Consider the following 66,002-nt stretch of genomic DNA (forward strand, 5'->3'; position numbering starts at 1 on the left):
AACGTAGTACCTTCAGGCATTTGGAAATTACTCCCAACAATGAACCAGACTTGTGGAGGTCTACAATTTTTTTTCTGAGGTCTTGGCTGATTTCTTTTGATTTTCCCATGATGTCAAGCAAAGAGGCACTGAGTTTGAAGGTAGGCCTTGAAAAACATCCACAGGTACACCTCCAATTGACTCAAATGAGGTCAATTGGCCTACCAGAGGCGTCTAAAGCCATGTCATAATTTTCTGGAATTTTCCAAGCTGTTTAAAGGCACAGTCAACTTAGTGTATGTAAACTTCTGACCCACTGGAATTGTGCTACAGTGAATTAAAAGTGAAATAATCTGTCTGTAAACAATTGTTGGAAAAATTACTTGTGTCATGCACAAAGTAGATGTCCTAACCGACTTGCCAAAACTATAGTTTGTGAGCAAGAAATTTGTGGAGTGGTTGAAAAACAAGTTTTAATGACTCCAACATAAGTGCATGTAAACTTCCGACTTCAACTGTATCAATGATGTCGCTCTTGCTGCTGGGGATTCTCTGATCCACCTCTACGCAGACGACACCATTCTGTATACATCTGGCCCTTCTTTGGACACTGTTTTAACAAACCTCCAAACGAGCTTCAATGCCATACAACACTCTTTAGTGGCCTCCAACTACTTTTAAATGCTAGTAAAACTAAATGCATGCTCTTCAACCGATTGCTGCCCGCACCCGCCCGCCTGACTAGCATCACTACTCTGGACGGTTCTGACTTAGAATATGTGGACAACTACAAATACTTAGGTGTCTGGTTAGACTGTAAACTCTCCTTCCAGACTCACATTAAGCATCTCCAATCCAAAATTAAATCTAGAATCGGCTTCCTATTTCGCAACGAAACCTCCTTCACTCATGCTGCCAAACATACGCTTGTAAAACTGACTATCCTACCGATCCTTGACATCGGCGAAGTCATTTACAAAATAGCCTCCAACACTCTACTCAGCAAATTGGATGTAGTCTATCACAGTGCCATCCGTTTTGTCACCAAAGCCCCATATACTACCCACCACTGCAACCTGTATGCTCTCGTTGGCCCTCTCTACATATTCGTCGCCAAACTCACTGGCTCCAGGTCATCTATAAGTCTTGGCTGATTTCTTTTGATTTTCTCATGATGTCAAGCAAAGAGGCACTGAGTTTGAAGGTAGGCCTTGAAATACATCCACAGTTACACCTCCAATTGACTCAAATGATGTCAATTAGCCTATCAGAAGCTTCTAAAGCCATGACATAATTTTCTGGAATTTTCCAAGCTGTTTAAAGGCACAGTCAACTTAGTGTATGTAAATTTCTGACCCACTGGAATTGTGATACAGTGAAATAATCTGTCTATAAACAATTGTTGGAAAAATTACTTGTGTCATGCACAAAGTAGATATCCTAACCGACTTGGCAAAACTATAGTTTGTGAACAAGACATTTGTGGAGTGGTTGAAAAACGAGTTTTAAAGACTCCAACCTAAGTTAATGTAAACTTCCGACTTCAACTCTGTCAAATTCTGGCATATTAGTTCACAGTTCACAACGAGCCCGGCGGCCCTAACTGTTCCATATACCCTGACTCTGCTTGCACTGAACACAAGAGAAGTGACACAATTTCCCTAGTTAATATTGCCTGCTAACATGAATTTCTTAACTAAATATACAGGTTTAAAAAAATAAACTTCTGTGCATTGATTTTAAGAAAGGCGTTGATGTTTATAGTTGAATACATTTGTGCAAAGATTGTGCTTTTTTCAGCAATGCACTTTTTTTAATCATCACCTATTTGGCGAAGTTGAAGTAGGCTGTGATTCGATGATAAATTAACAGGCACCACATTGATTATATGCAACGCAGGACAAGCTAGTTAACCTAGTAATATCATTAACCATGTGTAGTTAACTAGTGATTATGTGAAGATTGATTGTTTTTATAAGATAAGTTTAATGATAGCTAGCAACTTACCTTGGCTCTGTGCAACACAAGGTCCTTTTGACGCTGCACTTGTGTAACGAAGTCAGCCTGCCACGCAGTTTCCTCGTGGATTGCAATGTAATCGGCCATAGTCAGCGTCCAAAAAGGCCGATTACTGATTGTTATGAAAACTTGAAGTCGGCCCTAATTAATCGGCCATGCTGATTAATCGGTCAACCTCTAGTATGTACGTTCGGTCACTGTGGGGACGACGTCATCAATGCATTTATTGATGAAGCCAGTGACTGATGTGGTGTACTTCTCAAAGCCATCGGAAGAATCCCGGAACATATTCCAGTCTGTGCAAAATAGTCCTGTAGCTTCTGCTTCATCTGACCACTTTCTTAGTGACCGAGTCACTGGTGCTTCCTGCTTTAGTTTTTGCTTTTAAGCAGGAATCAGGATAGAATTATGGTCAAATTTGCCACATGGAGGGAGAGCTTTGTATCAAATCAAAACAAATGTTATTTGTCTCATACACATGGTTAGCAGATGTTAATGCGAGTGTAGCGAAATGCTTGTGCTTCTAGTTCCGACAATGCAGTAATAACCAACGAGTAATCTAACAATTCCACAACTACTACCTTATACACACAAGTGTAAAGGGATAAAGAATATGTACATAAAGATATATGAATGAGTGATGGTACAGAACGGCATAGGCAAGATGCAGTAGATGGTATAGAGTACAGTATATACATATGAGATGAGTAATGTAGGGTATATAAACATAAAGTGGCATAGTTTAAAGTGGCTAGTGATACATGTATTACATAAAGATGGCAAGATGCAGTAGATGATATAGAGTACAGTATATACATATGAGATGAGTAATGTAGGGTATGTAAACATTATATTAAGTGGCATTGTTTAACGTGGCTAATGATACATTTTTACATACATTTCCATCAATTCCCATTATTAAAGTGGCTGGAGTTGAGTCAGTATGTTGGCAGCAGCCACTAAATGTTAGTGGTGGCTGTTTAACAGTCTGATGGCCTTGAGATAGAAGCTGTTTTTCAGTCTCTCGGTCCCTGCTTTGATGCACCTGTACTGACCTCGCCTTCTGGATGATAGCGGGGTGAACAGGCAGTGGCTCGGGTGGTTGTTGTCCTTGATGATCTTTATGGCCTTCCTGTGACATCGGGTGGTGTAGGTGTCCCGGTGATGCGTTGTGCAGACCTCACTACCCTCTGGAGAGCCTTACGGTTGTGGGCGAAGCAGTTGCCGTACCAGGCGGTGATACAGCCCGACAGGATGCTCTCGATTGTGCATCTGTAGAAGTTTGTGAGTGCTTTTGGTGACAAGCCAAATTTCTTCAGCCTCCTGAGGTTGAAGAGGCGCTGCTGTGCCTTCTTCACAACGCTGTCTGTGTGGGTGGACCAATTCAGTTTGTCCGTGAAGTGTACGCCGAGGAACTTAAAACTTACTACCCTCTCCACTACTGTCCCGTCGATGTGGATAGGGGGGTGCTCCCTCTGCTGTTTCCTGAAGTCCACAATCATCTCCTTTGTTTTGTTGACGTTGAGTGTGAGGTTATTTTCCTGACACCACACTCCGAGGGCCCTCACCTCCTCCCTGTAGGCCGTTTCGTTGGTAATCAAGCCTACCACTGTAGTGTCGTCCGCAAACTTGCGTCTATGTGTGGAGTAAAGGTGGTCTAGAGTTTTCCTCTGGTTGTGCATTTAACATGCTGGTAGAAATGAGGTAAAACAGATTTGAGTTTCCCTGCATTAAAGTCTCCAGCCACTAGGAGCCCACCTCTGAGTGTGTTCCTGTTTGCTTATGGCCATAGTTATATTGAACCTTTATATAACTGGGCAAGTCAGTTAAGAACAAGTTCTTATTTACAATGACGGCCTACATCAGACGACGCTGGGCCAATTCTGCGTCGCCCTATGGGACTCCCAACAATAGCTGGTTGTGATATGATGACTCGGTGAAACAGTTTTTAATGTCCCGTTGGTAGGATATATACGTAATCGTACTTCGTCTTTTATCGATTGATTGTACGTTGGCTAATAGGACCGATGGTAAAGGTAGATTACCCTCTTGGCGACGGATCCTTACAAGGCACCCGGACCTTCGTCCCTGATACCTCCGTTTCTTTCTCATGCGAATGACGAGGATGAGGGCCTTGTCCGGCTTCTGAAGTAAATCCTTCATTGAAGAAAAAGTATTTCTCCAGTACGGGGTGAGTAATCGCTGTCCTGATATCTAGAAGCTATTTTCAGTCATAAGACACAGTGGCAGAAACATTATGTACAAAATAAGTTACAAATAACGAGAAGAAGCATACACAATCGCACAATTGGTTACGGGATCGTAAAATGGCAGCCATCTCCTTCACCGCCATTCTTCATATGATCTATTACATCATAAAACACTCTTCAACCCGTATGATCGATTACATCATAAAACACTACTCAACCCATATGATCTATTACATCATAAAACACTACTCAACCCGTATGATCTATTACATCATAAAACACTACTCAACCCATATGATCTATTACATCATAAAACACTACTCAACCCATATGATCTATTACATCATAAAACACTACTCAACCTATATGATCTATTACATCATAAAACACTACTCAACCTATATGATCTATTACATCATAAAACACTTTTCAACCCATATGATCTATTACATCATAAAACACTACTCAACCCATATGATCTATTACATCATAAAACACTACTCAACCCATATGATCTATTACATCATAAAACACTACTCAACCCGTATGATCTATTACATCATAAAACACTACTCAACCCGTATGATCTATTACATCATAAAACACTACTCAACCCGTATGATCTATTACATCATAAAACACTACTCAACCCGTATGATCTATTACATCATAAAACACTACTCAACCCGTATGGTCTATTACATCATAAAACACTACTCAACCCGTATGGTCTATTACATCATAAAACACTTTTCAACACGTATGATCTATTACATCATAAAACACTACTCAACCCGTATGATCTATTACATCATAAAACAGTACTCAACCCGTATGATCTATTACATCATAAAACACTTTTCAACCCATATGATCTATTACATCATAAAACACTTTTCAACCCACATGATCTATTACATCATAAAACACTTTTCAACCCGTATGATCTATTACATCAAAACACTTTTCAACCCATATGATCTATTACAGAATAAAAGTCTAATAAAACATATACAAATATGATGTCATAGTGAATTCATGACGTGAATGAACAAGCCTTTTCATACTGTATAATATGGCTATATATAGACTGAACAAAACATAAACGCAACAATTTCAACGATATACAGTTCATATATGTCAGTCAATGTCAATACATTCATTAGGCCCTGATCTACGGACTTCACATGACTGGGCATAGGCCCACCCACTGGGGAGCCAGGCCTGCCAATCAGAATTTGTTTTCCCCCTCAAAATGGCTTTATTACAGATAGACGTTCTACTCGGTGCCATCAGCTGTCCAGGTGGCTGGTCTCAGTCTCCCGCAGGGGAAGAAGCCGGATGTGGAGGTCCTGGGCTGGCTGGTTACACGTGGTCTGCATTTGTGAAGCCGGTTGGACGTACTGCCAAATTCTCTAAAATGACGTTGGAGGCGGCTTATGGTAAAGGAATTTACAGTACCAGTCAAAAGTTTGGACACGCCTACTCATTCCAGGGTTTTTCTTTATTTGTACTATGTTCTACATTGTAGAATAATAGTGAAGACATCAACTATGAAATAAGACATATGGAATCATGTAGTAAACAAAAAAGTGTTCAACAAATAAATATATTTTATATTTGAGATTCTTCAAATTAGCCACCCTTTGCTTCGATGACAGCTTTGCACACTCTTGGAATTCTCTCAACCAGCTTGATGAGGTAGGCTCGTAGAATGCATTTTAATTAACAGGTGTGCCTTCTTAAAAGTTAATTTGTGGAATTTATTTTATTCTAAATGCATTTGTGCCAATCAGTTGTGTTGTGACTAGGTAGGGGTGGTATACAGAAGATAGCCCTATTTGGTAAAAGACCAAGTCCATATTATGGAAAGAACAGCTCAATTAAGCAAAGAGAAAAGACAGTCCATCATTACTTGAAGGTCAGTCAATCCGGAAAAGTTCAAGAACTTTTAAAATGTTTCTTCAAGTACAGTCGCAAAAGAGCTATGATGAAACTGGCTCTCATGAGGACCACCACAGGAAAGGAAGACCCAGAGTTACCTCTGCTGCAAAGGAAAAGTTCATTAGTTACCAGCCTCAGAAATTGCAGCCCAAATAACTGCTTCACAGAGTTCAATTAAGAGACACATCTCAACATCAACTGTTCAGAGGAGACTGTGTAATCAGGCCTGCATGGTCAAATTGCTGCAAACATACCACCAACAAATGCTCAGCATATGTGGGAACTCCTACAAGACTGTTGGAAAAGCATTCCAGGTGAAGCTGGTTGAGAGAATGCCAAGCTGTCATCAAGGCAAAGGGTGGCTACTTTGAAGAATCTAATATATATTTAGATTTGTTTAACACTTTTTTGGTCACTACATGTTTCCATATGTGTTTTTCATATTATTGATGTCTTCACTATTATTCCACAATGTAGAAAATAGTAAAAATTAAGAAAAACCCTTGAATGAGTAGGTGAGTCCTAACTTTTGACTGGTACTGTACATTAAATTCCCTGGCAACAGCTCCAGTGGACATTCCTGCAGTCAGCCAATTGCCCGCTCCCTCTGAGACATCTGTGGCATCGTGTTGTGTGACAAAACTGCACATTTTAGAGTGGCCTTTTATTGTCCCCAGCACAAGGTGCACCTGTGTAATGATAATGCTGTTTAATCAGCTTCTTGATATGCCACACCTGTCAGGTGGATGGATTATTTTGGCAAAGGAGAAATGTTCACTAACAGGGATGCAAAATTTGTGCCCAATTCAAGAGAAAAAAGCATTTTGTACGTATGGGGAAAAATTCTGCTATCTTTTTTTTCAGCTCATGAAACATGGGACCAACACTTTACATGTCGCGTTTATATTTTTGTTCAGTGTAGTTGCTATCAGTTTTAGAAACATATGATGTCATAGGTTATTCATCACATGAGAATGAACAAGCCTTTTCAGACTCTATGATATGGCTGTATATAGACTTACTATATATAGTAACTATCAGTTTTAGGAACATCTACCCCAAATATTTCACCTTATTTTTTACTTTACCCAAAATATGACATCGGCGATAGTCAACATGTTGAAAATCTGTGAACGTCTAAATAAGAAATTGGTCCATTTAAACAGCATGTGTCGAACTCTTTCAACAACGGGGAGATGTTACTGATGTGCTTTGTGTCTTCGACGTAAAAACTAGTTTTGGACTTCCACACAAAATTACTTCTTTACTTATTTTATGTTTAAGGAAGTGTGTAGGTCGCATTCTGTATCATATACAGCTATGAAAGTTATATATTTAGAACCACCTGCTGATTGGAATCCAGCGACGTCTGTGTCTTCAGTGTCCTAGAACTGTTTAGTTTTTTGTGTTCTGACTTGTAAAACAGGATAAATAAAATAAGTAATGTAAACATATTATCAGTAATTACCAGGAAGCTATACAACATTTGTTTTAAAATCACACTAAGACTGTTAAAACTGGCCTCAGGTTATTGAGGGATCTGATTAGGATTTACCCTCGTAGCAAGGCCGTTTTATCATGTGGAGGTTCCATTCAGGTCTCTATTTAAATGAACACTCTGTCTTTAGCAGGAGAAAGACCAGACTCAGAGGAACCAAAGCCACGGACGTCCAAACCAGCAAGAAGACACCAGTGTTCCCACTGTGGAAAGAGTTTTAACCAGAAAGGACACCTGAACCAACATGAGAGAATACACACCGGGGAGAAGCCTTACCACTGCTCCCAGTGTGGAAAGGGTTTTAACCAGAAAAGCTACCTGAAAAAACACGAGAGAATACACACAGAGGAGAAGCCTTACCACTGCTCCCAGTGTGGAAAGAGTTTTACCCACTTGTGTAATCTGAAAACACATGAGAGAATACACACAGAAGAAAAGCTGTACCGCTGCTCCCAGTGTGGAAGGAGTTTTACCCACTTACGTAACCTGAAAACACATGAGAGAATACACACAGGGCAGAAGCCTTACCATTGCTCCCAGTGTGGAAATAATTTTACCCACTTAAATAACCTGAAAACACATGAGCAATTACACACAGAGGAGAAGCCTTACTGCTGCTCCCAGTGTGGAAAGCGTTTTAACCAGAAAAGCTACCTGAAAAAACATGAGAAAATACACACAGGAGAAAAGCCTTACCACTGCTCCCAGTGTGGAAAGCGTTTTAACCAGAAAAGCTACCTGAAACAACATGAGAGAATACACACAGGAGAAAAGCTGTACAATTGCTCCCAGTGTGGAAAAGGTTGTAACCGCTTAAGTGACCTGAAATGACATGAGAGAATACACACAGGAGAAAATCTGTACTATTGCTCACAGTGTGGAAAGGGTTGTACCCACTTAGGTGACCTGAAACGACATGAGAGAATACACACAGGAGAAAAGCTGTACCACTGCTCCCAGTGTGGAAAGAGTTTTACCCACTTACGTAACCTGAAAACACATGAGATAATACATACAGGGGAGAAGCCTTACCACTGCTCCCAGTGTGGAAAGAGTTTTATCCACTTATGTAACCTGAAAACACATGAGCAGTTACACACAGGGGAGAAGCCTTACCACTGCTCCCAGTGTGGAAAGAGTTTTAATCAGAAAAGCTACCTTAAAAAACACGAGAGATCACACACAGGGGAGAGGCCTTACCACTGCTCCCAGTGTGGTAAGGGTTGTAACCAGTTAGGGGACCTGAAACAACATGAGAGAGTACACACAGGAGAAAAGCTGTACCACTGCTCCCAGTGTGGAAAGAGTTTTACCCAGTTAGGGGCCCTGAAACGGCATGAGAGAATACACACAGGAGAAAAGCTGTACCACTGCTCCCAGTGTGGAAAGATTTTTACCCAGTTATTGAACTTGAAAACACATGAGAGAATACACACACAGGGGAGAAGCCTTACCACTCCTCCCAGTGTGGAAATTGTTTTAATCAGTTAGGTAACATGAGATATAACACACAGGAGATAAGGATGTAGGCTACTGAACAGTAGGAAAGAGGACAGATTTAGGCTGCTGAACAGTAGGATAAATATATGCCTCTGAACAGTGGGACATAGGAGAGGTGCAAGCCCTATACGTGGTGGGAGAGTAGGCTGCAGAGACTCTGGAAATTCGTGTTAGGTATTGACTTTCCAGTGTTTTCACTACTGCATGTATTTTTATGTAAATAAACTGTTATCTCAGAATGATGTTGGGGGTAATTAAGTACTGGTGCTATAATGTCTGGCGCCGCCTCCACTGGCCCATAGGGATGTGTGTCATAGTATCATAGGGTATCATAGGGATGGGTATCATAGGGTATCATAAGTATATCATAGGGAATCATAGGGATGTGTGTCATAGTATCATAGGATATCATAGGGATGTGTATCATAGTATCATAGGGTATCATAAGGATGGGTATCATAAGGATATCATAGGGAATCATAGTGCTGTGTATCATAGTAGTGTGCTGAATAACTGCTGAATAAGTAGTGGTCTTATAATGTAAACTCCAACAGGAAATACATTCTAATGTATAACTTCAAGATAATTTTCACTCTGGTTTCAATTACATTTTCATCCAAACTAACAAGCAAATACTTTATGAATTTATTGTTTCCAAATCAACTTGCAAGGTTCCACAGATCAAAAGAGCAAAGCCTTGCAGATTGATGGCTGGGGTCCATCCGATGATAAGAGTCTGGGAAGATCAAAGCCTTGCAGATTGATGGCTGGGGTCCATCCGATGATAAGAGTCTGGGAAAATCAAAGCCTTGCAGATTGGTGCCTGGGGTCCATCCGATGATAAGAGTCTGGGAAGATCCAATAGCCGTATTTGCCAAATTTGTTAGAAGTAGTGTAAGATAGTAGTTAATAGTGTAAAAATTTGAGTTGTGTAATTTTGCCAAATCAAAATGTATTGGGGGTATGTGAGACAATGAAGATGTACCATAGTTGTTTATTATATTGTGATTGTCTTGTATATATATATATTAGGGATTGATTGTTTATATATTAAGGGTATGTTGTTTATTATATTGTGATTGTCTTGTGTGTATATATATATACATATATATATATTAGGGATTGATTGTTTATATATTAAGGGTATGTTGTTTATTATATTGTGATTGTCTTGTATATATATATATATATATATATATATATATATATATATATATATATATATATATATATTAGGGATTGATTGTTTATATATTAAGGGTATGTTGTTTATTATATTGTGATTGTCTTGTGTATATATATATATACATATATATATTAGGGATTGATTGTTTATATATTAAGGGTATGTTGTTTATTATATTGTGATTGTCTTGTGTATATATTTATATATATTATGGATTGATTGTTTATATATTAAGGGTATGTGAGACAAGGAAGACGTACCATAGTTGTTTATTAGGAAAGGAAATTGTATTAATTATCGGATGTTGTGAAACAAACAACAATTGTGTCTGTCATTGTCTGTTGTCATTACAATCGCCGCCTAACCTTGTTGTATTTCCCCTTCCCCTTTTGAAAAGGACCACCATGTAAATATCTGTTAAGCATTATTGTGTTATCCTTCATGATTTTCTTAAATTGTATGTGGAGGCGTCACCAGCTGGACGAGCTCCCTTATTGTATGTATTTTACAAACTGTCAAATAAATTCAATCAATATACATGTTCATATTAAGCTTATACTTCTGTGTACAGGAAAGTATTATTTGTAAGATGGAAGAGAAAATATATCAGCTTATTGTTAAATTATTATGACGTTATTTCCAATACAAAAAGTGTAGTAACTGTTGTTTCCAATCTGCGTTACTCACTCCAGCCAGCAGATGGCGATTTGCGTCTTTCAGCTGACTCTTCATGCGTGACGTATAATGGACTGGACGGGACGCTTCTTCAGGAACAACAACACGGCTACTCTTTCAAACGCCTCAGTAGCTTGCTAGCTAATTTAAATGCGAAACATTGACGCTTTAGACCATGTTTATGTACATTAGCTAATCTCAGTGTTTTAAACACAATTCTGTTGACGTTTCTACTGGTTAACTTTAAGCTAATTTGGTTGTTCAATTTGCAAACTTGTTAAAGATTGATACTGAGCCTAGCACTAGGCTAGTCGCTAATGTTAACTAGCTAGCTAACATCCCGGACCATGAGCTCACTAAACTACTCGCCCCTTGCTAAAGAAGAGGAGGTCTACTGGACTGAGAAAGAAGCTCTGGGGCTGAACATTGTCGTCAAAGAAGAAGAAGAAGAGGATGTTACAGTGAAAGGAGAGAAGTCTCCGTTTGGAGAGGAAGAGGGGATGGAGGCTCTCACAGTGGAAGAGGAGGAGGAAGAAGCTTTCAGAATGAAAAAGGAGAAAAAGGAGAATATCACACTGAAAGAAGAGGATGAGGGTATTACAGTGAAATATGAGAAAGAACATATTGTAGTGAAAGAGGAAGAGGGGATAGAGGCTGTCACAATGGTAGAGGAGGAGGTAGACACTTTCAGAATGAAAGAGGAGGATGTTATAGGGGAAAAAGAGGAAGAACCTTTTAGAGAGGAAGAGGATGCTATCTCAATAAAGGTGAAGGAGGAAGTCGTTTTGGTAGTGAAAGAGGAGGAGACAGAAGATCAAATTAACACCAGTGAGTACTGTCTTAAACAGGGGCACAAACTCTGCCATTGTTGAACTAATGTGGGGTTTTAAAATTCAATATTGGTGCATAATTTATACTTAAAAGGAATGCAAAACTCACCCAATTCGTGGAACGACCCTTTTACATTTGCATCACAAAAAGATATTTAATAAAATCATGATGGAAGTGGCCATTTTAGGCCCTTTTTAGACATATTAATGCCTCTTGTAAGACTCTGTGATTGTAATAGAAGATCATAAGTTTACAATCTGTTTGATGTTCTCGTTCACACAGGAGAGAGACATGACTATTGTGGATCCTCTGGGGAGCCTCAACAACATCCTGATGCTGACGAGGCAGAGAAGAGTCTCTCCAGATCAGAACACCAGATGGTACAGCTTGGTCTGGTCTAGCATACATCTTGCTCTATCCGGGGCTGGTTTTCTGTTAAGCACTTTATGACAACAGTGACAGCATCCATAATGGTCTGTGTCCCCTCTTTAGGGTTACCAGGACAACGCTAGCCCTTCCGTCCTCCCGGAGTTCCCGTGTTGTGCCTCTTCTGGTAGCGCCTTACTGCTGGGTATGAAGAGGTTGTCTGTGCTGCTGGTGGACTGCAGGAAAACAACGGGGCTGAGTGGAACTGTGAGAGGAGGAGGAGAGAAGAAAGGATCAGATTTGACTCATCAAAGTAAGTGCTGTAGTTTAGTTTGAACAAATAAAATAGATCTGCCCTCTGGTATCTGTTACCAGGACAACCAGTTATGAAGGAGTTCCCACATATGCTAAGCACATGTTGGATACTTTTGCTTCACTCTGCGGTCCAACTCATCCCAAACCTTCTCAATTGGGTTGAGGTCGGTTGATTGTGGATGCCAGGTCAACTGCTGCAGCACCACATCATTCTCCTAATTGGTCAAATAGCTCTGGGTGGCGGGTGCTCAGACGATGTGGAAGTCCTGGCCTGGCGTTGTTATACATGGTCTGCGGTTGTGAGACCGGTCGGATGTACTGCCAAATTCTCTAAAACAACGTTGGAGGCGGCTTATGGTAGAGAAATTAACATTACATTCTCTGGTAACAGCTCCGGTGGATATTCCTGCAGTCAGCATGCCAATTGCACGCTCCCTCAAAACTTGAGACATCTGTGGCATTGTGTTGTGTGACAAAACTGAACATTTTAGTGGCCTTTTATTGTCCCCAGCACAAGGTGCACCTGTGTAATGATCATGCTGTTTGATCAGCTTCTTGATATGCCACACCTGTCAGGTGAATGGATTATCTTGGCAAAGGAGAAATGTTCACTAACAGGGATATAAACAAATTTGAGGTAAATTATCTTTCATGCGTGTGGAAAAATTCTGGGATGTTTTATTTCAGCTCATGAAACATGGGACCAACACTTTACATATTGATATTTTTGGAACATCTACCCAAAATATTTCATTCTTTTTTTACTTTACTCAAAATATCATGACATTAATGATAGTCAAAATGTAAAAAAAAAAATGTCTAAATAAATAAAAAATGCCTTTTTTTCCCACCTTTATTTATCCAAGTTCTCATTTCCAACTGCGACCTGCCAAGATACAGCAAAGCAGTGCTACAAAAACAACACAGAGTTACACATAAACAAACGTACAGTCAACAACACAAAAGAAAAGGTCTATGTACAGCGTGTGCAAATGTAGTGAGATTAGGGAGGTAAGGAAATAAATAGGCCATAGAGGCAATTTAGCATTAACACTGGAGTGATAGATGTGCAGATGATGATGTGCAAGTCGAGATACTGGGGTGCAAAAAAATCTAAATAACAATATGGGGATGAGGTAGTTGGTTGTGCTATTTACAGATGGGCTGTGTACAGGTAAGCTGCTCTGACAACTGATGCTTAAAGTTAGAGAGGGAGATATAAGTCTCCAGCTTCAGTGATTTTTGCAATTTGTTCCAGTCATTGGCAGCAGAGAACTGGAAGGAAAGGCGGCCAAAGTAGGTGTTGGCTTTGGGGGTTACCAGTGAAATATACCTGCTGGAATGCGTGCTACTGGTGGGTGTTGCTATGGTGACCAGTGAGCTGAGATAAGGCGGGGCTTTACCTAGCAAAGACTTATAGATGACCTGGAGCCAGTGAGTTTGGCGACGAATATGTAGAGAGGGCCAGCCAACGAGCATACAGGTCGCAGTGGTGGGTAGTATATGGGGCTTTGGTGACAAAATGGATGGCACTGTGATAGACTACATCCAATTTTCTGAGTAGAGTGTTGGAGGATATTTTGTAAATTACATCGCCGATGTCAAGGATCGGTAGGATAGTCAGTTTTACGAGCGTATGTTTGGCAGCATGAGTGAAGGAGGCTTTGTTGCGAAATAGGAAGCCGATTTTAGATTTAATTTTGGATAGGATATGCTTAATGTGAGTCTGGAAGGAGAGTTTACAGTCTAACCAGACACCTAGGTATTTATAGTTGTCCACATATTCTAAAATATTCAAAATTCTGTTGAAGAGCATGCATTTAGTTTTACTAGCATTTAAAAGCTGGCCACGGAAGGAGTGTTGTATGGCATTGAAGCTCGTTTGGAGGTTTGTTAAAACAGTGTCCAAAGAAGGGCCAGATGTATACAGAATGGTGTCGTCTGCGTAGAGGTGAATCAGAGAATCCCCAGCAGCAAGAGCGACATCATTGATACAGTTGAAGTCGGAAGTTTACATGCACTTATGTTGGAGTCATTAAAACTCATTTTTCAACCACTCCACAAATTTCTTGTTCACAAACTATAGTTTTGGCAAGTCGGTTAGGATATCTACTTTGTGCATAACACAAGTAGTTGTTCCAACAATTGTTTACAGACAGATTATTTCACGTTTAATTCACGGTATCACAATTCCAGTGGGTCAGAAGTTTACATACACTAAGTTGACTGTGCCTTTAAACAGCTTGGAAAATTCCAGAAAATGATGTCATGGCTTTAGAAGCTTCTGATAGGCTAATTGACATCATCTGAGTCAATTGGAGGTGTACCTGTGGATGTATTTCAAGGCCTACCTTCAAACTCAGTGTCTCTTTGCTTGACATCATGGGAAAATCAAAAGATATCAGCCAAGACCTCAGAAAACAAATTGTAGACCTCCACAAGTCTGGTTCATCGTTTTGGAGTAATTTCCAAATGCCTGAAGGTACTACGTTCATCTGTATAAACAATAGTACGCAAGTATAAACACCATTAGACGACTCAGCCGTCATACCGCTCAGGAAGGAGACGCGTTCTGTCTCCTAGAGATGAAGGTACTTTGGTGCGAAAAGTGCTATTCAATCCAAGAACAACAGCAAAAGACCTTGTGAAGATGCTGGAGGAAACAGGTACAAAAGTATCTATATCCACAGTAAAACGAGTCCTATATCGACATAACCTGAAAGGTCGCTCAGCAAGGAAGAAGTCACTGCTCCAAAACTGCCATAAAAAAGCCAGACTCCGGTTTGCAACTGCACATGGGGACAAAGATCGTACTTTTGGTCTGATGAAACAAAAATAGAACTGTATGGCCATCGTTATGTTTGGAGGAAAAAGCGAGAGGCTTGCAAGTCGAAGAACACCATCCCAACCATGAAACACGGGGGTGGGAGCATCATGTTGTGGGGGTGCTTTGCTGCAGGAGGGACTGGTGCACTTCACAAAATAGATGGCTTCATGAGGAAGGAAAATGATGTGGATATATTGAAGCAACATCTCAAGACATCAGTCAGGAAGTTAATGCTTGGTCGCAAGTGGGTCTTCCAAATGGACAATGACCCCTAGCATACTTCCAAATTTGTGGTAAAATGCCTTAAGGACAACAAAGTCAAGGTATTGGAGTGGCCATCACAAAGCCCTGACCTCAATCCCATAGAATATTTGTTGGCAGAACTGAATAAGCATGTGCGAGCAAGGAGGCCTACAAACCTGTCTCAATTACAATTTTTGCCCTGTCAGGAAGGAATGGGCCAAAATTCACCTAACTTATTGTGGGAAGCTTGTGGAAGGCTACCCGAAACTTTGACCCAAGTTAAACAATTTAAAGCCAATCCTACCAAATACTAATTGAGTGTATGTAAACTTCTGATCCACTGGGAATGTGTTGAAAGAAATAAAAGCTGAAATAAATCATTCTCTCTACTATTATTCTGACATTTCACACCTAAAATAAAGTGGTGATCCTAACTGACCTAAGACAGGGAATTTTTACTGGGATTAAATGTCAGGAATTGTGAAAAGCTGAGTTTAAATGTATTTGGCTAAGGTGTATGTAAACTTCCGACTTCAACTGTATATACAGAGAAATTGAACCCTGTGTCACCCCCATAGAGACTGCCAGAGGTCCGGACAACAGGCCCTCCGATTTGACAGACTGAACTCTATCTGAGAAGGAGTTGGTGAACCAGGCGAGGCAGTCATTTGAGAAACCAAATCTATTGAGTCTGCCGATAAGAATGCGTTGATTAACAGAGTCGAAAGCCTTGGCCAGGTTGATGAAGACGGCTGCACAGTACTGTTTTTTATCGATAGCGGTTATGATATTGTTTAGGACCTTGAGCATGGCTGAGGTGCACCCATGACCAGCTCGGAAACCAGATTGCATAATGGAGAAGGTACAGTGGTATTCGTAATCGTCGGTGATCTGTTTGTTAACTTGGCTTTCAAAGATTTTAGAAAGGCAGGGCAGGATGGGAATAGGTCTATAACAGTTTGGGTCTAGAGTGTCTCCCCCTTTGAAGAGGGGGATGACCGCGGCAGCTTTCCAATCTTTGGGGATCTCAGACAATACGAAAGAGAAGTTGAACAGGTTAGTAATAGTTAGGGTTAGGGTGGGGTTTGCAACAATTTTGGGAAAGAGAGGTTCCAGATTGTCTAGCCCAGCTGTTTTGTAGGGATCCAGATTTTGCCGCTCTTTCAGAACATCAGCTGTCTTGATTTGGGTGGGGGGGGGGGGTGCTTGGGCAAGTTGCTGCAGGTGGTGCAGAGCTTTTGGCCGGGGTAGGGGTAGCCAGGTGGAAAGCATGGCCAGCCGTAGAAAAATGCTTATTGAAATTATCGATTATTGTAGATTTATCGGTGGTGACAGTGTTTCCTAGCTTCAGTGCAGGGGGCAGCTGGGAGGAGGTGCTCTTATTCTCCATGGACTTTAGTGTCCCAAAACGTTTTGGAATTAGTGCTACAGGGCGCAAATTTCTGTTTGAAAAAGCTAGCCTTTGCTTTCCTAACTGAGTGTTGTGGTGGTATTTTTCTGGTTTACCATAATGAGGAGTGTTACAAACTTCACACATCAGTTAGAGTTATACTTAAACTACATCTTTAATATTAAGAGCTTTGCAATAGCATTTTACTTTCAATGATGCGCTATCTCTAATGAACCATTGAAAGTGTCAACAGAAAAGTACAAAGATCTTTTATAGCCAAGATACACCCCTCTCAACTTCCATGATGAACCACATATCTTATGAAAAGTTCACAAAGAAAGACTTTTACTTGAGAGAGAGAGGAGTAGCACATAGCCAGATAGCATTCGCTATAAATTATCGTTCAGTTTGGTCTCTAAAATTAGGTTCTAATCTCGTTCCTGGTAGCACAAAAACATTACCTCATGTTATCTGGAATGCTCTTTAGGTTTTATCACCCAAAGACATCGTAAATCTCCTCTGTCAGTGCTATATCTCATAGAGGCCCATCCTCAGTGGAACACACAATAGTTAACAGAACACTCTTTTCTGTCGAATAAAACAACCATTATAATGCAATACAAGCATTATAACATAATCTTGCAATTTTCCACGACACTGTGTATATTGGTTCCTGACTTCCCTGAAAAGTTGCATATCGCTGGCTATTCGATGCTAATGCAGAACGCCACAGGATGTTTTTGTGCTGGTCAAGGGCAGTCAAGTCTGGGGTGAACCAAGGGCTATATCTGTTCTTAGTTCTACATTTTTGGAATGGGGCATGCTTATTTAGGATGGTGAGGAAATTACTTTTAAAGAGAAACCAGACATCCTCTACTGACGGGATGAGGTCAATATCCTACCAGGATACCCGGGCCAGGTCGATTAGAAAGGCCTGCTCGCTGAATTGTTTTAGGGAGCGTTTGACAGTGATGAGGGATGGTCGTTTGACCGCGGACCCATTACGGACGCAGGCAATGAGGCAGTGATCGCTAAGATCCTGGTTGAAGACGGCAGAGGTGTATTTAGAGGGCAAGTTAGTCAGGATGATATCTAAGAGGGTGCCCATGGTTACAGATTTAGGGTTGATGGTAGGTTTCTTGATGATTTATGTGAGATTGAGGGCATCTAGCTTAGATTGTAGGACGGCCGGGGTGTTAAGCATATCCCAGTTTAGGTCACCTAACTGTACGAACTCTGAAGATAGATTGGGGGGAAATCAATTCACATATGGTGTCCAGGGCACAGCTGGGGGCTGAGGGGAATCTATAACAAGCGGCAACGGTGAGAGACTTGTTTCTGTCACTTTAACCATACCTACATGTACATACTACCTCAATAAGCCTGACTAACCGGTGTCTGTATATAGCCTTGCTACTGTTATTTTACACATACCTTTTTTTTTCGCACTATTGGTAAGTAAGCATTTCACTCTAAGGTCTACACCTGTTGTATTCGACGCACGTGACAAGGATGTGAGTACAGTGGATGTGAGTACAGTGGAGGTTAACCTAGGCATTGAGTGACGATGAGAGAGGTTTTGTCTCTAGAGGCACCAGTTAACCCAGGTGAGGTCACCGCATGTGTGGGGGGTGGGACAAAAGGGCTATCTAAGGCATGTTGGGCGGGGCTGGGGGCTCTACAGTGAAATAAAACAATAATAACTAACCTAAACAGCAATAGACAAGGTATATTGACATTAGGAAGAGGCATGTGTAGCCGACTGATCATAGGGTCCAATGAGCAGCAATAGGTGAGTCAGGGAGCCGTTCGGTAGTTGCTACTACGCTAGGCGAGCTGGAGACACGGTGATTCAGACAGCTAGCGGGCCGGGGCTAGCAGATGGGTCTTCGGCGATGTCGGGCGATTACGTCGGCAGACCAGTCGTGATGGATCGGCGGGGCTCCGTGTCGGCAGTAATGGGTCCAGGCCAATTGGCAAAAGAGGTATTGTAGCCCAAGAATTAGCTGGTGGACCTCTTCGGCTAGCCGGGAGATAGGCCTAGCTCGAGGCTAGTTCAAGTCTAAGTGGTGCTTGCTTCGGGACAGAGACGTTTGCCAGGAGTAGCTACTCGGATTGCAGCTAGCTAGCTGCGATGTGTAAAGGTTCAGAGCGGTAGGAATCCGGTGATGTGGTAGAGAAAAAGCAGTCCGATACGCTCTGGGTTGATATCGCGCTGTGCAGACTGGCAGGTATTGACCAGGCTGAAGCTGGCTGGTGTCCCAGTTAACAGTGAAGACCGCTAGTAGTGGCTAACTGACTAGTAGCTAGTAGCTAGTTAGCTGGCTAGCTTCTGATGGGGGTTCCGGTTCTAAAGTATAAAAATAGCAGATCTGTACCACATTGGGGGAGGCGGGTTGCAGGAAAGTTAATTCAGTCCGTAAATGGAAAGTGAGATTACAATATATACGAAATGAAAACAATATATACAAATATTTACATGGGACAGGACGGGACAAGACAAAACACACGTCCGACTGCTACGCCATCTTGGAATGTGTCGACCCTATCGACAACGGGGAGATGTTACTGATGTGCTTTGTGTCTGTCTCCAATGTAAAAATGAAACTTCCACACAAAATGACTTCTTTACTTAATTTAGGTTCAAGGAAGTGTGTAGGTCACATTCTGTATCATACAGCTATGAAGGTTATATATTTAGAACCACCTGCTGATTGGAATCCAGTCTGTGTCTTCAGTGTTCTAGAACTGTTTAGTGTTTTGTGGTCTGACTTATATAACAGAAAGAATAATAAGTAATGTAAACATATTATCAGTAATTACCAGGAAGCTCTACATCATTTGTTTTAAATTATGAAATGTTTGAAAACTGGCATCAGGATATTGAGGGATGTGATTTGGATTAAACCTCAGCAAGGCAGTTTTATCATGTGGAGATTTCATTCTGGCATCTCTTTAAAATTAACACTGTCTTTTGCAGGAGGAAAACCAACCTTGGAGGAACCAAAGACGTCCAACCCAGCAAGACGACACCTCTGCTCCCATTGTGGAAAAAGTTTTAACCAGTTAGTTAGATTGAAAAGACATGAGAGGGTACACATAAGAACGAAGCCACTCCATTGCTCCCAGTGTGGAAAGAGTTTTAAGCGGTTAGACACCCTCAAAGCTCATGAGCGAATACACACAGGGGAGAAGCCATGCCATTGCGCCCAGTGTGGAAAGAGTTTTACCCAATTAGGAAGCCTGAAAGAACACATGAGACTGCACACAGGGGAGAAGCCTTACCACTGCTCCGAGTGTGGAAAGAGTTTTAATCAGTCAGGAAGCCTGAAAGCTCATGAGCGAATACACACAGGGGAGAAGCCTTACCACTGCTCCCATTGTGCAAAGCGTTTTATCCAATTAGGAAGCCTGAAAGAACACATGAGAGTGCACACAGGGGAGAAGCCTTACCACTGCTCCCAGTGTGCCAAGCGTTTTACCCATTTAGGAAACCTGAAAGAACACAAGAGACTGCACACAGGGGAGAAGCCTTACCACTGCTCCCGGTGTTCAAAGCGTTTTACCCATTTAGGAAACCTGAAAGCTCATGAGCGAATACACACAGGGGAGAAGCCTTACCATTGTTCCCACTGTGGAAAGCGTTTTAACTATTCAGGAAAGCTGAAAGAACACATGAGACTGCACACAGGGGAGAAGCCTTACAAATGCTCAGACTGTGGGAAGACATATTACTCATCACAGTGACTTAAACATCATGTGCGAATCCACACAGGAGAGAATAATTACTTCTCCTAGTGTGTAAATTTATATTTCACATCACATTAACTTAGAATTCATCAGAGAACATACACAGTGCTCCCACTGTCTTATATTGTTGTCTTATATTGTTGCCTGAGAATGTGTTTATTTTATTAAATGAAATGGTACAAAGTATACTCAAATGTATGTTTTTGTAATAAAACATGAATTGAATATGGAGTATGTCAGTTTGAATATAGAGTAGATCAGATTCCATGTGTTTAAATGGTCATTTCTTAAACTCTGACTGTGTGTGTTTATCTGGGTGTGTCTTTCCTCCAGCACTACAGATAGTACAGTGATATTTGGATGTAATGCATTTGCTCCATTGTTTAAATTTGCATTGTTGGCCCACTGATGATTTAATGAAATGAAAATGTTCACAGACTCTGTAATGCAAAATGTTAATTGTATGTGTCCACATATCTGAGTATGTGACTAACCTTGTGAAACTGACCTATTATAATCTCCTGTTCTTGGGAGTATCATCCTGTGTTGCAAACCAGCTGCACCTGTGTCCTTGTATGAATAAAGTCCCTCCTAGGAACAGGAAACTATAAAGATATGTGCTCATCACCCAATGCTTCAGGAATTAGACTGTCTACACTGCGCTGTGTAACTGTTATTCTCTCTGAGCTCAGAAATAAAGAATCTTGGTTTGACTTGGACTCCAGCAGGTCCTTATTTTATAATATCCACCACAACTCTCCCACGGATTGCTGTTTATCATTGTCTCAATGAAGAGTTCTTTGTTCTACTATCCTGGGGGCATTTACAAGCCTCCCACTGGTTGAATAAATGTTGTTTCCACGTCATTTCAACAAAACAAATCCATGTGATGTTAGATCAATGCAGAAAACTGATTGGATTTGTAAAAAGCTGTCAACATCAGGAATCTTTATTTATTTTTCACCCAACTTGTAAGCTAAATCCAATGACAGGTGACATTTTGTGTTGATTTCATGTTGAATTCACGACTCAAAGAAATGTAAATAGAAACTAGATGTTGAACTGATGTCTGTGCCCAGTGGGCTGGTTTGAATAAGTGGCAGGTGTTGGATCAATATCCACCTTAGTAGCTAAGTTTCCGTGCAATTTGCGACAGATTTTCATGTGAATATTCTTAAATATGTACAAAACAATATATGCATTTTCCCACCAGAAATGTTTCTTTCAAACAGACTAATTGCAGACTTTGTGTGACAAATAAAACAACTTTTGCTGTTAAAATCCCATATACCGTATGAAAAATACACGTTAAATGGGTTTCCATCACATTTTCAACTCTACTGAGGGTTTAAAAAGCTGTTGTATTATATAGCAAACGTGCTCTTGTCCCGTGCACTGTAGTCAGCAGCTCACAGATACAGTGCTGGTAGGCTACCTACATGATGAGATTATTATGGATGAGAGAGATATTATTTTATTTGTCAAATGGAAACCAAGCATCAATCATCATGTCACCAGAAGAAGACCATCAAAATGTATTGGAAAGGAGCATCAAGCTCATCACATGCAGTTTCACCACCCTGTGAAGTTCATAACTTATTTAATCTGTAGCCTAATAAACTGCATGGGTTCCCAAATCGTAGAGGGAGGACCACACAACATATCATCGCGTGACTCCAAGTTAAAACCTCTAACGAGTCACAAACCCGGATCCAGGATCCCCCCCATCAAAAAAGCTGACTAGCATAGCCTAGCCTAAAGCCACAGGGATATCATATAATAAAATGTTCATGAAATCACAAGTCCAAGACACCAAATGAAAGATACACATCTTGTGAATCCAGCCATCATTTCTGAAGTTTAAAATGTTTTACAGGGAAGACACAATATGTATTTATATTAGCTAACCACCATAGCAAAAGACACAACTTTTTTTTTCCACCAGTTTTTTTCCTGCATAGGTAGCTATCACAAATTCGACCAAATAAAGATATAAATAGTCACTAACCAAGAAACAACTTCATCAGATGACAGTCTGATAACATTTATTGTATAGCATATGTTTTGTTCGAAAAATGTGCATATTTCAGGTATAAATCATAGTTTTACATCACAACTCTCACCAAAGCAACTAGAATAACTACAGAGAGCAACGTGAATTACCTAAATACTCATCATAAAACATTTATGAAAAATACACAGCGTACAGCAAATGAAAGACAAAGATCTTGTGAATCCAGCCAATATTTCAGATTCTTTAAGTGTTTTACAGCGAAAACACAATTTAGCATTATATTAGCTTACTACAATAGCCAACCACACAGCAGCATTGATTCAAGCCAACAATAGCGATAACGAATAAACCAGCAAAATATATTTATTTTTTCACTAACCTTCTCAAACTTCTTCAGATGACAGTCCTATAACATCATATTACACAATACATATATTGTTTGTTCGAAAATGTGCATATTTAGCGGCACAAATCGTGGTTATACAATGAGAATAGTAGCCAAGCTGCCAACAAAATGTCGGGAGAAATCTTGGGAGAGGCACCTAATCTAATCAATAACTAATCATAAACTTGACTAAAAAATACAGGTTGGACAGCAAATGAAAGATACATTAGTTCTTAATGCAACCGCTGTGTTAGATTTTTAAAATTAACGTTACTACGACATACAGCGTGCGTTACAGCGAGACCGTGCCGAAATTAATGGCGGAATTATTGTTTAACATTTTTTAACATAAATACGAATTAACAGCATAAAGACTTCTTACTATTTGTTGAGCTTCCATCAGAATCTTGGGCAAGTTGTCCTTTGTCCATAATAATCGTTGCTCGGCTGTAGAATGTCATCTTCAACCGTGTAATTAGCAGCAAACATTAGCCATGTGGCGAAGACGTGTCCAACTCACCATAACGCAGCACAAATAAAATACCGAAAATCGCAATATACTGATATAAACTGATATAACTCGGTTTAAAATAACTACGTTATGATGTTTCTAACACCTATATCGAATAAAATCAGAGCCGGATATATCTAACGCCGATAACGTGAGCTTTTCAGAATGCCATCCTGAGGTCTGCTTTGCGCCATGACGAACGTTGAAAAGGGTGCACCCCTCGTTCCAAGACCATTTATACGGCCTCAGATCTACCTAGCAACACCATTCAAATCCTCACTGCTTACTGACATCTAGGGGAAATCGTATGCAGTGCATGTCGACCAATAGAATAATTGCAAATTAATTAACTGACCCTGGAACAGAGTGCCTGATTTCAGATTTCTCACTTCCTGACAGGAAGTTTGCTCCAACTTGAGTTCTGTTTTACTCACAGAAATAATTCAAACGGTTTTAGAAACTAGAGAGTGTTTTCATTCCAATAGTAATAATAATATGCATATTGTACGAGCAAGAATTGAGTATGAGGCAGTTTAATTTGGGAACGTTTTTTTACAAAGTGAAAACAGCGCCCCCATATTGACAAGAAGTTTTAACTGAGATGTGATGGTTATTATATAAATATTTGCACATAAAGGAGTTTCCATCGCCATTTCTCATTCATACATCTTTACTGACACAAAAAGACCCCACCATGTAAAACGAACTAACAAATTGTCTGTCTGCATTAATAAAATTGTACAGGCATATCCTGTTTCCATTATCCCGGTCATTACTTTTGAAATGGTTGGATCAATATCCACCTTCATGATATGGATGAAGCCTGATTTGGAATGTCTGAGTAGTTCTATATGATGTCATAATACACCCCTCTGATAATCAAGTGATATTTAGAATGTCTGAGTAGTTCTATCTGATGTCATAATACACCCCTCTGATAGTGACTTATTTCCTCCATTGTTTCCATGTCAGTTGGTTTCCCACTCTGATGATTTATATCTGACAGAGGGGCTTTAAAGGAATAGTATGGTCACATTTACAGGTTGTGGCTCAGTATTCTTAGTATGATGTGAAAAAAGAACAATCAACTATTTATTGATAATGTATATTCCTATTCAGCTTCTACATCTGCACAGAGAAAAACAGTATCTTAAAGGTGATTAAATATATATATATAAATTGTACACTTCTATTTTCACAATTTGAATTATTATTCATCAAAAACTATACCAACAATACACTGCGGCTTTGACATCAAGAAGAGATTGGGCTGATGGGTGGTGGTGCTACTATACAGGTAAGGCTGTCCAATATGAATGTTCAATACACACAATAGGTTGATCAGTAGCCAGTTAGCTAGCTGCTACAGTCCAATATGAATGTTCAATACACACAATAGGTTGATCGGTAGCCAGTTAGCTGTGCTGCTACAGTCCAATATGAATGTTCAATACACACAATAGGTTGACTGTTGACCAATATGAATGTTCATAATGAGGGAAAAATAAAGGTGGGCTCTCCTGTCAACATGGGGCTCCTGCTGCAGGTAGCCTAGCGGTTACTAGTGTTGGGCCAGTAACCGAAAGATCTCTGGTTTGAATCCCAAAGACAACTAGGTGAAAAATCTGTCAATTTGCCCTTGAGGACAGCAGCAGCAGGAGCCTCATGTTTCTCCCATTCTTCTCTGCAGATCCTCTCAAACTCTGTCAGGTTGGATGGGGAGTGTCACTACAAAGCTATTTTCAGGTCTCTCCGGAGATGTTAAATCGGGTTCAAATCCGGGCTCTGGCTGGGCCCCTCAAGGACATTCAGAGACATCTCCCAAAGCCACTCCTGCATTGTCTTGGCTTTGTGCGTAGGGTCGTTGTCCTATTGGAAGGTTAACCTTTGCCCCAGTCTGAGGTCCTGAGTGCTCTGGAGCAAGTTTTCAAAAATTATCTCTCTGTATTTTGCTCCGTTCATCTTTCCCTCGATCCTGACGAGTCTCCCAGTCCATGCCGCTGAAAAACATCCCCACAGCATGATACTGCCAACCCAATGCTTCACCTTAGGAATGGTGCCAGGTTTCCTCCAGACGTGACCCGTGGCATTCATCAGACCAGAGAATTTTGTTACTCATGGTCTGATAGTCCTTTAGGTGCCTTTTGGCAAACTCCAAGCTGGCTTTCATGTGCCTTTTACTGAGGAGTGGCTTCCGTCTGGCAACTCTACCATAATGTCCTGCTTGGTGGAGTGATGCAGAGATGGTTGTCCTTCTGGAAGGTTCTCCCATCTCCACAGAGGAGCTCTGTCAGAGTGACCATTGGGTTCTTGGTCACCTCCCTGACCAAGGCCCTTCTCCCCCAATTGTTCAGTTTGGCCAGGCAGCCAGCAGTAGGAAGGGTTTTGGTGGTTTCAAACTTCTTCCTTTTAAGATGATGGGGACCTTCAATGCTGCAGAAATGTTTTGGTACACTTCCCCAGATCTGTGCCGTGACACAATCTTGTCTCGAAAGGAGTATATCACATCAAATACAGGCTACTTAAAGTTCATGAGAGAACACACATATGCTCGTACTCTTGTCTCATTTTTACAAAAATAGAATTGTGCTTTTGGTCATGCAATATTTTCTTTATATATATATACTGATCATACCAAACATTTGGAGAGAAATAAACGTCCTAATATAGACTAGGAACCTCCTCCTTTTCCCTCAGAAGAGCCTCAATTTGTCGGGGCATGAACTCTTCAAAGTGTCCAAAGCCTTCCACAGGGATGTTGGCACATGTTGACTCCAATGCTTCCCACAATTGTGTCATGTTGGCTGGATGTCCTTTGGGTGCAGTGAAGGCTCCTCAGGGAAGGATGGTCTTCCCCTTCCTCCTCTGAGGAGCCTCCACTGCACCCAAAGGACATCGAGCCAACATGACATAATTGTGGGATGGGATTTTCAGTGAGTTTCAGAAGAAAATAAATTGCTAAAACATAAAAAAATTATCCTTTTTGGATAAAACTATACTAAATATAATCACATCACCATCATCATTGAATAAAAAAATAATTGAATAAAACATACTATTTTGCGTCCTCCTCTGGGTACATTGACTTCAATACAAAACCTAGGAGGCTCATGGTTCTCAAGGCTTCCATAGACTTAAACAGTAATTATGACAACTTCCGGAGGACATCCTCCAACCTATCAGAGCTCTTTCAGCATGAACCTTCTCCGCTGTGCAATGCGGTTTCCGAGCTGGTCATGGGTGCACCTCAACCCCGCTCAAGGTACTAATCGATATTATAACCGCCATCGAGAAGAGACAATACTGTGCAGCCGTATTCATGGGTTGGCACCCCCCATTGGGTTGTGCCATGGCGAAGATCTTTGTGGGCTATACTCGGCCTTGTCTCAGGATGGTAAGTTGGTGGTTGAAGGTATCACTCTAGTGGTGCGGGGGCTGTGCTTTGGCAAAGTGGGTGGGGTTATATCCTGCCTGTTTGGCCCTGTCCGGGGGTATCATCGGATGGGGCCACGGTGTCTCCTGACCCCTCCTGTCTCAGCCTCCAGTATTTATGCTGCAGTAGTTTATGTGTCGGGGGGCTGGGGTCAGTCTGTTACATCTGGAGTATTTCTCCTGTCTTATCCGGTGTCCTGTGTGAATTTAAGTATGCTCTCTCTCTTTCTTTCTTTCTTTCTTTCTTTCTTTCTTTCTTTCTTTCTTTCTTTCTTTCTTTCTTTCTCTTTCTCGGAGGACCTGAGCCCTAGGACCATGCCTCAGGACTACCTGGCATGATGACTCCTTGCTGTCCCCAGTCCAGCTGGCCGTGCTGCTGCTCCAGTTTCAACTGTTCTGCCTGCGGCTATGGAACCCTGACCTGTTCACCGGAGGTGCTACCTGTCCCAGACCTGCTGTTTTCAACTCTCTAGAGACAAACGTTTCTTAAACAGAAAAAAACGGGATAAACATACCTGAATTTGTCAAATAAAATCAAACTTTATTTGTCAAATGCGCCGAATACAACAAGTGTAGACCTTACAGTGAATTGCTTACTTACAAGCCCTTAACTAACAGTACGGTTCAAGAAGAGTTAAGAAAATAAGCAAATGACCAAAAGTAAAAAAAATAATAAAAAGTAACACAATAAAATAACAATAACAAGGCTATATACAGGGGGTACTGGTACCGAGTCAATGTGCAGGGGTACAGGTTAGTCGAGGTAATTTGTACATGTAGGTTGGGGTGAAGTGACATTTCATAGATAATAAACAGCAACTAGCAGCAGTGTACAAAACAAATGGAGGTGGGGTCAATGTAAATAGTCCGGGTGGCCATTTGATTAATTGTTCAGCAGTCTTATGGCTTATGGGGGTAGAAGCTGTTAATTAAGAGCCTTTTGGTTCTAGACTTGGTGCCCCGGTACCGCTTGACGTGTGGGAGCAGAGAAAACAGTCTATGACTTGGGTGACTGACAATTTTTGGGTCTTTCTTTATATAAGTCCTGGATGGCAGGAAGCTTGGCCCCAGTGATGTTCACTACCCTCTGTAGTGCATTACGGTCAGATGCCGAGCAGTTGCCATACCAGGCGGTGATGCAACCGGTCAGGATGCTCTCGATGGTGCAGCTGTAGAACTTTTTTGAGGATCTGGGGACCCATGCCAAATCTTTTCACTCTCCTGAGGTGGAAAACTTGTTGTCGTGCCCTCTTCACGACTGTCTTGGTGTGTTTGGACCATGATAATTAGTTGGTGATGTCTTCACGACTGTCTGTCCATGTGTCACTGTCTGTCACCTAAAAAACGTATCTCGACCTGTGTGCACCTACATTCTAAACTTTAATTCATAGGCTAGGTTGTAGCAATCTCATGATGGGTATAGGGAAAATTCTAGTATCATGTAGTAGCCGAAACCTATTGCTGTTACATTGAACAGGGTGAATGGAATATGAATGACAGTCATCTAATATGCTGTAATAGAATTAAGGCCATGCTCATGAAAAAACAAATCGTTCTGCCTCATCTTAAACACCACTGTTTGGGTGTTGGATGATTCTTGATACACATGGGAAATGGTTGAGCTGGAAAACCCCAGCAGCGTTGCAGTTCTTGACACAAACCGGCGCCTGGGACCTACTACCATACCCTGTTCAAAGGCTCTTAACTATTTTGTCTTCCCCATTCACCCTCTGAATGGCACACATACACAATCCATGTCTCATTTGTCTCAAGGCCTAAAATGCCTTACAGGATGATTTGTGTCTTAAAGAGCGTAGCTTTAAGGAAATAGTACCGTCACATCTAGATAAAAACTAATGTGAAAAATGAACAGAGCAAATGTTTATTAAAACACTACCTATTCATAGAAGTATGTATTCATCATTTACAATATATCAGTTTATGTTTAAATTATTATGACGTTTTTTACCAATACAGAAAGTGTCGTAACTGTTGTTTCCAAACTGCGTTACCCACTCCAGTCAGCAGATGGCGATATGCGTCTTTCAGGTGATGCTTCTTGCTTGACGTTTCATTTACTGGACCGGACGCTTCTTCAGGAACAACAACGCGGATAGTCTTTCAACCACCTCGGTAGCTTGCTAGCCAACATAAAACGGAAAGATTGACGCTTTAGACCATGTTAATGTACATTAGCTAATCTCAGTGTTTTAAACGCAGTTCAGTTGACGTATCAACTGGTTAACTTTAACCTAATTTGCTTGTTCAATTTGCAAAGTTGTTCAACATTGATACTGAGCCTAGCGCTAGGCTAGTCGCTAATTCTAACATCCCAGACCATGAGCTCACTAAACTACTCCTCCCCTGTTAAAGAAGAAGAGGTCTGCTGTATGCAGAAAGAAGCTCTGAGGCTGAACATTGTCGTGAAAGAAGAAGAGGATGTTATAGAGGAAACAGAGGAAGAACCTTTTAGAGAGGAAGAGGATGCTATCTCAGTAGAGGTGAAGAAGGAAGACGTCTTGGGAGTGAAAGAGGAGGAGACAGAATATCAGATTAACACCAGTGAGTACTGTCTTAAACAGAGTCACACACTATGCAGTTGTTGAACTAATGTGTGGTTTTAAAGGGCATTCTACTGAAGTTCTACACTTGAATATGTTGTTCAGTACTGTAGGAATTGTTAAAGGGGCCATCTGCCTTTGTTAGTTTTAATCTGCCATTGGTACATATATTTTGGGGACTTTTAAATTAGATTTATTAAATGATCCATGTGGTCTACATTAAAGTGCATCTCATCTAGTATAACAGGCTTTTAAAATGCAATGTTGGAGCATAATTTATACTTAAAATATCAAAGGGATGCAAAAGGCACCCATTTAGTGGAACGACCCTTTAACATTTGCATTTTAGGCTGTTTAGAGAGATTAATGCCTCTTGTAAGACCCTATGATTATAATAGACGGTCGTAAGTTCACTATCTGTTTGATGTTCTCATTCACACAGGAGAGAGACATGACTATTGTGGATCCTCTGGGGAGCCTCAACAACATCCTGATGCTGACGAGGCAGAGAAGAGTCTCTCCAGATCAGAACACCAGATGGTACAGCTTGGTCTGGTCTAACATACAGCTTGCTCTATCGGGGTCTGGGCTGGGTTTCTGTAAAGCACTTTATGACAGCGGTGACATCAGCATCCATAATGATATGTGTCTGTGTCCCCTCTATGGTTACCAGGACAACGCTAGCCCTTCCACCCTCCCAGAGTCCCCGTGTCGTGCCTCTCCCGGTAGCGCCTTCCTGCTGGGTATGAAGAGGTTGTCTGTGCTGCTGGTGGACTGCAGGAAAACAACGGGGCTGAGTGGAATTGTGAGAGGAAGAGAAGAGAAGAAAGGATCAGATGTAACTCATCAAAGTAAGTGCTGTAGTTTAGTTTGAACAAATACAATAGATCTGCCCACTGGTATCTGTTACCAGGACAACCAGCAGAGTTCTGTTAGTTGACAGGAAGATAGACTGGTATCTGTTACCAGGACAACCAGCAGAGTTCTGTTAGTTGACAGGAAGATAGACTGGTGGATATGGATGTTATGAATATCATAACACTGAAAAAGGATTCTGCCAATGAAAAGAGAGAAACCAATAGACCATAAAACCTTTATGAAAGTTAGCTTTAGAGAGAAAGTTTCAAGATGATCTGATGTAAGGTGCTTGTTTTACAAAACCTTTTCCTTAAAACATTATGGATGTTACATTGCCTGTCCCAGTCAACCCCCCCTTTCTTTACAAGACTCTAGAACACACAAACTCAACTCCAGACACTTAAATGTGGTCTGTATTGCTTCATTAACATCTGATCTACGCAACTTGTTAAACAGGCCAATATATATTTTAAAACAAACTCCTTTTTTTGTCTTGACCTCCATCTCTGTAATGGACAAAGTTAATTTCATTTCCTACTTTAACAGGTCAAATAAAGCCTGAACTCCAACATATTGACCTTACAGAAGATGGTTTCATTTGGAAATGACTAACTTTATTAATAAAATGTGTAACTGATGCTAACAGTTGAAATTCCTCCACTGTCCCTGTCCCCATACCAGGCTCAAACCAGTGATCCTCTGCTTCTTAACACACGTGACCGCTCTCCTTGAGAATAAACTCTATTCAGAGTTCTCGAGCCACACACTCACTATAGCACAATAATTACTATAGCACAGTGTATTTAACAGATGGTGAGATCAGAAACAAATCAGCCCCTTTGTTGCTCTGTTTCAGAGCTACTCTGCTTTCTGACGAAGGAAAGCCTTTTCAACTATAAATGTATATTTGGCTGCCATTTAGGCTGCAACAACTATACAGTGGAACACCCCCTGATCTGTTGTTTTATGAAGGGTCACCTACGCCCAGTACCCAAACAGCTAGTCCCATCCTGGGATTTTTATGTTTTGCTTGAGGCCATTTCTGCTGTTGGAGCCACTGGAAAGAGTAGAAATTAGATTTATTTAAAACTGCTTTACTTTAGCCATTATATCCGTATAATGAGTTACACCCCCATACCTCCATGAGGTTCTATAGTTGCAAGGATCTGACACCTCCGGAGGGCTTGATGGCTCAATCCACCAGAGGAATGGCTACAACATAGGCATTGTTCAAAGGCATCTCTGTTCAAGAGATCTGTAATGCAGCATGTTGTGGTGATGTACCTTCATGAGGTTCTACTGACTGGACATCACTACACATACGGTGAGTAGAGTGTGGACCTCTGAGGGATGATCCTGTCTAGACTTGGCATCAGAGAGGGTATGAGCTCTGTAGTAGTTGACTATATCCCCAAAGTGAGAGACTAACGAGTCACTGAAATAGAACTGAAGGTTCCCTAACAGACCCCTGATTCTATGATATTCACCAGGTTACCTAACAGAACCCTGATTCTATGATATTCACCAGGTTACCTAACAGAACCCTGATTCTATGATATTCACCAGGTTACCTAACAGAACCCTGATTCTATGATATTCACCAGGTTACCTAACAGAACCCTGATTCTATGATATTCACCAGGTTACCTAACAGAACCCTGATTCTATAATATTCACCAGGTTCCCTAACAGAACCCTGATTCTATGATATTCACCAGGTTACCTAACAGAACCCTGATTCTATGATATTCACCAGGTTACCTAACAGAACCCTGATTCTATGATATTCACCAGGTTACCTAACAGAACCTTGATTCTATGATATTCACCAGGTTACCTAACAGAACCCTGATTCTATGATATTCACCAGGTTACCTAACAGAACCATGATTCTATGATATTCACCAGGTTACCTAACAGAACCCTGATTCTATGATATTCACCAGGTTACCTAACAGAACCTTGATTCTATGATATTCACCAGGTTACCTAACAGAACCCTGATTCTATGATATTCACCAGGTTACCTAACAGAACCCTGATTCTATAATATTCACCAGGTTCCCTAACAGAACCCTGATTCTATGATATTCACCAGGTTACCTAACAGAACCCTGATTCTATGATATTCACCAGGTTACCTAACAGAACCCTGATTCTATGATATTCACCAGGTTACCTAACAGAACCTTGATTCTATGATATTCACCAGGTTACCTAACAGAACCCTGATTCTATGATATTCACCAGATTACCTTTCACACATGGAAGACGGGAGCGACTATGTCCCTGATATAGGAAGTGGTCTGCTATTGGCCGTTGCTATCGGAGAGGACAGTGCCTCCTGAAAGTATTCAGACCCCTTGACTTTTTCCACATTTTGTTACATTACAGACTTTTTCTAAAAACACAATACCAAACATTTTTGTTTGATAATTTTGCTAATTTACCAAAATATACAAAACTGAAATATTACATTTACTTAAGTATTCAGACCCTATACTCAGAACTCTGTTCAAGTAGCAGGTTCTGCTCTGGAGCAGGTTTTCATCAAAGATCTCTCTTAAAGGAGGACTGTAGCATCTAATGATGAAACATTATGGAGTCTTAAAGGAGGACTGTAGCATCTAATGATGAAACATTATGGAGTCTTAAAGGAGGACTGGGATGGGAAAGGAAAGGGGATATCTAGTCAGTCACAACTGAATCCATTCACCCTAAATGTGTCTTCCGCATTGAACCCAACCCCTCTGAATCAGAGTGGTGCGGGGGCTGCCTTAATCGATGTACACGTTATCGGCGCCCAGGGAGCAGTTGTTGCGGGTTAACTGCCTTGCTCAAGGGTAGAACGGCAGCTTTTTTCTACCTTGGGGGGCGTGCGGATTCGAACCAGCGACTTCTCGGTTAATGGCCCAACATTCTTAATCTCTAGTCTACAAATGTCACAAATGTTCCAACTTCAATTCATTATTTCTCAATGATGCAGATTCCCGGATTATGCGACGTTCAGAATGAGACTGTAGAGGAAATTGAATAATTAGCGACTGTTGTAAAATCGATGTTCTGATATTCTTTGAAGTAATTTGGGAAATAGAAACTCAATAAAAACTAATTTCCCCATGGTGCCCAGGTTAATGAGTTAATAATTGTCTGATTCATTTAATCACGCAATTATAAACCGTTAATCATTCGATGAGCAGCAGTCGTCACATTAACTAATACAACGTCACGACATATTGGCACCCCGTGGGAGGCATTGAAGATAAAACTATGGCCGCACTTTTGGGTTAATTCCATACCAATTGTGTAGCAAGATACATATATACCATTAATAGCTATAGGCAGGACTGGTGTGGGAGAAGCGTGTGTGTGTCGTTCCATTTCACCCAGATACTGGTCGGGAGAGAACCACCCCTGTGGTACATCTGACGAATGTCAGTGTGTCGGAGGGTCTACTGAATGCTACGTGCTAGGGCATATGTACCAGCCGATGTAGACATTCTGAGAATAATACTAGTGGACCAACTAGTAGGTCGCTTTCAGGAGTGATCTGACTCGGTCATAAGCAATTCCTAGAGCAGAGGACATATGAGCCAGCCATTACGGAAATTTGAGTAGATATATTCGTTTGACCGAAGCCATTATCTTTCTACCTCTCGCATTTGGTAACGTGAAGAGTTTAAGGGTTGAACGTGAGACGTCACCTAGTAACACCGTTCCCTTGTTGGGGGGAACTTCCCTTGCGCGGCGAAGTGGAAGGAAAGCTAAGCATTGCGCCAGATGCTAAGCTAAGAAAGGGGAGCAGCCATTTTTGTTTCCCCCTTTGTTCATAGTGAATTCCCGCGCCGGGCGGGAATCATGTGAGATCTCAGCTTGCGCTATCAGTAACCTCTGGCGAAGAATCGCCAGTCATTTTTCATGAAATAATTCAGGTTACGCTGTAGGATATCAATCCAGTCTCAACTGATTGGATATCATTGTCTCATTCAATTTAATACATACTGTAACGACCCGGTATTGTGTTCTGTGTTTGTGGGTGTGTTATGGTTCTCATGGCTACTAGCAGGGGTTAAATATGTCAGGACAGATGGAAAGGTTGGGGGGGTATGATGGGTAATCCCGCGGGGTTTGGAAATGTATCAATAGGGATTACTGTCTCATCTTTCTTTCTTTCTGTTCGGGGCCTTGATCTGTTCCTATGAGAGTGACCCTTAACTCGACATGGTAACATTGTGTACGTTCGGCATTTAGCGGCGTGGGCTGTGGCCGGAACAATAGCCCAGTTTAGGAATAAACCTGTGTTCTGACCTGCACACCTAGAGTCCGTCTCTTTTCCCTTTATGACCCAGCCGGGTCATTACAATACATTAAATTGCTACACTACCTTTCCAGGTTGGTTATTGGAATAATACACACACTAATGTCTTCTAACCAATGAGATGGTTAAACTTTTCCACATTAACTTAGATATAACAACTATGTCAGGTTAATTAAAGCTAATACCTTTAGCATATACAGGGTTGACAAATCTTTCAAATTGATTAATAGATTAAATCCGTTTTACCAGTTCAATGGTGTTTAGGGAGACCTTTTAACAGCATTGTGAAATTCCACCTTCCCTGATACCTTGGCGATTTTATCTAGTGTTAATAGAGACCTCCGGTGGTGAAGAATCGGCAGTAATTACTTTAAAATAATTCAGGTTACGCTGTATGATATCAAACCAGTCTCAACTGATTGGATATTATTGTCTCATTCAATTTAATACATACATTAAATTGATACACTACCTTTCCAGGTTGGTTATTGGAATAATACCCAAACTAATGTCTTCTAACCAATGAGACATCGTTAATCTTTTCAACGTTAACTTAGCGATAGCAACTCTTTCAGGTGAATTAAAGTTAAAATTCCCAAATAGCCTATACAGGTTAGATTTATCATTAAAATCGATTTAATCAATCAAATCTGTTTTGGCAAGTTCAGTAATAACCAACTCGCATTACTGACTCAGTCTTGATGATTCATTGACATTTACAAACTGAGTTAAATCGTGTTTGCAGCCTCCAACTCAAAAACCCAAATATTACGTAAAGTGAAATAACTGATCATTATAACAACGAGCAATCCATCAGATGTGTTTCCACCCATTCCCCCTCTAATCAGTGGACCTTCACCCACGGAAAGATTGATCACTGACCTCAGCAACGATGCAAATCCTAACTATGCACAGGGGCTGAAAATGTTAGATAAGCGAGAAAAATGCAGACATTGTGACAGACGCTCTCCAAAATAGACCATCAGGCGGAGGCCTTGTGAAGGTTCTCTCCAGTTTAGCCCTCAACTATGGCCACCAGCAGAGATGGACAGTGCACCAGTACCTCAGTGGCCACCAGCAGAGATGGACAGTGCACCAGTACCTCAGTGCCCAGCAGCAGAGATGGACAGTGCACCAGTACCTCAGTGGCCACCAGCAGAGATGGACAGTGCACCAGTACCTCAGTGCCCACCAGCAGAGATGGACAGTGCACCATGTACCTCAGTGCCCACCAGCAGAGATGGACAGTGCACCAGTACCTCAGTGCCCAGCAGCAGAGATGGACAGTGCACCAGTACCTCAGTGCCCACCAGCAGAGATGGACAGTGCACCAGTACCTCAGTGCACACCACCAGAGATGGACAGTGCACCAGTACCTCAGTGCCCAGCAGCAGAGATGGACAGTGCACCAGTACCTCAGTGCACAGCAGCAGAGATGGACAGTGCACCAGTACCTCAGTGCCCACCAGCAGAGATGGACAGTGCACCAGTACCTCAGTGCCCAGCAGCAGAGATGGACAGTGCACCAGTACCTCAGTGCCCACCAGCAGAGATGGACAGTGCACCAGTACCTCAGTGCCCACCAGCAGAGATGGACAGTGCACCAGTACCTCAGTGCCCAGCAGCAGAGATGGACAGTGCACCAGTACCTCAGTGCACAGCAGCAGAGATGGACAGTGCACCAGTACCTCAGTGCCCACCAGCAGAGATGGACAGTGCACCAGTACCTCAGTGCCCACCAGCAGAGATGGACAGTGCACCAGTACCTCAGTGCCCACCAGCAGAGATGGACAGTGCACCAGTACCTCAGTGCCCAGCAGCAGATATGGACAGTGCACCAGTACCTCAGTGGCCACCAGCAGAGATGGACAGTGCACCAGTACCTCAGTGCCCACCAGCAGAGATGGACAGTGTACCAGTACCTCAGTGCCCACCAGCAGAGATGGACAGTGCACCAGTACCTCAGTGCCCACCAGCAGAGATGGACAGTGCACCAGTACCTCAGTGCCCACCAGCAGAGATGGACAGTGCACCAGTACCTCAGTGCCCAGCAGCAGAGATGGACAGTGCACCAGTACCTCAGTGCCCACCAGCAGAGATGGACAGTGCACCAGTACCTCAGTGCCCACCAGCAGAGATGGACAGTGCACCAGTACCTCAGTGCCCAGCAGCAGAGATGGACAGTGCACCAGTACCTCAGTGCCCAGCAGCAGAGATGGACAGTGCACCAGTACCTCAGTGCCCAGCAGCAGAGATGGACAGTGCACCAGTACCTCAGTGCCCAGCAGCAGAGATGGACAGTGCACCAGTACCTCAGTGCCCAGCAGCAGAGATGGACAGTGTACCAGTACCTCAGTGCCCACCAGCAGAGATGGACAGTGCACCAGTACCTCAGTGCCCACCAGCAGAGATGGACAGTGCACCAGTACCTCAGTGCACAGCAGCAGAGATGGACAGTGCACCAGTACCTCAGTGCCCAGCAGCAGAGATGAACAGTGCACCAGTACCTCAGTGCCCACCAGCAGAGATGGACAGTGCACCAGTACCTCAGTGCCCACCAGCAGAGATGGACAGTGCACCAGTACCTCAGTGCCCACCAGCAGAGATGGACAGTGCACCAGTACCTCAGTGCCCACCAGCAGAGATGGACAGTGCACCAGTACCTCTGAGTCCGCCATGATGATTCCGGGAAGAACCACAGAGGTTTCTGTAAGTCTGAACCTGGCGCCCGGATACCGGGTGGAAGGCACCACTGCGTTCTTCCAACCCTCTCCGCAACTATTCGACTTGGGGCTAACTATCAATGGCAACCCGCTGTTGGAACTGACCACTAGATCCACTTACCCCCTGGTACAAAATCTGACTCAAGCGGATATTTCCATTCCTCGGCACACTCAGCTAGGAACATTGATCGATTACTTCTTCCATGATTTTGAACTGGTTGTTCCCGTGATTGGGCCTCTTCCATCCTCCCTAGACCTAGATGGCGAGGGAGGTACGCTGTTTACTTGTCTGTCAAAGGCATTCGCAGTAACCCCCATATTGCCACTTGACGACACATCAACGTTCAGGCTGGATGTCGATTCTGACATCTGTTCTAAAACCAACCGGTAAATGGTGTCTTACCGTTGACTATAGACAACTCAACAAACTGGTTCCCTTGTCTCGTTGGCCAATGACACAGCTCGACCCAATGTTGAAAATCTGTGAACGTCTAAATAAGAAATTGGGCCATTTAAACAGCATGTGTCGAACCCTTTCGACAACGGGGAGATTTTACTGATGTGCTTTGTGTCTTCGATGTAAAAATAAGTTTTGGACTTCCACTTAAAATTAGTTATTTACTTATTTTATGTTTAAGGAAGTGTGTAAAGTTGTGGCCAAACGTTTTGAGAATGACACAAATATGAATTTTCACAGTCTGCTGCCTCAGTTTGTATGATGGCAATTTGCATATACTCCAGAATGTTATGAATAGTGATCAGATGAGTTGTAATTAATTGCAAAGTCCCTCTTTGCCATGCAAATGAACTGAATCCCCCCCAAAACTGGAAGCTTCAAAAGGTGGGTGGTGCTTGGAATCATTGTTCTTCCTCTGTCACCCATGGTTACCTGCAAGGAAACACGTGCCGTCATCATTGCTTTGCACAAAAAAGGCTTCACAGGCAAGGATATTGCTGCCAGTAAGATTGCACCTAAATCAACCATTTATCAGATCATCAAGAACTTCAAGGAGAGCGGTTCAATTGTTGTGAAGAAGGCTTCAGAGCGGTTTAATTGTTGTGAAGAAGGCTTCAGGGAACCCAAGAAAGTCCAGCAAGCGCCAGGACCGTCTCCTAAAGTTGATTCAGCAGCGGGATCAGGGCACCACCAGTACAGAGCTTGCTCAGGAATGGCAGCAGGCAGGTGTGAGTGCATCTGCACACAGACTGATATTCTGCAAAGGGTACAGGGATTGGACTGCTGAGGACTGGGGTAAAGTCATTTTCTCTGATGAATCCCCTTTTCGATTGTTTGGGGCATCTGGAAAAAAGCTTGTCCGGAGAAGACAAGGTGAGCGCTTCCATCAGTCCTGTGTCATGACAACGGTAAAGCATCCTGAGACCATTCATGTGTGGGGTTGCTTTCAGCCAAGAGTGTGGGCTCACTCACAATGTTGCCTAAGAACACAGCCATGAATAAAGAATAACACCAACAAATCCTCCGAGAGCAACTTCTCCCAACCATCCAGTAACAGTTCGGTGACGAACAATGTCTTTTCCAGCATGATGGAGCACCTTGCCATAAGGCAAACGTGATAAGTGGCTCGGGGAACAAAACATCAATATTTTGGGTCCATGGCCAGGAATCTCCCCAGACCTTAATCCCATTGAGAACTTGTGGTCAATCCTCAAGAGGCGGTTGGACAAACAAAAACCCACAAATTCTGACAAACTCCAAGCATTGATTATGCAAGAATGGGCTGCCATCAGTCAGGATGTTTTAGCCCAGAAGTTAATTGACACCAGGGTGGATTGCAGAGGTCTTGAAAAAGAAGGTCAACACTGCAAATATTGACTCTTTGCATCAACTTCATGTCATTGCCAATAAAAGCCTTTGACACTTATGAAATGCTTGTAATTATACTTCAGTATGTCATAGTAACATCTGACAAAAATATCTGAAGACACTGAAGCAGCAAACTTTGTGGAAATTAATATTTGTGTCATTCTCAAAACTTTTGGCCACGACTGTAGGTCGCATTCTGTATCATACAGCTATGAAAGTTATATATTTAGAACCACCTGCTCGATTGGAATGTGTGTCCAAGAACGGTTTAGTTTTTTGTGTTCTGACTTGTAAAACAGAATGAATAAATAAGTAATGTAAACATTATCAGTAATTACCAGGAAACTCTACAACATTTGTTTTAAAATCACACTAAGATTGTTAAAACTGGCCTTAGCTTATTGAGCGATCTGATTAGGATTTACCCTCGTAGCAAGGCCTATTTATCATGTGGAGGTTTCATTCAGATCTCTTTTTTTTTTTAAACACACTGTCTTTGGCAGGAGAAAGACCAGACTCAGAGGAACCAGAGCCAGGGACGTCCAAACCAACAAGAAGACACCAGTGTTCCCACTGTGGAAAGTGTTTTAACCAGTTAAGGGACCTGTACCGACATGAGAGAATACACACAGGGGAGAAATCTTACCACTGCTTGCAGTGTGGAAAGAGTTTTAGCCAGTCAGGGGATCTGAAAAAACATGAGAGAATACACACAGGGGAGAAGCCTTACCACTGCTCCCAGTGTGGAAAGAGTTTTAACCATTTAAGGATCCTGAAAGTTCATGAGATAATACACACAGGGGAGAAGCCTTACCAATGCTCCCAGTGTGGAAAGTGTTTCAACCAGTCAGGGCATCTGAAAGAACATGAGATAATACACACAGGGGAGAAGCCTTACCACTGCTCCCAGTGTGGCAAGTGTTTTAACCGGTCAGGGAACCTGAAAAATCACGAGAGAATACACACAGGGGAGAAGCCTTACCACTGCTCCCAGTGTGGAAAGAGTTTTAACCATTTAGGGACCCTGAAAGTTCATGAGATAATACACACAGGGGAGAAGCCTTACCACTGCTCCCAGTGTGGCAAGTGTTTTAACCAGTTATGGAACCTGAAACAACACAAGAGAATACACACAGGGGAGAAGCCTTACCAATGCTCCCAGTGTGGAAAGTTTTTCAGCCAGTCAGGGGATCTGAAAAAACACGAGACAATACACACAGTGGAGAAGCCTTACCACTGCTCCCAGTGTGGGAAGTGTTTCAGCCGGTCAGGGCATCTGAAAGAACATGAGATAATACACACAGGGGAGAAGCCTTACCACTGCTCCCAGTGTGGCAAGTGTTTTAACCGGTCAGGGAACCTGAAAAAACACGAGAGAATACACACAGGGGAGAAGCCTTACCACTGCTCCCAGTCTGGAAAGAGTTTTAACCAATTAAACAACCTGAAAGAACACATGAGACTGCACATAGAGGAGAAGGCTTACAAAAGCTCAGACTGTGGGAAAACCATATGAAATTGCTTCTTCCAATTATTGATAAACACGTACCTGTTAAGAACTCTTAGAACTGTTAAGGCTCCATGGATTGATGAGGAATTTAAAAACTGTATGTTTGAAAGAGTTTGGGCAAAAGGAGTGGCTAATAAGTCTGGCTGCACATCTGGCTGGCAAATGGAGAAATGATGTGACCAAACTCAACAAAATAATACATTTTATTAGGAAGCCAAGATCAATGATATAAAGAATGATGGAAAAAAAACTTGCAAGTATTACATTTTGTAAAGTTGGTGTGGGAGAGGTGGAAAAATTGTTATCGATCAATAATGACATTGACAACTTAGATGGGAAGCTACTGAGGACAGTAGCTGACTCTATAGCCACTCCTATCTGTCATATTTTTAATCTGGGCCTAGAGGAAAGTCTTTGTCCTCAGGCCTGGAGGAATGCCAAAGTAATTCCACTACCCAAGAGTGGTAAACACGGTCTTTACTGGTTCTAACAGCAGACCTATAAGCTTGCTGCCAGCTCTTAGCAAACTGTTGGGAAAAATTGTGTTTGACCAAATACAATGATATTTCTCTGTAAACAAATGAAAAACAGACTTTCAGCATGCTTATAGAGAAGGACACTCAACATGTGCTGCACTGACACAAATGACTGATGAATGGTTGAGAGAAATTGATAACAAGAAGATTGTGGGAGCTGTACTGTTAGATTTCAGTGCAGCCTTTGATATTATTGACCATAACCTGTTGTTTAAGAATGTCTGTGCTATGGCTTTTCAACCTCTGCCATAATGTGGATTCAGAGCTATCTATCTACTAGAACTCAGATGGTTTTTAATGGAAGCTTCTCTCATGTCAAACATATAAAGTGTAATGTACCTCAGGGCAGCTCTCTAGGCCCTCTACTCTTTTCTATTCTTACCAATGACCTGCCACTGGCATTAAACAAAGCATGTGTGTCCATGTATGCTGATGATTCAACGATATACGCATCAGCAACCACAGCTAATGAAGTCACTAATAAACTGGTACTGAACATCTCTAAAACTAAGAGCATTGTATTTGGTACAAATCATTCCTTAAGTTCTAGACCTCAGCTGCATCATGTAATGAATTGTGTGACTGTTGAACAAGTTGAGGAGACTAAAATTACTTGGCATTACCTTAGATTGTAAACTGTCATGGTCAAAACATATAGATTCAGTGGTTGTAAAGATGGGGAGAGGTCTAGCCACAATAAAGAGATGCTCTAATTTTTGGACACCACACTCCAAAAAGCAAGTTCTGCAGGCTCTAGTTTTGTCTAATCTTGATTATTGTCCAGTCGTGTGGTCCAGTGCTGCAAGGAAAGACCTAGTAAAGCTGCAGCTGGCCCAGAACAGAGCGGCACGTTTTGCTCTTAATTGTAATCAGAGGGCTGATATAAATACTATACATGCCAGTCTCTCTTGGCTAAGAGTTGAGGAGAGACTGACTGCATCACTTCTTCTTTTTATAAGAAACATGAATGTGTTGAAAATCCCAAATTGTTTGCATAGTCTGTAAGGGAATTCTGCCCTACGTGCACAGAAGAGACTACAGGAAATCCGTATTTGATCAGAGGTTAGTTTGTTTAATAAGGATTGCAACCCGGAGTTTACACTTACAGCAATTTGTAAGCAAGACACTCAGTTCAAAAGATGGTGTTTTCCCTTTTTATCCCCTACTGAGGATCACCCCGCCCAGGGTGATGTCCCTTAACTTTAACACCATATAAGCTCATAATTAATAGTTGCTAATACAAAGATGTCTCTGCCAGGCAGAGTTCAGCTTATTGCGTTATTGGCAGTTAGTTTCCCAATCACTCTTCCCCTTATTGCTATCATGTCAGACTGGAAGTAAGACTGGAACATAGTATCAACAGGAACTCTTAGTTCCCTTTATCCATCTGTTACCTAAAATATAGTTTCAACACGCAGACATCTGACTTTGTACAGTTGACCTTTTCATGTACTTGCAAGGTGTCAACCACTGATTCTTAATCTCAAGCAAAAGCAACACAAGAATCATTGTACTTTTGTCATCACAGGTGCTCCTATAATGTACAGATATCATCAAAGTTCTTACAAGTCAACTTACACACAGCTCTGACACACACACTTATCCCACCAGACATGCCACCGGGGGTCTTTTCACAGTCCCCAAGTTTCCAGAACAAATTCAAGAAAGCGTACAGTATTATATAGGGCCCTTATTGCATGGAACTTCCTTCCATCTCATATTGCTCAAATAAACAGCAAACCTGGTTTCAAAAGACAGATAAAGCAACACCTCACGGCACAACGCCTCTCCCCTATTTGACCTAGATAGTTTGTGTGTATGCATTGATATGTAGGCTACGTGTGCCTTTTACAAAATGTATGTAGTTCTGTCCTTGAGCTGTTCTTGTCTATTGATGTGCTGTATTATGTGTCATGTTTTGTGTGGACCCCAGGAAGAGTAGCTGCTGCTTTTGCAACAGCTAATGGGGATCCTAATAAAATACCAAACTCTGTTATTCTCTCTGAGCTCAGAAATAAAGAATCTTGGTTTGACTTGGACTCCAGCAGATCCTTATTTTATAATATCCACCACAACTCTCCCACGGATTGCTGTTTATCATTGTCTCAATGAAGAGTTCTTTGTTTTACTTTCCAATAAACATTGTTTCCACGTCAAAATAAAAAACATCTTTAACATAATGAACCTTCACTATCTTCATCCCTAAACTAGCAACATTAACTATTGTCTATTGTTATTCTCAGTAACCTTCCTGGCCATATGAAATCCTAGCTAAATACAATGTTCCCTACCAGTTTTCATGTCTTTGGTTATGCAAACATTTGTTTATTTAATTATATTTCTCATTGAGATTAATATTTTTTTAATTCTGTATGGGTCACGCATTGCTTTGGTCATATGTTCCCTTATGGGTCAATGATTTTAATTAGAATATATCAATTATGCTCTCTCCTCAATCACTTACAGTTTCTTTGGAAAGTATTCAGACCCCTTGACTTTTTCCCATTTTGTTATGTTACAGCCTTATTAAAAAATGTATTAAATTAAACAATTTCCTCAGCAATCTACACACAGTACCCCATAATGACAAAGCGGAAACAAGGTTTTTATACATTTTGCAAATGTTTTAAACACAAAAAAATGATTTACATAAGTATTCAGACCCTTTGCTATATGAGACTCATAATTGAGCTCAGGTGCATCCTTTTTCCATTGATCATCCTTGAGATGTTTCTACACCTAGATTGGAGTCCACCTGTGGTAAATTCAATTGACTGGACATGATTTGGAAAGGCACACACCTGTCTATATAAGGTCCCACAGTCGACAGTGCATCTCAGAGCAAAAACCTAGCCATGAGGTTGAAGGAACTGCCCGTAGAGCTCCGAGGCAGGATTGTGTTGAGGCACAGATCTGGGGAAGGGTACCAAAACATTTCTGCAGCATTGAAGGCCCCTGATTTAGCCCCCTGCAGTAAAAGGTTATTCATGGAGTAAAATGATCTGTTTAAGTCATTAGTAAAGGGCACATCGTTAAGAACACAGTTATCTTTTTTTGTTGTTTTGTGGTCTATATCCTGTCAATCATTTATTCCTTCATAAACAGAAAACATATGTGTACCTCAACACAACATGTGTTCAAGGGCCCCTCTAGGTTCACAATCTCTTGACCATTAAATCTGGATAAGTGACAACTATTTTTTAAAGGGTAAAAGAGGAGGGTGTGAGGCCTCTGGGGCTTTTTTTGGTGGGGTTGACTGAGACATCCCTCGGACACTCTTTTATGGGGGGTAAGATGTATCTGTTTAGGTCATCAGTAAAGGGGACATCTTAATATTACAATCACCCTTTCAAAGACAGAGACATCCCCCGGACATCTCCCCTATAACTATTTTTGAAAGGGTAAAAATGATCTGTTTAGGTCGTTTGTAAAACATATGTTTTGAAAGACACCTGGGGGTCCAGGTTGTTAGTTATTTTGTGTACATATAGTTCCCCTGTGTGTAAGAGCCCCTCTAGATTCACAACTTCTTGACGTTTAACATTCCCAGCCAAGGGGAGAGACAGAGGGAGAGAGATTTAAATTCATTGAAAGTAAATTACATTTTATTTCAAACCTTTTATTTTATTCAAAAACTTTAGTACACTAATTTAAACATACATATTACAATTATTAAAGTTTACTATGTAATATTAAATACAAAATTATGTCACTAATGTCAGGACCCGGTGTGAGAAAGTCACTAATAAATCGGCAGAACCCAGAAGATGAGGCAGACACAGCAGTACTAGAGACGGTGGTTTAATCAAAGGAAAGATCTTCCGGCAAAAATATAAATCCACAACGTCCAAAACAAAAGCCAAGAGACAAAAATAGATATCTTCCAAAATACAAAAAAAATCCACAAAGTGGTAAGAACAGCAAGGGAAAAAACAAACCTCAAAAGACTAATCCAAAATAAACAAGAACAATACCAGAGAACCTCTGGAAACTCCAACAAGAGAAAAAGTTAACAGCAGGGCTGGGGCTGGGTGCTAACGTACAAACACTGAGCAAAGAACTGAGGAACACACAGGGTTTAAATACTAACAAGGGAACGACATACAGGTGCAAACAATAATTAGAGCAAGGAAAAAACAAAAGGTTCAAAAAAGGTGCAATGGGGACATCTAGTGACCAAAAACCAGAACAGTCCTGGCCAAAACCTGACAACTAATGTTTTTTACTAAAGAACTTTATACATTGCTCAAAAAAATAAAGGGAACACTTAAACAACACAATGTAACTCCAAGTCAATCACACTTCTGTGAAATCAAACTGTCCAATTTGGAAGCAACACTGATTGACAATACATTTCACATGCTGTTGTGCAAATGGAATAGACAAAAGGTGGAAATTATAGGCAATTAGCAAGACACCCCCAAAAAAGGAGTGATTCTGCAGGTGCCCTCATACCACCCTCATGGAGTCTGTTTCTGACCGTTTGAGCAGACACATGCACATTTGTGTCCTGCTGGAGGTCATTTTGCAGGGCTCTGGCAGTGCACCTCCTTGCACAAAGGCGGAGGTAGCGGTCCTGCTGCTGGGTTGTTGCCCTCCTACGGCCTCCTCCACGTCTCCTGATGTACTGGCCTGTCTCCTGGTAGCGCCTCCATGCTCTGGACACTACGCTGACAGACACAGCAAACCTTTTTGCCACAGTTCGCATTGATGTGCCATCCTGGATGAACTGCACTACCTGAGCCACTTGTGTGGGTTGTAGACTCCGTCTCATGCTACCACTAGAGTGAGAGCACCGCCAGCTTTCAAAAGTGACCAAAACATCAGCCAGGAAGCATAGGAACTGAGAAGTGGTCTGTGGTCACCACCTGCAGAATCACTCCTTTTTTGGGGGTGTCTTGCTAATTGCCTATAATTTCCACCTTTTGTCTATTCCATTTGCACAACAGCATGTGAAATTTATTGTCAATCAGTGTTGCTTCCTAAGTGGACAGTTTGATTTCATAGAAGTGTGATTGACTTGGAGTTACATTGTGTTGTTTAAGTGTTCCCTTTATTTTTTTGAGTAGTGTATAAATCATACATGTTATTATTACATGTAGCAACACCACATGACAACAACATGGTTGCAACCCCACATAACAACAACATGGTAGCAACACAACATGACAACATGGTAGCAACACCACATGACAACATGGTAGCAACACAACATGGCAGCAGCACAACATGGTAGCAACACAACATAGCAGCAGCACAACATGACAACATGGTAGAAACACCACATAACAACAACATGGTACTAACACAACATGGTAGCAACACCACATAACAACAACATGGTACTAACACAACATGGTAGCAACACAACATGGTAGCAACACCACATGACAACAACATGGTAGTAACACAACATGACAACAACATGGTAGCGACACCACATGGCAGCAGCACCACATAACAACAACATGGTAGCAACACAACATGGTTGCAACACCACATGACAACAACATGGTAGCACCACAACATGGTAGCAGCACCACATAACAACAACATGGTAGAAACACAACATGGTAGGAACACAACATGGCAGTAGCACAACATGGTTGCAACACCACATGACAACAACATGGTTGCAACACCACATGACAACAACATGGTAGCAACACCACATAACAACAACATGGTAGAAACACCACATGGTAGAAACACAACATGGCAGCAGCACAACATGGTAGCAACACAACATGGCAGCAGCACAACATGGTAGCAACACCACATGACAACAACATGGTAGCAACACAACATGGTAGCAACCCAACATGGTAGAAACACCACATAACAACAACATGGTTGCAACACCACATGACAAGAGCATGGTAGCAACACAACATAACAACAACATGGTAGCAACACCACATAACAACAACATGGTAGCAACACAACATAACAACAACATGGTAGCACCACAACATGGTAGAAACACCACATAACAACAACATGGTAGAAACACAACATGGTAGCTGCACAACATGGTAGAAACACAACATGGTAGCAGCACCACATGAAAACAACATGGTAGCAATACAACATGGTAGCAACACCACATAACAACAACATGGTAGCAATACAACATGGTAGCAACACCACATAACAACAACATGGTAGCGACACCACATAAAAACAACATGGTAGCAACACCACATGACAACAACATTGTAGCAACACAACATAACAACATGGTAGCAACACAACATGACAACAACATGGTAGAAACACAACATAACAACAACATGGTAGCAACACCACATAACACCAACATGGCAGCAACACAACATGACAGCATGGTAGCAACACCACATGACAACATGGTAGCAACACAACATGGCAGCAGCACAACATGGTAGAAACACAACATGGCAGAAGCACAACATGACAACATGGTAGAAACACCACATAACAACAACATGGTACTAACACAACATGGTAGCAACACAACATGGTAGCAACACCACATGACAACAACATGACAGCAACACAACATGGCAGCAGCACCACATAACAACAACATGGTAGCAACACAACATGGTTGAAACACCACATGACAACAACATGGTAGCAACACAACATGGTAGCAACACAACATGGTAGCAACACAACATGGTTGAAACACCACATGACAACAACATGGTAGCAACACAACATGGTAGCAGCACCACATAACAACAACATGGTAGCTACACAACATGGTAGGAACACAACATGGCAGCAGCACAACATGGTTGCAACACCACATGACAACAACATGGTAGTAAAACAACATGACAACAACATGGGGGCAACACCACATAACAACAACATGGTAGCAATACCACATAACAACAACATGGTAGCAACCACACATGGTAGCAACACAACATGGCAGCAGCACAACATGGTAGCAACACAACATGGCAGCAGCACAACATGGTAGCAACACCACATAACAACAACATGGTTGCAACACCACATGGTAGCAACACAACATGGTAGAAACACCACATAACAACAACATGGTAGCAACACAACATGGTAGCAACACCACATAACAACTACATGGTAGCAACACAGCCTGGTAGAAACACCACATAACAACAACATGGTAGCAACACAACAGGGTAGAAACACAACATGGTAGCAACACAACATGGTAGCTACACAACATGGTAAAAACACAACATGGTAGCAACACCACATAACAACAACATGGTAGCAACACAACATGGTTGCAACACAACATGACAACAACATGGTAGCAACACAACATAACAACAACATGGTAGCAGCACCACATGACAACAACATGGTAGCAACACGACATAACAACAACATGGTAGCAACACAACATAACAACAACATGGTAGCAACACCACATGACAACATGGTAGCAACACAACATGGCAGCAGCGCAACATGGTAGCAACACAACATGGCAGCAGCAAAACTTGACAACATGGTAGAAACACCACATAACAACAACATGGTACTAACACAACATGGTAGCAACACAACATGGTAGCAACACCACATGACAACAACATGGTAGTAACACAACATGACAACAATATGGTAGCGACACCACATGGCAGCAGCACCACATAACAACAACATGGTAGCAACACAACATGGTAGCAACACAACATGGTAGCAACACAACATGGTTGCAACAGCACATGACAACAACATGGTAGCAACACAACATGGTAGCAACACAACATGGTTGCAACAGCACATGACAACAACATGGTAGCAACACAACATGGTAGGAACACAACATGGCAGCAGCACAACATGGTTGCAACACCACATGACACCAACAAGGTAGCAAAACCACATGACAACAACATGGTAGCGACACCACATAAACACAACATGGTAGCAACACCACATAACAACAACATGGTAGCAACACAACATGGTTGCAACACAACATGACAACAACATGGTAGAAACACAACATAACAACAACATGGTAGCAACACAACATAACAACAACATGGTGGCAACACCACATAACAACAACATGGTAGCAACACCACATGGTAGCAACACAACATGGCAACAACATGGTAGCAACACCACATAACAACAACATGGTAGCAACACAACATGGTAGCAACACAACATGGTAGCAACACAACATGGCAACAACATGGTAGCAACACCACATAACAACAACATGGTGGCAACACCACATAACAACAACATGGTAGCAACACCACATAACAACAACATGGTAGCAACACAACATAGTTGCAACACAACATGGTAGCAACACCACATGACAACAACATGGTAGAAACACAACATAACAACAACACAACATAACAACAACATGGTATTAACACCACATAACAACAACATGGTGGCAACACCACATGACAACAACATGGTAGCAACACCACATAACAACAACATGGTAGCAACACCACATGACAACAACATGGTAGCAACACCACATGACAAACAACATGGTAGCATCACAACATGGCAGCAACACAACATGGTACTAACACACCATGATTGCAACACCACGTGACAAAAACATTGTAGAAGAACAACATGGTAGCAACACAACATGGTACCAACACCACATGAGAACAACATGGTAGCAGCACAACATGGTAGCAGCACAACATGGTACAAACATTATTTGGCACAGACAAGAGCACAAAGGCAAGAAGGTAGAGACAACAATACATCACACGAAGCAGCCACAACTGTCAGTAAGAGTGTCCATGATTGAGTCTTTGAATGAAGAGATGGAGATAAAACTGTCCAGTTTGAGTGTTTCTTGCAGCTTGTTCCCATCGCTAGCTGCAGCGAACTAAAAAGAGGAGCGACCCAGGGATGTGTGTGCTTTGGGGACCTTTAACAGAATGTGACTGGCAGAACGGGTGTTGTATGTGGAGGATGAGGGCTGCAGTAGATATCTTAGATAGGGGTGAGTGAGGCCTAAGAGGGTTTTATAAATAAGCATTAAACCAGTGGGTCTTGCAACTGGTATACAGAGATAACCAGTTTACAGAGGAGTATAGAGTGCAGTGAGGTGTCCTATAAGGAGCATTGGTGGCAAATCTGATGGCCGAATGGTAAAGAACATCTTGCTGCCCAATGTATCCTACCATTACTATATCCAACCCAGCTCCATGTGTTGCCACTATCATGTATCCTACCATGACTATATCCAACCCTACTCCATGTGTTTCCACTATCATGTATCCTGCCATGACTATATCCAACCCTACTCCATTAGTTGCCACTATCATGTATCCTACCATGACTATATCCAACCCAACTCCATGTGTTGCCACTATCATGTATCCTACCATGATTATATCCAACCCTACTCCATGTGTTGCCACTATCATGTATCCTACCATGACTATATCCAACCCTACTCCATGTGTTGCCACTATCATGTATCCTACCATGACTATATCCAACCCTACTCCATGTGTTGTCACTATCATGTATCCTACCATGACTATATCCAACCCTACTCCATGTGTTGTCACTATCATGTATCCTACCATGACTATATCCAACCCAACTCCATGTGTTGCCACTATCATGTATCCTACCATGATTATATCCAACCCTACTCCATGTGTTGCCACTATCATGTATCCTACCATGACTATATCCAACCCTACTCCATGTGTTGCCACTATCATGTATCCTACCATGACTATATCCAACCCTACTCCATGTGTTGTCACTATCATGTATCCTACCATGACTATATCCAACCCTACTCCATGTGTGTCCACTATCATGTATCCTACCATGACTATATCCAACCCAACTCCATGTGTTGTCACTATCATGTATTCTACCATGACTATATCCAACCCAACTCCATGTGTTACCACTATCATGTATCCTACCATGACTATATCAAACATTACTCCATGTGTTGCCACTATCATGTATCCTACCATGACTATATCCAACCCTACTTCATGTGTTTCCACTATCATGTATCCTACCATGACTATATCCAACCCACCTCCATGTGTTGCCACTATCATGTATCCTACCATGACTATATCAAACCCTACTCCATGTGTTTCCACTATCATGTATCCTACCATGACTATATCCAACCCACCTCCATGTGTTGCCACTATCATGTATCCTACCATGACTATATCAAACCCTACTCCATGTGTTTCCACTATCATGTATCCTACCATGACTATATCCAACCCTACTCCATGTGTTGCCACTATCATGTATCCTTCTTAGCTGAAGCTTTGATCCAGTGGAAGAAGTATTGAGGAGCAGGGAGGTTAAAGGTCACTTCAGGATACAGCTGTTACTCTACACCAGGGGTGTCAAACTCATTCCACGGAGGGCCTAGTGTCTGCAGGTTTTTGTTTTTTCCTTTCAATAAAGCCCTAGACAACCAGGTGTGGGGAGTTCCTAACTAATTAGTGATGTTAATTCATCAATCAAGTATAAGGGAGGAGCGAAAACCCGCAGACACTCGGCCCCCCGTGGAATGAGTTTGACACCTGTGCTCTACACTATCCCTACATAATCCAGTAATGAGAGAAAATATATAGAATATTTAGGGCCCTATAAAATCCATTTTATTAGATTTTTAACCTAATTACGTTTAAAAAGTATATATATATTCTCCATTTAGTTTTTCCAGGTTTCTGATGTCCCTGTTTTTCTCTCTAAATCACACTGTTAATAGAAAAACAACAACATTAGATGTTCTAAGTCCTCATCAATACTCAAACCACATCAGGAGACCACTTTTGAAATCTACATTTTTTGGGTGTAGATAACGACAACTTGCAGGCAGTAGGTTCAGAATAACTTTTGGCAAAAAATGAATTCAAATTATACCACCACCCAAAAGGACACTTCAGAGACAGGAAGGGCAAAGGGGCATGTGCTCTACACAGGTAGAGTCCTATCTGTCCATGTTACCTTTTGCTAAGTGGACACCGCTTCATGTGGCAACACCAACAATCACATAAATAGCCCATATGCCATTGGGTGAGAGAATTTTTCATTGTAGTTGGGCATCATTATGTGAGGTGTTATTATGTGTTGTTAGCGATGAACCTTGGTCAGTTTAGCTAGTAATATGCCACCCTCTTCAATCTGTCACCTGGTGCTGCCTAATGGGCTGGTCAGCCCTGGAGGAAAGTATTGGCTGTTAGAAGTAAGAGAAAACATAACATCTGGTTGTTTTAAAATGACTTCTTATGACATTGCTTGCCAGAATAAACATTGTAATTAATATTTTTCCAATCTGCGTTACCCACTCCAGTCAGCAGATGGCGATATGAGTATTTCAGGTGATGCTTCTTGCGTGACGTATAATCTAGTGGACGGGACAGGAGGCTTCTTCAACAGCGACAAAAGGCTTCTGATTCAACCAACGTGGTGATTTGCTAGCAAACCTAAAACCGAAACATTGAAGCGCTTCAGACCATTCTCGTGTATTTTACTCTTAGTGTTTTGAATATAATTCTGTTTACTTGTCTACTCGTTCATTTACACGTAATTTGCTTGTTAAATTAGCAAATATGTTAAATTGATAATGCACTATGCTAATCGACCAGAGCATGAGCTCACTAAGCTCGACGGAGAAAGAAGCTCTGATGAAAGGAGAGGAAGAAGCTTTCAGGATGAAAAATGAGGAAGAGGAGGCTATCACATTGAAAGAAGAAGAGGATGATATTACAGTGAAAGAAGAAGATGGGAAAGAGGTTGTCAGAGTGGAAGAGGATGAGGTAGAAGCTTTCAGAATCAGAAAGGAGGAAGATGCCATAACATTGAAAGAAGAGAATGTAGTGAAAGAAGAGGAAGAACCTTTTAGAGTAAAAGAGGAAGAGGAGGCTATCTCAATAAAAGAGGATGAAGACGTTTTGGGAGTGAAAAAGGAGGAGGCTGAAGATCAGATTACCACCAGTGAGTACTGTCTTAAAAACAGGGGCACTATGCAGTTCTTGAAATAATGTGTGGTTTTAAAGGGGCATTCTACTTCTGTTCTACACTTGAATATGTTGTTCAGTACTGTAGGAATTGTTTAAGGGGCAATCTGCCATTGGTACATATGTTTTTGGGACTTCAATGTATTGAATTCTCATTCTTCATGTGGTCTACATTAAAGTTCACCTCATCTAGTATAACAGGCTTTTAAAATTGGTGCATTTTTTAAATTTATTTTTAATTTCACCTTTATTTAACCAGGTAGGCTAGTTGAGAACAAGTTCTCATTTGCAACTGCGACCTGGCCAAGATAAAGCATAGCAGTGTGAACAGACAACACAGAGTTACACATGGAGTAAACAATAAACAAGTCAATAACATGGTAGAAAAAAAAAAGAGAATCTATATACAATGTGTGCAAAAGGCATGAGGAGGTAGGCAATAAATCGAATAATTACAATTTAGCAGATTAACACTGGAGTGATAAATCATCAGATGATCATGTGCAAGTAGAGATACTGGTGTGCAAAAGAGCAGAAAAGTAAATAAATAAAATCAGTATGGGGGGTGAGGTAGGTAAATTGGCATTATTTCTGCTTAAAATATCAAAGGGACGTAAAAGGCACCCATTTTGTGGAAATGACCCTTTACATTTGCAACACAAACAATATTTTACAAAATCATAATGAAAGTGGCCATTTTAGACATATTCATGCCTCTTGATTGTAATAGATGGTCATAAGTTTACCGTCTGTTTGCTGTTCTCGTTCACACAGGAGAGAGACGTGACTATCGTGGATCCTCTGGGGAGCATCAACAACATCCTGATGCTGACGAGGCAGAGAAGAGTGTCTCCAGATCAGAACACCAGATGGTACAGCTTGGTCTGGTCTAGCATACAGCTTGCTCTATCTGGGTCTGGGCTGGGTTTCTGTAAAACACTTTATGACAACAGTGGCATCAGCATCCATAATGATATGTGTCTGTGTCCCCTCTTTATGATTACCAGGACAACGCTTGCCCTTTCACCCTCCCGGAGTCCCCGTGTTGTGCCTCTCCCGGTAGCGCCTCACTGCTGGGTATGAAGAGGTTGTCTGTGCTGCTGGTGGACTGCAGGAAAACAACGGGGCTGAGTGGAACTGTGAGAAGACGAGAAGAGAAGAAAGGATCAGATTTGACACATCAAAGTAAGTGCTGGAGTTTAGTTTGAACAAATACAATAGTTCTGCCCACTGGTATCTATTACCAGGACAACCAGCAGAGTTCTGTTAGTTGACATGAAGATGGACTGGTATCTTTTACTAGTAGGGCTGTCACAGACTAATACACATCTTGTTTGACTTAGTCACTTGTTCTTTCGACCAATCAATTGGTACAAATTTTAAACGTGTATTTCTATATATACACTACCGTTGAAAAGTTTGGGGTCACTTAGAAATGTCCTTGTTTTTGAAAGAAAAGCACATTTTTTGTCCAATAAAATAACATCAAATTGATCAGAAATACAGTTTAAACATTGTTACTGTTGTAAATGACTGTTGTAGCTGGAAATGGCAGATTGTTTTATGGAATATCTACATAGGCGTACAGAGGCCCATTATCAGCAACCATCACTCCTGTGTTCCAATGGCACTTTGTGTTACCTAATACAAGTTTATAATTTTAAAAGGCTACTTGATCATTAGAAAACCCTTTTGCAATTATGTTAGCACCGCTGAAAACTGTTATGCTGATTTTAAAGAAGCAATAAAACTGGCCTTCTTTAGACCAGTTGAGTGTCTGGAGCATCAGCATTTGTGGGTTTGATTACAGGCTCAAAATGGAGCAATTAGCCTTTTAAAATTATAAACTTGGATTTGGTAACACAACGTGCCATTGGAACACAGAAGTGATGGTTGCTGATAATGGGCCTCTGTACGCCTATGTAGATAATCAGCCATTTCCAGCTACAATAGTCATTTACAACATTAACAATGTCTACACTGTGTATATGATCAATTTGATGTTATTTTAAATGGACAAAAAAATAGCTTTTCTTTCAAAAACATTTCTAAGTGACCCCGAACTCTTGAATGGTATTGTATATCCTCACACCATCCGTGTTGTAAACAGCGTTCTGCATGAATTCCGACTCAACTTGCAACAAAACAATTTTATGAAATCTAATTTTGTTAGAAATCTAACATTGTTTAACATGGTCAAGTTTGGTTTCTGTGCAATCTTCAGACACTCTAGAAGGCAACCAAACTTGTTTCATCATTCTACATTATGTATTGGCTATACAACACCTGAATTAGCCCATGAAGGGTCTTGGTCCAATGACCACCTATCGTTTTGAAACCTAGCTAGATAGCCAATGAGCTGGGCTTTCCAGCAGTATGTGAATGCCGTTTGTAGGACAAACAGCCATCATGCTAGAGCTGTGCACAACAGAGTTCATTCTCTGGTGAAAGGAAACAGGACGCACTGTAGTTTACGTTTCACAGCAGTTCCTTCTCTTCTACAAACTTCTCAAATCTGAAAAAGTTAAACATGGCTACTAAGAGTGGAAAAGCTCAATCTCAGTCCAAGTATAAACATTTTGATGATATTATTGCAGACATTGACCAGGAGAGTGACACAGAAGGAATGGATGAGGACTCTGTGAGTGACCACAGTTATGATTCCAGCGTGGAAGAAATGTTTTTGGAAGGAAAAGATCCACTTTTAGACCAGTAAGTAAAATAGGTTTTTGCTTCTCATGCTAATGCAGTTGTTTAAATGGTCGCATATTCATTTGATATTATATATATATATTTTATATATATATATATTTATACACACAGTCGAAGTTTACATACACTTAGGTTGGAGTCATTATAACTCGTTTTTCAACCACTCCACAAATTTCTTGTTAACCTCACTAGGGTATGTGGGCCTCGTCAACAGCCAGGGAAACTGCCGGTCGCCAAATTCAAAACAGAAATCCCATAATTTAAATTCCTCAAACATACAAGTATTTCACACCATTTTAAAGATACACCTGTTGTAAATCCAGCCAAAATGTCCGATTTCAAAAAGGATTTACGACGAAAGCACACCAAACGATTATGTTAGGTTAGAGCCAAGTCACAGAAAAATACAGCCATTTTTCCAGCCAAAGAGAGGAGTAACAAAAAGCAGAAATAGAGGTAAAATTAACTTCTCTTAACTACCGATCCCGGATCCGGGTTTGAAAATAGACAACATACGATGATCGCCACAAATAGTCATATTAAACATTCCTGAAAATACAAGTGTCTCACATGCTTCAAAAGCCGTGAATCTTGCTAATCCAACTGCGTTGTCAGATTTAAAAAAGGATTTACTGCGAAAGAATAGGATGCGATTATCTGAGCTCAGCGCTCCATAACAAACTACTTTTTCAACCAGCACTAGCGTAACATTATCACAGATTGCGTTGAAATAAATCGTTTACTTTTGAAGATTTTGCTCTGTTTGCAATCCCAAGGCTCATTGTTACAAACTGAATGGTCTTTTGTTCGGTTAAATCCATTTTTTATAGCCTAACACGAAACATTTTGTGAACGCTTATGTCGTTGAATTTCATTTCATTCAATTTTCGACGAAACATCCAACCTAAATACACTGACTAAACCTGACGTTATCCAGTCATGTTTGGTTTTCTTGCAATCAACTGTTTGTTTGTAATGCAACCAAACTTGATGGGTCATTTCGCGGGACGTATTGAGCCAAAAAAAACGATTGGAAGACAACGAGTAACGAGCTCATTGTACACCAATTATATGGCCACTGTCTCGTTGATTGACTGTATTTTAACCCAATGACCACTCATCGTCTTGAAATCTAGCTGGGTAGATAGTGCCATTTACCTCTATTCATTGGCTATCAAATGGTTCTTTGTTTGAAGACCGACCCCATACATGAAACGCAGGCGTAACGAGTGTCTTTTACCTTTGCGTTTAGAACTGGAAGGAAGGAAAGTTATTACGCACAGCAGTATTTCGGCAACTTATATCGTCAGCTGTTTATTTATCCAACATCATGGCGAATAAGTCAGGGAAAGCTAAATCTAAGACTAGATATACGAATGTAGACAAAATTTTTGAGGAAATTGATCGTGAAAGTGATACAGAACTGTTTTTTGAGGAAGACTCCATTAGCGATCACTCCTATGATTCTGAAACTGAGGCCTATTTTTTTGAACGGAGAGGACATTGTTTTGGACTGGTAAGTTCTTGTCACGCTAATGCCGTTGTTTGAAATTAATAATATAAAATATTATTTGTGATTGTTTTTACGTTTTATTTGCAATAAAAATGTAATGAAATGTGTAAAGTACACGTTGGCTATTCATTGTGAGTGAGGATACATTTGTATGTATGTGAACGACCCATAGCCTATGTTTGTTTGTGTGTGTATATATATATATATATATATAAATGGAATGGAGTAGAATGTAACAGCAAACCCATACATCTCAACAGAGCCAGCATGCTTTCTCTAATTAGGCTATATATTACGGTTAGAGGTTAGAGGGAGCATGGCCGAGGCGCGTGTGTCTGTTGCTACACCCCACCCCCACATGAAATGGCCTATTTGAGGCAGGCCCACAAAATGGCCAAAGTGAAATGGAACAGCACTTTATGTTCCCTGTACTCTATATATATGTTTATTATACCTGTTGATACAGGGCTCATATGTGAAACTATTCTAACTGAAAATTTTCATTCACAGTGGCACTGATTCCGACTGGGAGCCCCCAGCGCCAACTTGTTCATCCAGCTGGACCCCTGCTGTCTCTGGGCCATCTACAGGTGTGAAGGCACCGACAAAGAAGCGGAAGAGGGGAAGTGTGCCACCTGCTAACAAAGGGACAGAAGGGCGTTGGCACACTGTCCTAGAAGATGATGTGGAGCCACCCCAACCAACTTTTCGGCCGAAAAGGAAGCCAGGACCTCAGGTGAACTCGACCACAACTTACAGCCCCCTTCAGCTTTTTCAGTTGTTTTTCACACAATCCGTTGTAGATTCGCTCGTGTCTAACACGAATAAGTATGGGAAGAAGAAGCAGGCAGGCAAAAAGGTAGCATGGAAGTCCATATCCATGTCAGACTTTTTCTGCTACCTTTCACTGGTCATCTACATGGGGATGGTGAAGCTGAAAAGCCTGACGGACTACTGGAAAACGTCATCACTCTACCAGCTGCCTTTCCCCATGACTGTTATGTCCTGCAAAAGGTTTCTGGTTCTTTCACAGGCGCTTCATATCAGTGACCCAAAGGTTGATGAAGCGAATGACAAGAAGAGAGGCACAGCAGCGTTTGATAGACTGTGCAAAATAAAACCTCTCTACTCCAGCATTGTTGAGGCCTGCAAGACGTACTTTCAGCCAGCCCAGAACGTGTCAATCGATGAGAGGATGGTAGCCTCAAAGGCCAGAATTGGCCTCAAACAATACATGCGAAACAAACCAACCAAGTGGGGTTACAAGCTGTTTGTGTTGGCTGATTCTGTGTGTGCCTACACATGCAATTTTTTTGTCTATGAGGGGAAGAACAGTTTTGCTACCGGTAAGGGACTTGGCTATGACTCTGTAATGGAGTTATTGGATTTTCAACTGCTAGGGAAGGGCTACAAACTGTTTGTGGATAACTTCTACACAAGCCCTACCCTGTTTGCAGACCTTAGGAAGCGGGAAGTGTGGGCTTGTGGCACCATTCGTACCAACAGGGTGGGCTTTCCGAAGACGAAGGTGAACGACATGCCTGAGCGGGCTGAGCGGGGGACCATGCGATGGATCCGTGAAGATGACCTGCTTTTTGTAAAGTGGATGGATACCAGAGAGGTGGTGATGTGCACAACAATCCACAAGTCCTTCAGTGGGGATCATGTGGTCAGACGTGTCAAGGATGGTGCCGGGGTATGGACCACCAAAAATGTCCCCATTCCAGCTGCAGTAAAGGACTACAACAAGAGCATGGGAGGTGTGGACCTATCAGATGCGCTGATAGGCTATTACAATGTTCTGCATAAGACAATGAAATGGTACAAGACCTTCTTCTATCATTTCGTCGACATTGCTGTGGTGAATGCATTCATCCTACACAAGGAAATGGCTAAGAGCTGTGGAAAGCCCTTCCTCTCACAGAAAGCCTTCAGAGAGCAGCTCATCAAGGAGCTTGCTGGCTACAGCACCACTGCACCACACCCTGTCCCTTCTGCTCCTGCCACAAGTGTTCATCTGCCCAAATATATTTGTGCAGGCATGGATGTCCCTAAGGGCCAAAAGGGCACAGCGTGGAGGCGTTGCTGTGTTGTTTGCAAGATGAAGTCCCCCATCACATGCACCACATGCTCGGTGACCCTCTGCTTTACATCAGAAAGAGACTGCTATGGCATCTGGCATCAGCAGCAGAATATTGTGTAGAGCTTTGGCAAAGTGGGTGGGGTTATATCCTTCCTGTTTGGCCCTGTCCGGGGGTCTCATCGGATGGGGCCACAGTGTCTCATGACCCCCTCCTGTCTCTGCCTCCAGTATTTATGCTGCAGTAGTTTGTGTCGGGGGGCTAGGGTCAGTTTGTTATATCTGGAGTACTTTTACTGTCTTATCCGGTGTCCTGTGTGAATTTAAGTATGCTCTCTCTTTCTCTCCTTCTTTCTCTGAGGACCTGAGCCCCAGGACCATGCGTCAGGACCCCCTGGAATGATGACTCCTTGCTGTCCCCAGTCCACCCGGCCTTGCTGCTGTTCCAGTTTCAACTGTTCTGCCTGCGGCTATGGGAACCCTAAACTGTTCATTTTTACTCTTGAGGTGCTGTCCTGTTGCACCCTCTACAACCACTGTGATCTCCACCCGGCACAGCCAGAAGAGGACTGGCCACCCCTCATAGCCTGGTTCCTCTCTAGGTTTCTTCCTAGGTTTTGCCTTTCTAGGGAGTTTTTCCTAGCCACCGTGCTTCTACACCTGCATTGCTTGCTGTTTGGGGTTTTAGGCCGGGTTTCTGTACAGCACATTGAGATATTAGCTGATGTAGGAAGGGCTATGTAAATATATTTGATTTGATAGAGGACTGAGGGTCTTCCAAATATTGAAAGTGTGTAAATAGTTACCCATGTTATTTTGTTAAAAAAAAAAATCTAAACTTTTTTTGGGGGGGGGGGGGGGTGTTAGAATACCATTTTGGTATTTTGTATATAGTTATTTGTTTCAAAATGTATACCTTCACCAATTTGGCCACTTGGGTACATTTGGGCTACATGTGTGGGACACCTGGGTGACCTCATGATAAATGTCATGTAGCACACTCATTTTGGAAGTTATCATTCTGAAACTTTGCACAAGTACTGTTGCCTTATGAATATGGGGACAATTTCAGTGGAAAACATCTTGTTCATTTTAAAGATGATGATACAACAATTAAAAAGAAAAAACGTATTGTTTTTTTCATTGTATTATCTAAACCAGATCTATTGTGTTATATTCTCCTACATTTAATTCACATTTACACAAACTTCAGAGTGTTTTCTTTCAAATGGTACCAAGAATATGCATATCCTTGCTCCTGGGCCTGAGCTAGAGACAGTTAGATTTGGGTATGTCTTCAGGTGGAAATTGAAAGAAGGGGGGGGGTAGTTCTTAGAGGTTTTAATCTCTAACCTTTGATGATCTTCATCAGATGACACTCATAGGACTTCATGTTACACAATACATGTATGTTTTGTTCGGTAAAGTTCATATTTATATCCAAAAATCTGAGTTTAGGCGGGACGCTACTGTCTCACTTGGCCAAAGCCAGAGAAAATGCAGAGCGAATTACTATAAAAATCTAACTATCATTAAATCACACATGAAAGATACCAAATTAAAGCTACACTGGTTGTGAATCCAGCCAACATGTCAGAATTCAAATAGGCTTTTCGGCGAAAGCAAACAATGCTATTGTCTGAGGATAGCACCATTGTAAACAAAGAAAGAGAAGCATAATTCAACCCTGTAGGCGCGACACAAAACGCAGAAATAAAAATATAATTCATGTTACCTTTGACGAGCTTCTGTTGTTGGCACTCCAATATGTCCCATAAACATCACAAATGGTCCTTTTTTTCGATTAATTCCATCGATATATATCCAAAATGTCAATTTATTTGGCGCGTTTGATCCAGAAAAATACCGGTTCCAATTTGTGAAACGTGACTACAAAATATCTCAAAGGTTACCTGTAAACTTTGGCAAAAAATGTCAAACTACTTTTGTAATACACCTTTTGGTATTTTTTAACGTAAATAATCGATAAAATTGAAGACGGGATGATCTGTGTTCAATACAGGATTAAAACCAACTGTAGCTAGCTTTCTGGTCACGCGCTTCTAACAAACAGGACACTTCGAGTGACCCTCCTTCAAGATGGCCGTACTTCTTCATTACACAAAGGAATAACCTCAACCAATTTCTAAAGACTGTTGACATCCAGTGGAAGCGGTATGAACTGCAAGAAGGTCCCTTAGAAATCTGGTGTCCCAATGAAATCTCATTGAAAAGAGAGTGACCTCAAAAAAATAAATCTGAATGGTTTGTCCTCAGGGTTTCACCTGCTAAATAAGTTCTGTTATACTCACAGACATGATTCAAACAGTTTTAGAAACTTCAGAGTTTTTTTCTATCCAAATCTACTAATAATATGCATATCTTCTGGGGATGAGTAGCTGGCAGTTTAATTTGGGCATGCTTTTCATCCAAAATTCCGAATGCTTCCCCCTACCCAAGAGAAGTTAACTGCCTTGTTCAGGGGCAGAATTTCAAAGTAACCAGATCTGTGTTTACTGCCCCATAGGAGGCATTTTGCCATGCTGTCATTATAAATACGAAATTGTTCTGAGGCTGCTGTTCATGCTGGGAAAGTTGATTGAAGTATGATCAACTAAGAAAACTATCATTTCTATAGTAGATTTTGATCACACAATATACATTGGACATACACAGAAGTAAATGCCACACCTTTTCATTCAATGTCATTCATTTCACTACTTTCACAGGAAGTTCTGCTACACTGCCTACAGAAAGTTATGCTACACTGCCTACAGGAAGTTCTGCTACACTGCCCACAGGAAGTTATGCTACACTGCCTAAAGGAAGCTATGCTACACTGCCTACAGGAAGTTCTGCTACACTGCCTACAGGAAGTTATGCTACACTGCCTACAGGAAGTTATGCTATCGTATATCTTCATTCCTACAGCCTTCAGTCAGGTAGGAAGTAGCAGCGAAGTCCTATTACCAGTCAGATAGGAAGTAGCAGTGAAGTCCTATTACCAGTCAGATAGGAAGTAGCAGTGAAGTCCTATTACCAGTCAGATAGGAAGTAGCAGTGAAGTCCTATTACCAGTCAGATAGGAAGTAGCAGTGAAGTCCTACTACCAGTCAGGTAGGAAGTAACAGTGTCAACACTGCCAAGTGGCTGGGATGTCCTCCACTGAGTCCACAGTCCTCTGCACCATAAACACCATCTGTTGTCTGCACACCTCTGACCAGATCAAATCAAATGTTATTGGTCTCATACACATATTTCTCTGATGTCATCCCTGTTGTATTGAAACAGTGCTGTAATATCTAACAATACAAATCAATACATGCAAATCCCCACAATTTATTTCAAGGATGAAGAAATATAGAAATAGTAGAACGAGCAATGTCAGAGTCTGGAATATAAATATATATACAGTTAGTTTACAATGTATATGATGGTGTGCATAGACATTATGGACTGTATATGAATAGAAAAGGTGTGTACAGTAGTAGTTATATAGGATGAGCCTTGACTAGAATACAGGGTGGAGTACTGGGTGGTAGACGGCAGTGTAACAGTGACTAAAGTTCAGGGCAGGATACTGTGCGGAGGCTGGCTAGAGGTGACTATTTATTAGTCTGATGACCTGGAGATAGACCACACATTAACCACACAATAAGCATTGTGGTGGCAGCATCATGTTATGGGTATGCTTGTCACCAGCAGGGACTGGGGAGTTTGTCAGGATCAAAATAAATATGAAAGGAGCAAAGCCCAGGTAAAAAGTTTGAGGAAAACCCACCTCAGTCTTCTGAGAACCTGTTTCCATCACACCTGTTGTGAGTTTTTTTTATAAGGTATGACTTTACTCACATAACATTTTGGATGGTTAACTTCTTGCCACTAGGGGGGTGCCATTTCGACATAGTCCAAATTCGTCTCCAAATTAAACTGCCTCGTACTCAATTCTTGCTCGTACAATATGCATATTATTATTACTATTGGATAGAAAACACTCTCTAGTTTCTAAAACCGTTTGAATTATGTCTGTGGGTGAAACAGAACTCGACTTAGAGCAATTTTCCTATGTGTATGTCAGAATTCAGAATTGTACTGGCTGTTCTGAGATCTGTATTTTAATTTGCCTGTCCTCTATTGGTTGAGATGCACTGCATACGCCTTCCCCTGGGTGTCAGCGAATAGGGAGACTTGAAATGGACTTTCTGCGTCATTCCCAAAGGTTGTAAAGTGATTGGAATCACGGTGGCCATTCTTTTGGATCTTCGCTCTGGCGCAAAGAGGAGCTTTGCCTATCGTTGTGGAAGCTCTGGTTTTAGCTCCTTAGATAATTCCGGTCATGTTTTTATTCGATATAAGCTTTGAAGACATCATAATCTTGTTATTTTGAACCGAATTATTTCAGTTTATATCAGTTTATTGCGATTTTCTGGCATTTCTTTCTGACGCACTTTCAAGAGTTGGACACTTTGCCTGTACATGCCGAACGTTAGTGGGCATTTCGACCGGACAAGAGGACATCTTTCGACCAAAAGACGATTAGACCGGAGAAAGGACACATTGCCCAAGATTCTGATGGAAGCTCAGCTAACAGTAAGAACTATTTATGCTGATAAATCGTTGTTCTGTTGAAAAATGTTAAACGCATAAGCTGGCATTTTTTTGGGGGTAGCTTCGCTTTGGCGCAACTTGTATTGCGCAGTAAGGTTAATTTTAAAAATGTAATTCAGCGATTGCATTAAGAACTAATTTGTCTTTCAAATGCTGTCCACGCTGTATTTTTTAGTCAAGTTTATGATTATTTAATGATTAGACTAAGTCACTCTCCAAGATGGCGCCCGACATTTTCTGCCCAGTTTAGCTACTTTTCTCATTGTATAACCACGATTTTTGTGGCTAAATATGCACATTTTCGAACAAACTCTATATGTATGTTGTAATATGATGTTACAGGAGTGTCATCGGAAGAATTCTGAGAAGGTTAGTGAAAAAATTAATATATTTTGGTGGCGATAAAGTTATCGGTCTTTTTGCCATGATTCAATGCTGGGGTAATGTTTGCACATGTGGTATGCTAATATAACGATTTATTGTGTTTTCGCTGTAAAACACTTAGAAAATCTGAAATATTGCCTGGATTCACAAGATCTGTGTCTTTCAAATACTGTACGCTGTGTATTTTTAAGAAATGTTTTAGGATGAGTATTTTGGTAATTGACATCGGTCTCTGTAATTATTCCGGCTGCTTCCAACGCTATTTCAGATTGCAGCTGCAATGTAGAACTGTGATTTATACCTGAAAAATGCACATTTTTCTAAAAAAACATATGCTATACCATAAATATGTTATCAGACTGTCATCTTATGAAGTTGTTTCTTGGTTAGTGGCTATATATATCTTTATTTAGTCGAATTAGTGATAGCTACTGATGGAGTAAAAAACTGGTGGAGTAAAAAAAAGTTGTGTCTTTTGCTATGGTGGTTAGCTAATAGATTTACATATTGTGTCTTCCCTGTAAAACATTTTAAAAATCAGAAATGATGGCTGGATTCACAAGATCTGTATCTTTCATCTGGTGTCTTGGACTTGTGATTTCATGAACATTTTATTATATGATATCCCTGTAGCTGTAGGCTAGGCTATGCTAGTCAGCTTTTGTAATGGGGGTGCTCCCGGATCCGGGTTTGGTAGCAATGAAAGGTTAATCAAGCAAAATACAGCCTAATTTTTTCCCCCTCAGGAAGCTCCGGTAAACAGTGGTTGTAGTACACTGCTGCCACCACCAGTCCTGGAGGGCATTTTTACTTTGTTGATAGCTAGCTGCTGTGTGGACAAAGACGTAGCAGCTAGCTAACTGGCTACCGATCAAACCTATTGTGTGTATTGAACATTCATATTGGACAGCCTTACCTATAGAATAGTACCACCACGATCAGCCCATTCTCTTCCTGACGTCAAATGGAAACAATGGAGCAAATGTATCACATGTAAATATCACTTGATTATCAGAGGAGTAAACTATGAAGCCAGCAAGAACTACTCAGACATTCTAAATATCACTTGATTATCAGAGGGATGTATTATGACATCAGAACTACTCAGACATTCCAAATCAGGCTTCATCCATATCATGAAGGTGGATATTGATCCAACCATTTCTAAAGTAATGACGGGGCTGATGGAAACAGGATATGCCTGTACACTTTTATAAATGCAGACAGATGTTAGTTCGTTTGACATGGTGGGGTCTTTTTGTGTCAGTAAAAATGTATAAGTGAGAAATGGAGGTGGAAA

At 41.4% G+C, this 66,002-nt stretch overlaps 2 protein-coding genes across 2 annotated transcripts; both read left to right on the forward strand.

Annotated features, from left to right (window-relative positions):
* Nucleotides 1-7,761: 7,761 nt before the first annotated feature.
* LOC120035879 (zinc finger protein 271-like) lies at nt 7,762-40,813 on the forward strand (the record flags this gene model as incomplete). The annotated part of the gene is made up of 8 exons (XM_038982345.1): nt 7,762-7,830; nt 8,068-8,467; nt 8,552-9,136; nt 10,804-10,832; nt 12,178-12,222; nt 12,335-12,521; nt 19,964-20,726; nt 39,961-40,813. Coding segments are annotated over exons 1-8 (2,931 nt in total), but the record flags the coding sequence as incomplete, so codon positions are not given.
* Nucleotides 40,814-54,556: 13,743 nt separating this feature from the next.
* LOC120035881 (piggyBac transposable element-derived protein 4-like) lies at nt 54,557-59,833 on the forward strand. The gene is made up of 4 exons (XM_038982346.1): nt 54,557-54,590; nt 56,003-56,117; nt 58,141-59,126; nt 59,670-59,833. The coding sequence occupies exons 2-4, from the start codon at nt 56,032-56,034 to the stop codon at nt 59,831-59,833; spliced, it is 1,236 nt and encodes a 411-aa protein (XP_038838274.1). The 5' UTR covers nt 54,557-54,590; nt 56,003-56,031.
* The last annotated feature ends 6,169 nt before the right edge of the window (nt 59,834-66,002 follow it).

The sequence above is a fragment of the Salvelinus namaycush genome, unplaced genomic scaffold (genome assembly GCF_016432855.1).
Source record: "Salvelinus namaycush isolate Seneca unplaced genomic scaffold, SaNama_1.0 Scaffold113, whole genome shotgun sequence".
In the NCBI taxonomy this organism is placed as follows: Eukaryota; Metazoa; Chordata; class Actinopteri; order Salmoniformes; family Salmonidae; genus Salvelinus; species Salvelinus namaycush.

Bases quoted from the DNA above. Each gene is read 5' to 3' on its own strand.
- LOC120035881 (XM_038982346.1), top strand. From the start codon at position 56,032: ATGGATGAGGACTCTGTGAGTGACCACAGTTATGATTCCAGCGTGGAA. The intron at 56,118-58,140 runs GTAAGTAAAATA...TTTCATTCACAG, and splicing joins AAAGATCCACTTTTAGACCA to TGGCACTGATTCCGACTGGG. The intron at 59,127-59,669 runs GTACCAACAGGG...ATATTTGTGCAG, and splicing joins GTGGGCTTGTGGCACCATTC to GCATGGATGTCCCTAAGGGC.